General features: G+C 44.5%; 1 protein-coding gene and 1 pseudogene across 1 annotated transcript; both read right to left on the reverse strand.

Annotated features, from left to right (window-relative positions):
- Positions 1–27,940: 27,940 nt before the first annotated feature.
- LOC123066481 (uncharacterized) lies at positions 27,941–30,004 on the reverse strand (annotated as a pseudogene).
- Positions 30,005–37,251: 7,247 nt separating this feature from the next.
- Positions 37,252–39,281, reverse strand: LOC123066482 (hydroxyethylthiazole kinase). The gene is made up of 3 exons (XM_044489553.1): positions 38,803–39,281; positions 38,689–38,749; positions 37,252–37,957 (listed from the first exon to the last, which is right to left on the reverse strand). Exons 1-3 carry the CDS (start codon positions 39,180–39,182, stop codon positions 37,511–37,513), a joined length of 888 nt encoding a protein of 295 aa, XP_044345488.1. The 5' UTR covers positions 39,183–39,281; the 3' UTR covers positions 37,252–37,510.
- Positions 39,282–72,089: the final 32,808 nt, after the last annotated feature.

The raw sequence follows: 72,089 nt of genomic DNA on the forward strand, positions 1-72,089 counted from the left end.
TGTGCTCACCCACGAACGCAGGGGCGGAGCTCGTCGAACGCACGGGGAGGTCGTTGAACACCAGACCCTCACAGCGATGAAACAACTGCACATTTAAATCCACCCGATCAACGCAAATATATATGATGTTTTTCATAACAAAATTGGAAAATATATGACCTAACTCATAATTCACAAATAAATAGGGAGTGTCTGTTTAGTACTTGATTGTTTTCCAATTCGGTATCATTCACATTTCCTGACAAATAAATGGAGGACACTTGTATGTCCAAAAAAAACCACCCCGGTGAAACACCAGCCAAACACCTAGGTAGTTTTGGTAAAATTGAGAAAAACCATAGTTTTGGTAGTTTTTTCCCTGTGCAACCCGTACATGCTAAGGCACACACTGTTCCTATACATTTGCTAGTTTTGCATATTTGTGTGCTTGATTAATATCCAAACTAAATTTTGTTCGACAGTCATTGCCCAGTCCCAGATGCTCATGTTTCCGTGTGTTGTTTCTTTGAGAGGATACCGTTCTTCAAATATGGAAGGGTCTAACAATGAATTAGTTCTTCTTGATGTGCAACCTAACCTATTTCCCAAATTCATATATAACCATCTGGCAGGTTTGGGATGTACGAGCCCCATCCCTTGCCAAAGTTTTGATTTTACTTGCATTTAATTATGCATATCTTAGATGGTAAAATCATTTGATTTGTTACATGTCTTACATAGCGTATCGGATAATCTTGCTGCAGCCATACAAATATATTTAAGCTGTGGTTTAATTATTTACCTTTGGTGAGAAAGAAAACACATAAGCTTATAGACTTCATGTAGCATCAATTTGCTCCATTGTTTGCATTTTTTTCGAACCATGCAGGAGAACTGCATGTCATATATTAAGACAGAAACCAAGTACAAGGGTAGTACAAACGATGATGACCGATCAAGAGGCAAAACAGGGAGCAGGGAGCCTATGTGCTTTGCCCAAGAGACAAAACAGGGAGTAGGGAGCCTAATTGCTTTGCTCCAGCCTGAACCCATAAATGACATTCAGATTTATTAAATCAACAAGCTTTAGAAGTGGAAGATGGGCATTGTGAAAGACTATATTGTTCGCTCTTTCTAGACGGACCAAAAGACCAAGGCGACTACAGAGTTAAACCCTTTTTTCCTTGATGTTCCGAAGGGTTGAAACAGCAGCAGTCCACCATTATCCAATCAAAAAAAATGATGTGAACAATTTTTTTCACACCATTTTTGCCTTTTTTGGCACCCACCGTTGCATCTTCTTGATGAATAATACAACTCTATCTCTACCGTGTTTAGTCGAGCCCATTTTTAGTCAGATACTTAACTGTAAGCTCTACATAAAAGCTTCCTCAAATAAGCTCTACATGAATTCAACTTAATACTTGAATCTCGACGGCGCCGTGGCGGGGAGGGCCGCGGGAAGGGGGCGGCGCCGTGGCCTGGCTCGATGGAGGGGCGGGCCGTGGGGCACGCCGCGGTGGCCGGGAGGGCCGCGGTGGCCAGGGAGGGGCGGGAAAGGTCCGGCTCGGTGGAGGGACTGGCGGTGGTGCTGGGACGGGCTACGGTGGAGGGACGGGCGTAGGGCGAGCTGCGGTGGCGGGGAGGGGCGGGGGAGGGCCGCGGTGGCCGGGAAGGGGCGGGGGAGGGACGGGCGGCGGTGCTGGGACGGGCGGCGGTGGAGGGACGGGCGCAGGGCGAGCTGCGGTGGCGGGGAGGGGCGGGGGAGGGGTGGGGGAGGGGCGGCGGAGGGCTGCGGTGGCGGGGAGGGGCGGGCCGACGGCGGTGCTGGGCGGTGGCAGACTGGCGGCGCGCTGGGGTCGTCGGGGCGCGTGGGTGCGGTTTGTTGGGGGCAGACTTTTTTTAGACAATGGTGGGTGGGTGAGGTGGGGAGAGAGAGAGAGGGGGGGGGGGGGTGGGCCGGGCTGGAAGAGAGAGAGGGGAGGGGCCGGGCTGGGAGAGAGGGGTCGACCTCTTTGCCATCTGCCAGCCGCTGGCTGATGGCAAAGATATGGGCCTTTGCCATCCGCTGGCAGATGGCAAAGAGGTGGGGCTACTGGCCGTTATAGCACCGTTATCCATTGGGCTCCACCCACTTCTTTGCCATCTGCCAACAGATGGAAAAGATTCTTTGCCATCTGCTGGCAGATGGCAAAGAGGTGGGTTGACAAGCCGTTGCAGCACTGGACCCTACCCACCTCTTTGCCATCTGCTGGCAGATGGCAAAGATTATTTTCCATCCACTAGCAGATGGCAAAGAATTGGCTGATGGCAACCATGTTCTTTGCCATCTGTCAGTTCTTTGCCATCTATTTTTTATAAGCAGATGGCAAAGACCTTCTTTGCCATCAGCTGGCAGATGGCAAAGAGCTGGCTGATGGCAAATTCCCAGTTTCCAGTAGTGATGTCCTTCTCCCCCATTAATTATTTGCACAAATGACATGAAATTTGGTAGCTAGCTATATATGTGTCTTGAATCATCAGTATGCGTAACCAATATGTGTCTCCCGTTCGAAAGCGTCATAGTTATAAATAGGCATGCATTTGCATATTTATAACCTTGATTCTTTTGAATTGTCCAACGCTATCCATGGACAGCCCGAGTATGTGTAGATTGGGTTCGTTTTCCCATATGCTTTGCTCCGGATCCGACGCATAAATTTTGTCAGTGCCTCCCCTGTTGTTCTCCGGGTACACATCCTCTTTGTTTATTGCAGAGACGTGTATCAGGAGAACAGCGGGGAGGTGCTGCCGAAATTTTGCGTCGGATCCGGAGCATAGCTTGGGAAAATGAACCCAATCTACACATACTCGGGTGGGATTAGGACCTATCATTACCTATTAGAGTGTAGGTTGCATGGACGTAATAAAATTGAAAAAGTAGATCAACTGATGAATATATACATGGTGAATTATATATATAATTGTTGTGTGTCCGGTAGCTCTGAAAGTCAAGATGAGTGATCGTGCGTGGATGTATACCGGTCACACTGGTCAGAACAAATGGAGCACTGAATGTTTCACAAAAACCAAGGGGTTTGTGCAAGCCGCATTTGCAAATGGCCAGAGGAAAACTTGGTGCCCCTGTTTCCGATGCGGCAATTGGGAAAAGAGGACAGAGGCTGAAATGGGTAAACACGTGTAGAAGAATGGTTTTACGCCCGATTATACGGTGTGGACATTTCATGGTGAGTCTGCCCAACGTGACCGAGCTGAGGTGGATCATCGTCGCACCGACGAGCATGGTACCGGGATGGAAAACATGGTGCAAGACTATGATGATGCTCGGGATTCGGACGAGGAGATGGAGGAATCTGCAAAGGCCTTCAATGAAATGTTGGAGTCTTCAAAACGTCCGCTCCACGAGCACACTGAGCTTTGTCAGTTGGATGCCATCTCACAAGTAATGGCTTTGAAGGCTCAGTTCAACTTGGGCAGAGAATGCTATGACGCAATTATGACAGTATTTGGACGCTTTCTACCCAAAGGCCATGTAACGCCTGCAAACCTGTACCAGTCGGACAAAATCCTCCGTGCACTGAAGATGCCCTATGAGAAGATACATGCCTGTGAGAAAGGATGTGCCTTATTTAGGCTTGACTATGCGGACTTGAACTATTGTCCCATTTGCAAGTGTTCCAGGTATATTGTGGTAGACAACGGTATGGGTGAGAAGACACAAACCAAAATCCCTGTTAGTGTTCTTCGGTATATGCCAATCGTACCAAGACTTCAACGTCTTTTCATGGTTGAAGAGACGGCCAGACAGATGACATGGCACAAAACAGGCAAAAGAACCGAACTAGATGCAGATGGTAATCTGATGATGGTACACACATCGGATGGTGTTGCGTGGAAAAAGTTTGATGAATTACATGCTGACAAAGCGGCAGATCCGAGGCATCCTCGAGTCGGCATCAGCACCGATGGGTTCAATGTGTTTGGTATGATGGCAGCCCAATACAGTTGTTGGCCCGTATTTGTCTTTCCACTCAATCTCCCCCCGGACAGATTATGCAAAGAAAGAACATTTTCGAGTCGGCATCAGCACCGATGGGTTCAGTGTGTTTGGTATGACGGCAGCCCAATACAGTTGTTGGCACGTATTTGTCTTTCCACTCAATCTCCCCCCCAGACAGATTATGCAAAGAAAGAACATTTTCCTGACTGATAATTCCAGGGCCAAACTATCTGGGGAAAAATATGAATGTGTACATGCAGCCTCTTAAGGACGAATTGCAAGAAGCCTGGGATAATGGGTTCAAGACATACGACGCCTATAGCAAACGAAACTTCATAATGCGTGTCTGGTACATGTACTCGACGCATGACTTGCCGGCGTATGCGCTATTCGTTGGCTGATGTGTGCATGGAAGGTTCTCGTGCCCCACATGCAAGGGAGCTCTTGAGTTTCGTTGGCTTCAGGCCGTCGCAAGTTTTCTTGCTTCGACATGCATAGACAGTTCCTCGATCCTCGCCATAAGTTCAGGAAAGACAAGAAGAACTTCATCAAAGGTAGAGTTGTAAAAAACTCTGCACCACCTGCGTTGACAGGCCAACAGACCCTGGATCAGTTAAACACTCTCGAGCCAGATCCAGAGTGTCCAGGGTACTTCAAGGGGTATAATTCTGAGCACGCCTGGACTCACAAAACATGCTTATGGGATCTGCCTTACTTCAAAGACCTCCTTTTCCCACACAATATCGACGTGATGTACACTGAGAAGAATATCGTCGAGGCACTTTTTGGTACATTGTTCGGCATAGATGGGAAATCAAAGGATAATACTAAGGCTAGAGTCGATCTGGAGGCGCTATGTGATAGGCCGTTACAAAACATGAAAGAACCAAAAGGAAAGCAGAACTGGACGAAGCCAAAGGCATGGTTCAATCTTGGAAGGCCAGCTATGAGGGAAATTATCTTGTGGGTGAAAATGCAGTTGATGTTCCCCGATGGGTATGCAGCTAGTCTAAAGAGGGGAGCGAGTCTTTATAAATTGAAGATATTTGGTCTCAAGAGTCATGATTGACACATATGGATTGAGCAGGTAATGCCGGTGATGTTGCGTGGCTTCATCCCTGAGGATGAATGGCTAATACTGGCAGAACTCAGCTATTTCTTCCGTGTTCTTTGTGCGAAAGAACTATCGCCTGGCGTGCTAGAAGAAATGGAAGAGTTGGCGCCAGAGTTGATCTGCAAGTTAGAGAAGATCTTTCCACTGGGCTTCTTTAATCCAATGCAGCATTTGATTTTGCATCTCCCGACCGAGGCAAGATTGGGGGGGCCCGTGCAAAATCGTTGGTGCTACCCAACTGAGAGGATGTAGAAGACGCTTCGAGAAAAATGTAAAAATAAATGTAGAATTGAAGTGTCTATGGCTGAGGCATTCATCACTGAGGAGGCGGCAAATTTCTTGACAGCACACTAGGAAACCAAAAATCGTCATTTGCATAATCCGAAGCCTCGGTACAATGCTGACGAGCCTAAAAAGGATGGATCCAACCTCAGCCTATTCAAAGGCAATCTCGCACCAGCCAGTGTTTCAAATCTAGTATCTTTGGATAACGAAGAATGGAGGACCATTTCGTTGTATATCTTCAACAACCTGATAGAAGTGCGGCCGTACATCGAGTAAGTTCTCGGTACATTGTTTCGCAACTTCTATTTCCTTTGAGCTGCTCTTATTCCTGGATATTTCATACAGTCGATACGTCGCCCTATTCTCGTATGGAGCGGTGATCCAAAAGGATTCCGTCGAAGAGTATGAGCTTCTCGCAAAGCAAGGAGGCGGCTATCCCGGTTTCATCTCTTGGTTCAAACAAACGGTAAATTCTATTAGACAATTTAATTTCATTCGCTAATTTGTGCGTAATGCAACAATCCTTTCATATTAAACTTGTAGGCTAATTCAGAGTCTATGGACGTCGAATTGAGACAAGTCGCTAATGGTTTTGACTATAAGGTCCGTTCATTTGACAAATAGGACATCAACGGGTATCGTTTTCGTACCTATGGCAAAGAGCTATCTATGGCCGACCGAAAGTATACAAATTGTTGTGTATCTGCTATCGGCGAAGGAGGTACCGAGTATTATGGGAGAGTTGAAGCAATTTATGAACTTCTATTCTATGGTGAAAACCCATCGAATGTCGTAGTCTTCAAATGTTATTGGTTTCAGCCGAAGGAGACTAGAAGGACTCATGAACATATAGGTCTAGTTGAAATCAACCAAAGCACCCATTTAGATGTTCCTGATGTCTATATTATGGCTCAACAGGCGACCCAAGTATTCTATCTACCCTGGGCCTGCCAAACTAATCCAAATCTGAAAGGTTGGGATGTCGTTTATGAAGTGCCACCACGTGCTAGACTATATCCCCCAAAGGAAGAGGATTATGAACCTCACATTAACCCAGACACATATGAAGGAGAATTCTTCCAAGAGACACGTCTTTCCAAAAAGCGTTTCAAGAACTGGTATACTTCACCCCAAAACATTGAAGTAGACAGCGATAGTGAATCCCACATCACCCCAGAGGAGGAACAAGAAGAGCCGGAACAAGAAGAGGTTACTGCTGCGGACGACCTCTCAATGCTTGACCGATTACGTAAAGGTGGCCTTCCACATGTTGATGCCACTGAACCCTATGAGCCCGTCATTGATTATAGTGATGATGATGATTATGCATTTATTGATGATACCGATCGAGATTATTAGTAGTGTCAGGTATTCAATTTTTTTATGTTGTACTTGATGATGATACACTTAAGTGATATACATATTATTATTCATGTTGGTATTTTTTTTATGTTGTACTAATTTCGTTTACTCTTTGTCATGGCAGGTGTTGAAAGATGGAAGGGGAGCCGACTGAGGCCAAGGACAAACGTGCCCAAATTGAAGATGTGCCACACCATCAAGGTAGCTCCAGCTTATATCAGTTCGGGCGGAATTGGGTAATGTGGTTTGCTTCATCATTAATGCAATTCATTCATCATGCTAGCTTGAGCCCTTTAATTACTAATTTACTTTGTTTCTCTCTTTCAGGCATGCTACAATAAGATGGATAAGGTGCCAGAGGGGTACGACCTGTATGACATGGCCCACACTGCCTCTTACAAGCAAGTCAAGGGGAAGGCGAGGAAAGGGGAGGAGTTTAACCCGAGCCAGATCCCCTACAATCCAGAGCAGGTGATGATATCTAGTGGCGGGAGGTCCCATGGCTCCATAGCCATTGATCCAGAGATTGCTCCTGAGACCACGGTGAGTTTAATTTGAATGGACGTTACTTGCTAGTCTTAACATTTGAGTGTCATCATGCTAACGAAACATTGGAAATGATCTTTGGTGCAGCGTTACTCCACACAAGCATCACACGATCCTTCTCCAGCTACTGGCCTGAGCCAGCTCGCTCCCACACCTCCATGATCAAGGTAAGTTTCTCTAGTTTTTTGCTTAACAAATGCATAAAGACCTAGACTTAGCTTTATTTCATCCAATATGCTTACCTTAATGACCTAGACGTAGCTTCTTTTCCTGCAAAATGACTTAATAAGCTTACTGACCTCCAAAACCAGCCATTTTACCTAAGTTAGCTCTAAAACGATCTATACTTAGCTTTGTTTCCTCCAAAATGACCTAAGTTAGTTATAATATGCTTAGTTAACTAGGTTTTCTCAATAATGACATGTACTTACCTTACTTATGTAAAAAACGGCATAATTAGCTTAGTTAGCTCATAAATGATCCATTTCACCTAAGTTACCTCACAAACGATGGCGTGCTTCTTCTTCTAGTCACCTTTTCCTAACTTTCTTATTTGCCATTTTGCAGATTTCATTCACTTCTCGGAATCTAGCTTGCTATGATGGAGTGCTTGTTTTTAATTTCATTCTCTTCTAGTATTCTTCTAGCTTGCTACGATGGAACTTGCTATCTTGATGAAACTTTGCATTGTAATATGTATGTGCAACTTTGCTATCTTGATGGAACTTGCTATGTATGAGTGGATGGAACTATATATGTATGTACGATGAAACTTATGTGCTGTTAAATAGCTCTGTGAAATATATCTATATATGTCATATATATTTGCTGTGAAAATTGTTGGATTTAAAAAAAAATAGAAAAAAAGAGCCAATATGCAGGCTCTTTGCCGTCAGCCACCAACGGCAAAGGACTCCTTGCCATCAGCAGCGGACGGCACAGAGGCCACGTGGCAGGCAACTGTGCTTCTTGGGAGGCTGACCTATTTGGTCAGTTTGCCAACAGTGGCTGACGGCAAAGAGAAAAAAAACTTTTCCTAGAGCGGCGGACGGCAAAGGCCATCCGATGTTTGCCGTCAGCTGCCGACGGCAAAGGCTTGTCCTTAACCACCTAACGGAGTAACAGCGCAATTATTGCCGTTAGTATTCTTTGCCGTCGGTAGCTGATGGCAAAGGACCCTTTGCCGTCAGCCGCCCGAAGCGGACGGCAATGTAGCTCTTTGACGTCCCGTACGTTGCCGTCCACTTTTGCCGTCCGCGGCGGACGGCAAAGACCTTTGTCGTCCGCCATCCATGCCTTTGCCGTCCGCCGTGGCTGATGGCAAAGTAGCTGATTCCTGTAGTGCATTGTCCCAGTGAGGAAAGGATGATGGAGACTCTGATTCCCCCATAAGTCGGGATGAGACTCCGGACGAAAAAAATAAAATAAAGAGGCCATAAAAAAGAGAAAAGGCCCAAATAAAAAAATGAGAGAAAAAGAGAGAAGGGACAATGCTACTATCCTTTTACCACACTTGTGCTTCAAAGTAGCACCATGATCTTCATGATAGAGAGTCTCATATGTTCTCACTTTCATATACTAGTGGGAATTTTTCATTATAGAACTTGGCTTGTATATTCCAATGATGGGCTTCCTCAAAAGTGCCCTAGGTCTTCGTGAGCAAGCAAGTTGGATGCACACCCACTTAGTTTCTTTTGTTGAGCTTTCATATACTTATAGCTCTAGTGCATCCGTTGCATGGCAATCCCTACTCACTCACATTGATATCTATTGATGGGCATCTCCATAGCCTGTTGATACGCCTAGTTAATGTGAGACTATCTTCTCCTTTTTTTTGTCTTCTCCACAACCACCATTCTATTCCACCTATAGTGCTATGTCCATGGCTCACGCTCATGTATTGCGTGAAAATTGAAAGAGTTTGAGATTACTAAAGTATGAAACAATTGCTTGGCTTGTCATCGGGGTTGTGCATGATTAAATACTTTGTGTGATGAAGATAGAGCAATAGCCAGGCTATATGATTTTGTAGGGATAACTTTCTTTCGCCATGCTATTTTGAGAAGACATGATTGCTATGATTAGTATACTTGAAGTATTATTACTTTTATGTCAATATGAACTTTTGTCTTGGATCTTTCGGATCTGAATATTCATGCCACAATTAATAAGATTTACATTGAAATTATGCCAAAGTATCACTCCACATCAATTTTTTTTATCATTTACCTACTCGAGGACGAGCAGGAATTAAGCTTGGGGATGCCTGATACGTCTCCAACGTATCTATAATTTTTGATTGCTCCATGCTACTTTATCTATTGTTTTGGACTATACTGGGCTTTATTTTCCACTTTTATATTATTTTTGGGACTAACCTATTAACCGGAGGCCCCGCCCAGAATTGCTGTTTTTTTGCCTATTTCAGTGTTTCGAAGAAACGATATATCAAACGGAGTCCAAACAGAATGAAACCTTCGGGAACGTGATTTTCTCACCGAACGTGATCCAGCAGACTTGGACCCTACTCCAAGAAGTAACATAGGTGGTCACGACGGTGGGGCCCCCCCCTAGGGCGCGCCCCCCTACCTCGTGGGCCCCCTGTTGCTCCACCGACGTACTCCTTCCTCCTATATATACCTACGTACCCCCGACAGATCAAATACGGAGCCGAAAACCTAATTCCACCACCGCAACTTTCTGTATCCACGAGATCCCATCTTGGGGCCTGTTCCGGAGCTCCGCCGGAGGGGGCATCTACCATGGAGGGCTTCTACATCAACACCATAGCTTCTACATCAACACCATAGCTTCTACATCAACACTTCAGACCTTCGGGTCCATAGCTAGTAGCTAGATGGCTTCTTCTCTCTTTTTGAATCTCAATACAATGTTCTCCCCCTCTCTTGTGGAGATCTATTAGATGTAATCTTCTTTTTGCGGTGTGTTTGTTGAGACCGATGAATTGTGGGTTTATGATCTAGCTTATCTATGAATAATATTTGAATCTTCTCTGAATTCTTTTATGTATGATTGAGTTATCTTTGCAAGTCTCTTCGAATTATCCGTTTGGTTTGGCCAACTAGATTGGTAGTTCTTGCAATGAGAGAAGTGTTTAGCTTTGGGTTCGATCTTGCGGTGTCCTTACCCAGTGACAGAAAGGGTTGCAAGGCACATATTGTATTGTTGCCATTGAGGATAATGAGATGGGGTTTTTATCATATTGCATGAATTTATCCCTCTACATCATGTCATATTGCTTAAGGCGTTACTCTGTTTTTAACTTAATACTCTAGATGGATGCTGGATAGCGGTCGATGAGTGGAGTAATAGTAGTAGATGCAGAATCGTTTCGATCTACTTGTCTCGGACGTGATGCCTATATACATGATCATACCTAGATATACTCATAATTATGCTCAATTCTGTCAATTGCTCAACAGTAATTTGTTCACCCACCGTAGAATATCTGTGCTCTTGAGAGAAGCCACTAGTGAAACCTATGGCCCCCGGGTCTATTCTCATCATATCAATCTCCATCACTTTATTACTTGCTTTGTTTTTACTTTACTTTTTACTTTTCACTTTGCATCTCTATATCAAAAATACCAAAATATTATTTATCATCTCTATCAGATCTCACCCTCGTAAGTGACCGTGAAGGGATTGACAACCCCTAATCGCGTTGGTTGCGAGTAGCTATAATTTTGTGTAGGTACGAGGGACTTGTGCATGGTCTCCTACTGGATTGATACCTTAGTTCTCAAATAATGCATTATCCTCTCCTCTTCGGGGAAATCCAACGTAGTGCTCAAGAGGTAGCAGACCCCACCCAGTTGGAATCAGGGGGCGGAGGGATTAGCAGTTAGTCTAACACTAGTAGAAAACAGGGCTACCGTTCGGCCCTGGCCAGCCCATTAGTCCCGGTTCTTCAATAACTGGGACCAATGGGGGTATTAGACCCGGTTCGTGAGCCCAGGGGGCCGGCCGGGGCCTCGTGGGCATTGGTCCCGGTTCGTGTAGAACCATTTGTCCCGGTTCGAGCCACGAACCGGGACCAATGGTCCTCGCTGCTGGCCCACAACCATTGGTCCCGGTTCGTGGCATGAACCGGGACAGAAGGGGTGGCTTTAGTCCCAGTACATGCCACGAACCGGGACAAATAAGTTGCCTATGTATACCCCATCGCCGTGGCAGAGCACTCCACAGTGCTCTGTTTTTTCAATCCGGTGAGGAGAGGGCATTTGGGTGCTCTAGTTCACCTCCTATGCACATGAGGTGTTCGATGAAATGCTCGAGCCACAGTAGTTAAGCTTTCTCCTCTCGAAACTCGACCTAGGAGCTCCATTTTTTTCGAGATTTGTCTAGATTTAGGGGTCCGTCACGCCCCGTCCCCGTTTTCACCGCCGTTGATCGCCTGCGCCGATCTCTTCACCGGCACCACCGTGGTGAGCCTCTTGTTCTTATCTTCTTTATGATACTTGTCTGATTTTCTTACTTTAGATAGATATTTGTCTGATTTTCTTAATTTTGACACACATAATTATATGTAATGCACGCAGATGAACCAGCAATGGATGTATGGTGGCAGACACACCTCTGAGTACATTAAGGGCGTGCATAATTTTCTCGAAGTGGCTGAGGCAAACAAGCAGAATGGTTTTATGTGTTGTCCATGCAGTAAATGTGGGAATACGAAGTCTTACTCTGACCGGAAAATCCTTCACACCCACCTGCTTTACAAGGGTTTCATGCCACACTATAATTTTTGGAGGAGGCAAGAAGAAATAGGGGTTATGATGAAAGACGACGAAGAAGAAGAGGAAGATGAAAACTATGTGCCCCCTGAATACGGTGATGTTGCAACGGGGGGAGCTGCTGAAGATCAAGAGGAACCAGACAATGTGCCCGATGATGCTGCAACGGGGGAAGCTGCTGAAGATCAAGAGAAACCAGACGATGTGCCCGATGATGATCTCCGCCGGGTCATTGTCGATGCAAGGACGCAATGCGAAAGTCAAAAGGAGAAGCTGAAGTTCGATCACATGTTAGAGGATCACAAAAAAAAGTTGCACCCCAATTGTGAAGATGGCAACACAAAGCTGGGTACTATACTCGAATTGCTGCAGTGGAAGGCAGAGAATGTTGTGCCTGACAAAGGATTTGAGAAGCTACTGAAAATATTGAAGAAGAAGCTTCCAAAGGATAATGAATTGCCCGACAGTACATACGCAGCAAAGAAGGTCGTATGCCCTCTAGGATTGGAGGTGCAGAAGATACATGCATGCCCTAATGACTGCATCCTCTACCGCGGTGCATACGAGGATTTGAACGCATGCCCGGTATGCGGTGCATTGCGGTATAAGATCAGACGAGATGACCCTGGTGATGATGGCGAGCCCCGCAGGAAGAGAGTTCCTGCGAAGGTGATGTGGTATGCTCCTATAATACCACGGTTGAAACGACTGTTCAGAAACAAAGAGCATGCCAAGTTGATGCGATGGCACAGTGAGGACCGTAAGAGAGACGGGAAGTTGAGAGCACCCGCTGACGGGTCGCAGTGGAGAAAAATCGAGAGAGAGTACTGGGTTGAGTTTGCACGTGACCCAAGGAACATATGGTTTGGTTTAAGCGCGGATGGCATTAATCCTTTCGGGGAGCAGAGCAGCAATCACAGCACCTGGCCCGTGACTCTATGTATGTATAACCTTCCTCCTTGGATGTGCATGAAGCGGAAGTTCATTATGATGCCAGTTCTCATCCAAGGCCCTAAGCAACCCAACAATGACATTGATGTGTACCTAAGGCTTAGTTGAAGAACTTTTACAGCTGTGGAATGGAAACGGTGTATGTGCGTGGGATGAGCACAAACAGGAGGAATTTAACCTGCACGCGTTGCTGTTTGTAACCATCAACGATTGTCCCGCTCTCAGTAACCTTTCAGGACAGACACACAAGGGATACCACGCATGCACACACTGTTTAGCTGACACCGAAAGTATATACCTGGGAAGCTGCAGGAAGAATGTGTACCTGGGCCATCGTCGATTTCTTCCGACCAACCATCAATGTCGAAAGAAAGGCAAGCATTTCAAAGGCGAGGCAGATCACCGGAAGAAGCCCGCCATGCGTACTGGTGATCACGTACTTGCTATGGTCAATGATTTACACGTAATCTTTGGAAAGGGTCCCGGCGGACTAGTTGTTCCGAGTGACGCTGGGGGACACGCACCCATGTGGAAGAAGAAATCTATATTTTGGGACCTACCCTACTGGAAAGACCTAGAGGTCCACTCTTCGATCAACGTGATGCACGTGACGAAGAACCTTTGCGTCAACCTGCTAGGCTTCTTGGGCGTGTATGGGAAGACAAAAGATACAGCTGAGGCACGGGAGGACCTACAACATTTGCACGAAAAAGACGGCATGCCTCCAAGCAGTATGAAGGTCCTGCCAGCTACGCTCTTACCAAAGAAGAGAAGGAAATCTTCTTTGAATGCCTGCTTAGTATGAAGGTCCCGAGTGGCTTCTCATCGAATATAAAGGGAATAATAAATATGGCAGAGAAAAAGTTTCAGAACCTAAAGTCTCATGAATGCCACGTGATTATGATGCAACTGCTTCCGGTTGCATTGAGGGGGCTTCTACCGGAAAACGTCCGATTAGCCATTGTGAAGCTATGTACATTCCTCCAATCTCTCAGAAGATGATCGATCCAGAAATCATACCAAGGCTAATGAGTGATGTGGTGCAATGTCTTGTCAGTTTTGAGCTGGTGTTCCCACCATCCTTCTTCAATATCATGACGCACGTCCTAGTTCATCTAGTTGACAAGATTATCATTCTGGGCCCCGTATTTCTACACAATATGTACCCCTTTGAGAGGTTCATGGGATTCCTAAAGAAATATGTCCATAACCGCGCTAGGCCAGAAGGAAGCATCTCCATGGGCCATCAAACAGAGGATGTCATTGGGTTTTGTGTTGACTTCATTCCTGACCTTAAGAAGATAGGTCTCCCTAAATCACGGTATGAGGGGAGACTGACTGGAAAAGGCACGCTTGGAGGGGAGACAATAATATGCAGGGACGGATATTCTTGGTCTCAAGCACACTGCACAGTTCTATGGAACTCTACCTTGGTGGCCCCTTATGTCGATGAACACAAGAACAGTCTGCGCTCCAAACACCCGGAGCAGTGCGACGACTGGATTACATGTGAACACATCAGGACTTTCAGCAGTTGGTTGGAAACACATCTCAGAGATGAAAACACTGTTTGTGATGAGCTGTACTCGTTGCCCAGGGGACCATCTTCGACTGTTACGATTTGGAAAGGATACGAGATAAATGGGAATACATTTTACACGATCGCCCAAGATCAAAAGAGCACCAACCAAAACAGTGGTGTCCGCTTTGATGCAGCCACCGAGAGGGGAAAGGACACATATTATGGTTACATAGTGGACATATGGGAACTTGACTACGGAGTAGATTTTAAGGTCCCTTTGTTTAAGTGCAAATGGGTCAATCTGTCAGGGGGTACAGGTAGACCCACAGTATGGAATGACAACAGTGGATTTGAACAATCTTGGGTACACTGACGAACCGTTCGTCCTAGCCAATGATGTGGCACAGGTTATCTACGTGAAGGACATGTCTACCAAATCGAGAAAAAGAAAAAATAAGGAAGTGAATACATCATATGATGAGCCAAAGCGCCACATAGTTCTTTCAGGAAAAAGGGACATCGTGGGAGTGGAGGGCAAGACAGACATGTCCAAAGATTATGAAAAGTTTCATGAAATTCCTCCCTTCAAAGTCAAGGCTGACCCAAGCATCCTGAAAAATAATGAAGATTATCCATGGTTACGACGCAATAAGGAAAGGACACAAGAGAAGGAAAAGTGGAGACTTCCTCCACATCTATTGTGATGATACCATGCCAACTTTCAACCTTTTTGTAGTTCATTTGAAATGCATGTTGTAACAGACAAGTTTCCATATGAAATCCTGATACTTCGAAAGAGATTGTCTATTTTGTACACGAAGTGCATCCAGTTTTTGCCCTAAACCCTCTCAACTTTCTTGCATATGCTATGTGGATGAAATGATGATACCATGCCAAAATAAAAGAGAGGCGCAATGCTCACCTGCACGTTGCTTAGCTTCAGGCCAACATGCAGGTGAGCACTGCGCTTCTCTCTTCATCGTCTCTACACTCAGGGCTTATAAACCGCTGCGAGTGCCTCTTGCTTGGCGAGGTGGGACTAAAAAACAACTGCAGAAAGAATCAACTAAAAAACTCTTTTACCGGTTCATGCCACGAACCGGTACTAAAAGTAGCACGTGGGGCCCCAGCCTTAAAACCTGTACCAAATAAAATGCCTTTGTAACAGCCTTAGAACTGGTACTAAAGGAATCAACTAAAAAGCTTTTATAAACCTCTAGTATTATTGAAACTAAAATTATATAGAATTTTGTTACAAACTTTAATAGCAAAAAGAATTATCATAAAAGAAAATAAATAAGTAATTAGAATTTTGTTCAAAACATTACAAGCAAAAAGAATTATCATAAAAGAAAATAAATAAGTAATTAGAATTTTGATACAAACTTTAATAGCAAAAAGAATTATCATAAAAGAAAATAAATAAGTAATTAGAAACAAAAAAGAAAGCAAAAAATGGGGAAAAATTTAAAAAAAGTGCCACCTACAGGGCCACCACGGCCTGCATACGATTAGAAACCCATTACTAGGGCCAGGATGCAGGCCCGCAGTAGGCCCAATAGGCCCACAAGCATAGAGAGTGATTTTAGGCCCGTAAGCCTGCAGTCAAGAGGATCTCGAAGTGGTTGGTTCGGTAGGGCTTATAAACCACTCCGAGCCCCTCTCGGCTAGCGAGGTGGGACTAAACATAGCACGCACCGCGTCAGTTCCAGCACACGACCTTTGGTCCCCATTGGTGCCACCAGCCGGGACTAAAGGGGTGCATTGATACCAGTTGGTGGCACCAACCGGGACCAATGCCTCTCTTTTGTCCCGGTTTGTGGCACCAACCGGGACGAAAGGTCTCTGTTTCCTGCCCTTTGGGCTGCTGAAAAGAGGCCTTTGGTCCTGGTTGGTGCCACCAACCAGGACTAAAGGGGTGCATTGGTCCCGGTTGGTGTCATGAACCGGGACCAATGCTCTGCCTATATAAGCAGCACTCGCGAAAATTTGGTTCAGTTCGTTCTTCCCCGCCGCCCGACGCCGCCAGGCTGCCCGTCCGTCTCCGCCTCACCGTCGCCGTCGCCCGCCGCTCGCGCCGCCCCGACGCCGTCGCCGCCCCCCGCCCCGCACCCCGTGCCCTGCGACGCCGCCGGCCCCTGCCGTCGCCGCCCCGCCCCGGCCCGCGCCCGCCTCACCGTCGACCGTTGCCGCGCCGCCCCGCCCCGCGCCGCACCTCGCCGTCACCGTCGCCGTCCCCGACATCGTCGCCGTGAGCAAAATTTTCTCTAATTTAATTTGACGTTAGTAGTAGTTAATTTAGATGTGTAGTATAATTTAGATGTGTAGTTAATTGAGTTAGATTTTGTTAGATTTTTGTTTAGATTTTTTTGTTAGATTTTTTTGTAGTTCATAGATTTTTTTGTTAGATGTGTAGTTCATAGATTTTTTTTAGATTTTTTGTTCATATTATGTAATTAATTTGTTAGATGTGTAGATGTGTAGTTCATATTGTGTTAGATTGTTTTTCTATTAATAGATTTTTTTGTGATATTATTGTTGAATATGCATGTTTGTATGTTCATATATATGTAAAGATCGAATATGTCAAATTTTTATGATTTTTTTTCTGTTCATAGAATTTTTTTGATTTTTTTGTTGTAATTTTGTTCATAGAATTTTAATGATTTTTTTGTTCATAGTATTTTCTTTGTCAATTTATTGTGTATGTATAGGAAAATTGTGAGTGATAGAAGTCATTTATGAATATGTTCATATTTAGAATAGAGGAAAAAGGAAAAAATAAGAAGAGAAAGTGTTTAATATAATTAGTTAGAAAAATAATAGAACTATAGTTAAAATAGTTTATTTTTAGTAAGTACTACTTTATTTTATTTATAGTAAGTGCTTCATATATAGTTGAACTAGCTAGTTGATTTAATAAACTACTTTATTTTACTATATATAAAAGTAGTTTGTTTTTAGTAAGTACTTCTTTATTTATTTATAGTAAGTGCTTAGTAGTTGAACTAGTTGATTTAATTAATAAAACTACTTTATTTAACTATATATAGAAGTAGTTCCCGCATCGACGTCGATGATGCCTATCCCGCATCCTCGTCATCGTCGACTCGGCGGTGGAGGCCTGCTTGATCAGGGCCATGTTCGGGACTGGGCTCCGCCGGGCTGGTATTGGGAGGTGCTACCTTCCGGGGGACGTAGGTTGGTGAGGAGTTAGCCCGTTGTTCACACGATCATTGTTTGGTGGCGGTCGCGTGGGCCAGTAACGGTGCCGAGGCTTCCGGACACCGCGGAGGTGGTACGTCACCGTGTCAGCGAGGAGGACGAGCACGTCCGTCGCTACATGGTTGCATTGGAGGGTAGGTTCAACAATACCTGGCAGGTTCTTCAGGGATCTCACTAGAGCTATGATCCTGTGATGGTTCCTTATCTTTGGGTGTCCACCGCCCGCGACGATACCCGTCGGGCGCTACGGTTCTAGCTGCTGTATTAATTAGCAATGCTATATGTATGATAGTACTCGAGGAGTATTAGTGATAATATTCGACGATGTACGGACACAAGAGATGATGTAGTTTTGGTTATAATTGAATGCATGCTAATTTGAATACTACTTTATTTTACGATTTGGTTTTGCTTATTGAATTCTCATATTGGAAAAGTACTCCTACTTTGAATGCTAAAATTGAAGAGCACTTTATGCAGAAATCTAGGAGCCCCCTCCATCATCCACGCCGTCGTGGGGTAGCTTCTCCTTCATTCCCGTGTGCTAGACAATTTGGTGTAATAATGCACTCGGGAATGAAAGGAGGAGCTACGTACCATCACCGATAGTCAACCCGTGATTAATAATAATGATTTAATTTAGATTTTTTAGTACATATATTTAATTGTACAAGTTTAATATTTGAATTCTGAACATAGGCCGGAAAAGTCGTACTCGGACGACGAAAACCGCCCGGGGGAGTGCGACTGGTGCCACATCGACCGAGGTATGTGCGACAGGTTCATTGAGCTGGACGAAGATCGGTGCTTCAGCATTAAGCTCGAGGAGACCTTCGATGTTCATACGGTACGCAATGACGACAATAGTTTTTTTTCGTAATTAAGCACGACTTCAACTATTTTAAAGTATATTTTTCATCTTTTCCAACTCGACTAGCTTATCCCATGCTATGCAAGACGCTATGTCTTGGAGAGGATAGGTTTTGAAGACCATGAAAGTATGGAAACCAAAAAAATTCTCCTAAGGACCCATCATGGTGTGGATTTTAAAGTAAAGCTGTACAATGCTAGAGTGTAACCCATTTTGGTTGCAAAAATTGGGAAGCACTTTGCAAGATGTATGGTTTTGATGAGGGTATGCTTGTCACCATGGATCTTGATGATCCTATAATCGAGCAAGACAATATGGACATTTGGGTCCTTGTGGATACACCTCCAATTCTTCCCTCATGTGAGCTTAACATAGTTATTAAGTAATTTATATTATTCATTTCAAAATAGTTGACAGCGTATTTTCATTCTTCAAAGAATGTGCGGAAGATGGTAGACAAAACCCACTACACCGATGGCTCCGAATTAACTTATAAGGAGAAAAATCATCTGATCGCATTTTGTACTGATCTTGAGAATTACAATGTCTACAATCGAACTCCTCAACATTATGGTCAATACGTGCCACTAGTGCACGTGTTGAACTACGGTAACTACCATGGATATACCCTGGTAAGAGTTTTTACTATTACGATATCCATGCATCTTTTTGCATACTTCTAAAACTAGTACATCATTGCTAACTACGAAGTTATTACTATGTTTTTCAACAGATAATCCCGAATGATTGTGTGCCTCATCTGATGTATACGCACGGTCGCCTTCATGTTTTGAACATACAACCAGGTCGTCCTACGAATCTCAACTGTCCATACCAGATTTCTAAAAGAAGTGGAGATATGACAATCAAAGAATGGAAAAAATGTATGGACAGTCGTAAGGAGCTTCTTGGAAGCAAAAGGAAGCGAAGCGCGAGAATTGGAGACAGGATGATCTCCATTCTTCATAATGGAGAGTCAGTGTCTATATTGTTTTATGCTATTTTATATTAAGTGTGTTTAGGTCTACCTGATACTGATGATGTGCTAAGAACAATTATGTAGGGTTGGGTTCGATGACTATGAGTATGATGATCGTATGACTTGTTATTAATAGCGAGTAGAGGTTGTATGATGATGCATGATTAGTAGGACTTGTTATTATATATGATGATGTATGATGCGAGCATGAAGAGTTATTATATATCAGCGGGTGAAATGAATATAGCAGTAGCGTTGGTAAACCAAGCACGAAGATAAGAGAGGACACTTCTCTCTATTAGCTAGCTAATAACAACCTAAATTAACCCCCAAAACCCCTAAACCAGCCACTTAAAAAAAAACCTCAGCTACAGCCAGCTTCTGACGCGTGGATGCCTTTTGGTCCCGGTTTATGTCACCAACCGGGACCAAAGGCCCCCCTGCCTGGGCTGCCCGCAGCGGCCACGTGGATGCCCATCTATCCTGGTTCGTATAAGAACCGGGACTAAAGGGGGGAGGCATTAGTAACGACCTATTAGTCCCGGTTCAAGAACCGGGACTAAAGGCCCTTATGAACCGGAACAAATGTCCTGTTTTCTACTAGTGTAACTACGTAACAATACATAGGCATTTTACGTAAGTGTAGCATTTTTGTTACCACGAGGTCCCGCCTACAGCAAGTCAGCTCACCTTTTGTCATGCAGATGAAACACGCCAACTTTTTATTGTCCTTCACTACCACGCCATGCATTCAGATGAAACACCGCCGCCTTATTTTTTGTTCTCCGTCACTAACACGCGATACTTGCATGAAGATGCATGCAAAGCTCCTTGGTGATGCTACATGCCTTCGGATTTATGATTGTGCCGCTTGAGTTCAACTAGAACGAATTTCCAACATGGCAGGCATATACATGTCACCATCTTTTATGTTATTCATAATGTAAAACGAAAAATGTATAAAATCAATATGGGAGCGAGAAACATCAGCATGTGTCAGATAAAAAAGGATTTTATTCGTATCGGTTACTTTTCCTTACTAGTAAATCCTTACGTGCTATGCATATTGATATGTGACAGTACATTAATTGCATGCATATATTAGATAGGATATTATCTGCATGTTAATTATTTGATTAGTATGCTGGAATTGATATTTGATACGAAGTTAATTGCACGCTAAACGTGTTGAGCACTCATCATTGGAGCAACCTGAGTCGTTGGATTGACCTAATTTGATGACTGAGATTTGTTGGATATACCTTTTTGGGTCTTTGTATATTGCTATTAATCGACTTCTTTAGAGGAGCACTCGGTCTTAGGCAACCAACAAAGAAGTCCATTAGATACTTGGGCTTGGTCTAAAACATATCAAAAATGACCCAAAGCCTTGTAAGATATAAGACAATAACGATAATAACAAAGAAAAATAAAAGTAAATAAAAATAAAACGTTCTAACAAAGAATGAACTAGTGGCATAGGTATCACCCTTTAAAAACAAAAATAAGGAAAAAATTCACATAATTTACATATAAATTTCATATTTTTATAATATGCAATAATAAGTGAATTTTTTTGGAAAACAAAGAAGTTCCCTAAGAAGATATGAATTAGTCACATTGGAATTACCCTTTAAGAAGAAACAAATGAAACTAAAACTAAAACAGTAAAAGCAATGAAGTTTGTCTAGGAAATAATGAATTAGTAATATTGGTTTTACTCTTTAAGAATAAAGAAAATAAAAAATAATAATGACGAAACTTGCACACAATTGACATAAAAGTTGCGCTTTACTGTAATATGCAATAATAAGCATATAATAGTGGAATTTCCACACAAAAAGTTTCCTAAGAAGAAACAAATTACTGACATGGTATTGCCCTTAAAAAGAAATATAAACTAATAAAACAAGAACAAAAGAAAATTCAAAATTATGAAGTTTTCTAATGAATTAGGGGCCTTGGCATTACCCTTTAAGAAGAAAAAGCTAGTCAAAAAAATTGCACACAATTCACACGAAAAATGTGTCTTTATATAATATGCAACTATAAGCATATAATGATGGATTTGTTTTGCAAAAAAAAAAGTTTCCTAAGAAGGAATGAATTAGTGACACTGGTAAAGAAATAAAATAAAATATAAACTAAAATAAATTCAAAAAACAATGGCAAAATTTGCACACAATTTACATAGAAATTGCATTTTTATAATATACAAGAATGAACATATAGTAGTGGAATTTCGCAAAAAATATGTTTCCTAAAATTGAATGGAATAGTGGTATGTGTATTACCCTTAAAAAGGAAACAAAATATAAAAACAAAATCAAATTAATGAAGTATTTGAAGGAATAATAAATTAGTGATATTACCCTTTAAGAACAAAGAAAATGAAATAAAAACTAAAAACAAATTAATGAAGTTTTTTAAGGAATAAAGAATTAATGGCACTCGTATTACCCTCTAAGAGTAAAACATTTAACCAAATAATGGAAAACTTTACACAAAATTTACACATATATTGCGCTTTTTATAATATGTAAGTATTAGCATATGATATTGGAATTTCGCAAAAAAAAGTTTCCTGAAAAGGAATGAAATAGTGGAATTGGTATTACCCTTAAATACGAAATAAAATGACAAAAACCTAACGAAATATCAAAAAAAAAGTTTTCTAAGGAAAAATGGATTAGTGACATTGGTATTACCTTTTAAGAAGAAAGAAAGTAAACTAAAAAGTCAAAAAAAAATAAAGTTTTCTAAGAAAGAGAGAATTAGTGGCATTAGCATTACTCTTTAAGAGTAAAGAAAATGAACAACATTAAATCAAATAATGGTAAAAATTTCGCACAATTAAGACGTTAATTGTGTTTGTATAACATGCGAAACTTCGCAAAATAGAAGTTCCTACAAAGAATGAATTAGTGGCATTGGTATTGCCCTTAAAGAAGAAAGAAAATGAAATAAATACTAGAAAAAAATCAAAATAATAAAGTTTTCCATGGAAGAATGAAATAGTGATATTGGTATTACACTTTAGGAAGAAAGAAAATAAAAAAATGATAAAAGTTGCACATCATTTATATAGAAAATTGTGTTGTTTTATAATATGCAAGAATAAGCATACCATAGTGGGATTTTGGGAAAAACAAAGTGTACTTAGAAGGAATGAATAAGTGGCATTGGTATTACCCTTAAAAAGAATGAAATTAAATAAACTAATAAAACAAGAAGTAAACCAAATTCAATGAGTTTTCGATGAATAATGAATTAGGGGACTTGGTATTACACTTTAAGAAGAAAAAAATAGTCAAAAAATGCACATAATTTACACAAAAAATGTGTTTTTATATAATATGCGAGTGTAAGCATATAATGATGGAATTTTCGCAAAACAAAATTCGTAAGAAGGAATGAATTAATGACATTGATATTATCCTTAAAGAAGAAAGAAAATGAAATATAAACTGAGAAAAAAATGACAACATTTTCACATAATTTACACAAAAAATTGTGTGTTTTTATAATATGCAAGAATAAGCATATCATAGTGGGATTTGGAAAAAAAATAAGTCTACTAAGAAGGAATAAATTAGTGGCAGTGGTATTACCCTGAAAGAAGAAAGAAAATGAAACAAAACTAAAACAAAATAAAATATAAACTTTTCTAAGACAGAATGAATTAGTGACATTGTTATTACCTTTTAAGAAAGAAAATTTTAAAAAACTTACACACAACTTTGCGCTGTGTAAATATGTGAGAAATAAGCATATAATAGTGTAATTTTCGCACTCTAATATAATTTATATAATACTTGCATGTATTGATTTGCATTTACGAACTTCCGAGAAATACTCAAGAAGACTGACTCAAAAAGGAAAAAGGCAAGCAATAAATGCATTTTTTAAGTTCAAGCAAAAAAATGCAAAAAAAATCAAAAAGTACATACAAATATAAAATAATGAAGCACTGTCGGTCTGTAAACAAACAACGCGAAATGGTCTTTAGCGCAATAAGGAATCAACCGACCCAAAACAGTGGCCAGTCTGAAATTTGGGCCCAAAACGCAACGACAGTGACAACATAAAAAATATCATGGAGCACGAATCTCAAAGCAGAAATCAACGGCCGAAATAATCGACTAACCCAGATTTAACTTTTAGGGAACTTACATGTAGCTAAGTTGGGGCAAAATGGTGCATAACGGGTCAAGCAGACCAAGACTGGTAGCTAGCAACACCTCTTTCCAAGAGGAGAGAGCAAGCAGGAAGCAAGCATGCCCACTGCCGCCTGTGACCACCACAGCGCCGCGTCACGCCGCCGACTCCGAGTCTGCTTCATCGTCTCCCTCGCCGTACTCCTCCTCCTCGTTGTGGCCGTCGCCGTGCTGGCCATCACGGCGCTCCGCCCGCACCCGGCCGACACCACCATCTCTACGATCCGGCTCACCTCCGTGTCTCTCTCCCCTTCCCGACTCTCCCTCAACGTGACGCTCGACGTCGTCCTCTCCATCCGCAACCCCAGCCCCGTCGCGTCCTTCACGCATGACGCTGGCCGCGCTGAGGTCTACTACCACGGCACGCTCGCCGCGGACACCAACGCGCCGCCCGGACGCATCAGCGCGGGAAGCACCAACGTGGTGACCGTCAGGCTCACGGTGCTCGCTGACCGCCTCGCCGGGTACGCACCTCAGCTGTACGGCGACTTGCTCGGCGGCGCTGGGGATGTGTCGCTCACCGTGCGGACGACCGTGCCGGGGACGGTCACTGTTCTCGGCCTACTCAGGCACCACGCCGTCGTGCTCACGGTGTGCGACGTCGTTGTCAACGTCCGGCGCGCCGGCGCACAGAGCTCGTCGTGCCAGTACCGGACCAAGTTCTAGCTAGCGATATTTGGATTAGTTGATGATCATTTACTAGAATCATTATCAAACCTAAGGTTGGTGAAAGCTCTTTCAAGATTCTGGCCAAGCTTTTATTGTTTTCGATCGGTGATTCTGCGATAATAGAAATTTGTCATCTATTATCTGAATTCTGTAGTATTTGAGTGCTATCTCTCTCTCTCTGAACAAACAAAACTTTTCTTTTCATTGCTAAGAGAATTAAGGAACCAATTTAATGATGCTCAATTAAGCTGATGTTCCAAGTTCCAACTCGCAAGTTTAATGAACACCTAAAGCATGAGCAACAAGTAACTAAAGTACATACGAACAGGTCACATAATGTACATGAAGTAGTCAGTTAGCAACATGAGGTTGTAGATATTAATCTGCCATATGTATCTTGTGACCAAACAAAGACCCAAAATTTGAAACTGAAACTGACAAGCAGAGGCAACTACTTGGTGTGACCTTCGACTGCGCTCCCGTTCTATGGCTTCGAAACTCAAATTTCCGATGCTTAAGAATCGAAATAACATCTATATAATTCCAACTAAAAGGTTGCTAGGTGATCACAGATGAGGAAGCAAAATGAGACTATTTTGGTGATGTGCCGAGTCGCAGATGAAAATGTAGAGGGTTTAACGCTACAAAGCACCGGTTAGTTTTGGCGAGGTGTTGAGTTGCAGATGAAAATGTAGAGGGTTTAACGCTTCAAAGCACCAATTAGTTTCAGTGTTGTTTCTTGTCTATCAGAAACATGCAGACTATCAATATCAAACCTGCAGTGAATCACAAGTTAATGTTGCAAAAGGGTTAACAAACAATGTGGGCGACTGAAGTTATTTGCAGGGGCTTTGTCTCGGCATTCACCATATACATTGTCGGCTGAATAATTTAAAATAAGTATGATCTATATTTTCGATGCCAAAACCTAAGATATTGTGCAATCTTTGCATTGTCGAGTAGATATTAACTGTGACTTCTACTAAATTCAGTGAAGCCCTAAATATCACTGCTTGAATTTCACATCTCAAAATTACTCAAAAGAATGGGAAATGAATCATAGTGCACAGTGGTTTGGTTTGCTAGTTCGCCATAGCTAAACGGCGCCAACTATGAAACAGTGTTTTTCCAATGCAACTCATCCCTTGGCAGAATATTGCTGCCAAATTCACAATGGAAGAGTTCCTGTCCAGCTGACAATGCAGATGATGGGGATGCTGATAAGCAGATCAGCAGTATTCTGCATATTTTTTCTACCCTGGCTTGTATCAATTCGTGTTAACCTTGAGTCACCAACAAGATACTACAAAGTAGAGTAAGGTCCTGATAATTGCATTCAGCTACTGAAATAAGGTAAGACAAAATTCTGCCAATGATCACCCACTGGTAAACGATGATCTCAACGTAAGACTGCAGACAATGACCTCAAAGAGATGAATGCAACTAGTAGGTGTGCGCTCACCTGCCATTCCATGAATAACATGCAAGTACTCTCACCCACTGGTCAATATTCTAACTAATCTCTGAAGCCTCAGCTTACAAGGACACATTCGAGTTTTTTTTTAGAGAAAGGGCCAAAGCCCGACTTTATAAATAAAGCCACATGGCAGCGTCACGGATACCCAAGGTTCACACAGTCTCAGAAACACAAAGAGAAGTTAAATAGGCCCAAATTCCTAACGAAACCGGCAGCTGCCAAACACGGCACGCAGGCCGGGGAGAGAAGGAGACCTAATCCCGCAAACTACAGCACCAAGCTTATACGCCATGATTCGTCCCGGAGATCTGAGAGGCTGAAGCCCGAATTTTGGCGATGAGCAGGTCCAGGGCGTCCCGATCTGGTTCCTTAGTCAATAATCTCCACTGCTGCAAGAATATACATGATTTGAAAAGAACGTCAGCAGGCTTAGACACATTCGAGTTTAAGGTGATTGGTTATATCTCCGTGATCATGTTCATTCTGAAAAGCTTTGTTCCATAGCATGTTCATTGGGAAGCAAATGATCAGTAACTTCACCCTTACTTCTCCAGTTGTGCTCTCACACAGCAGGCCTGGTGCTGTCCTCCTTGAGACATGAACACAATGTGGGACCTGGGTCTGACAATAGCAAACCTTTCTTGTGCTTATTACTACAAATTTTGTTTCTTCAACTTATGTTCAGATGAAACATAAACATGAAGCACTAATACTCAAAATGTTTAGCAGGAAAAGTAAAACAGTAAGAGATTATTCCAAACAATGCAATATAAAAACGGTGTCAGCGTGGAGGCACAAAAAGGTATTCATAGATTTTCAGGTTGCAATATCAGTCTATTTTAGAGAATACTACAGCTCACTGGAACGAGACAAATATAACCCTGTCCAGTTCTCTATAATGATGAGCTTAAAGTCTCCATAAGATCTACTTACCAATGTGCAATTTATTCATAGGGAAAATGAATTTATAACCGAATATTTCACTGACTATGACGCAACCATTGAATATAACTACCAGTATTCTAAGGTCTTCTATTATCAGATGGTGTTTGCAAGTCAACAAGTAATATTTGTTTGCCTCTGTTTCATCGCCAGCTTCAGCAAAGGATAGAAACAGGAAACAACCTAAATGTTGACTATTAAGAAGATCACTAGATGAAAAGGTAAAAATCAATTCTTCGCTTCAAGAAACAGTGACATGAGGGGCATAGATAGCTAACACTTGAGTACTAAGAATACGACTAGTAGATAATTAACATAAAACAAAGCCAAATTTCTCAGCTCAAGAAAATACACACATAAGGAGGACCAGTTGGCAAAACTTTACAAAGCGGAGCAAAATAAAAATTTGATCTTAGCATCACCACACACAGTAGTCACTTGAGCGGTTCAGCCCGAAAGGTTATGAAGCATATATCTCATGCAACCACACTGCAGTCAGAGCTTTTTTGATAATAACTTATATACATCAATGCAAGACGAAGAAGAGGCTAGTAGGCTCATACTTGGTCCAATTCCTAGATATTGATGCTCATGAGGATATGACAGCTAGGCAGAAAGAAGCACCACCTCACTCAACAGCCATCAGATCAACGGCAACTTTCTAGAGTCGGAAAAAAAGTGTGCTGGACCAGACTTTGTTTGAGCCAATATCCATACCTGCAAATATAATGACTAGTTCTTACTTTAATGATGAGCTTAAAGTCTCTGTAAGACCAGTTGTCAAATATTTCCAAAGCAGAACAAAGTGAAATCTTGATTCTAGCATCAACACAAGCAGTAATCACTTCAGCCTAAAAGGTTGTCAACACAAGCATAGATTTCATGCAACCACATTACAGGCAAAGCTTTTGATAATAACTTATACACATCAATGCATAACGAAGAAGAGGCCAGTTGGCTCATACTTGGTCCAATCCATAGATATTGCAGGTCACACGGATATGACAGCTAGGCAGAAAGAAACACCATCTCACTCAAGAGCCATCAGATCAAAGGTGAGTCACTGACTGCGTAACTTTTTAGAGCTGGAAAGAAGGTATGCTGGACAAGACTTTGTTTGAGCTGATATTTATGCAAACACAGATCTTTACGACCACAATTGAAACTGTCAATCAATTTGCCGTCACTGTCAACATGAAGCAGCCACCCACCAAAATTGAGCAGCAAGAGCACGTCACCATCCCGCGAAACAACATCCAAATCCCAACTCTCACGATTGTCTTCAAACTGCTCCCTGATTTTTGCAGCCGGCAATTTGAGTGATACTTGAAGTCCCAAACCTTGCTTTCATAATCTTGTAACACCCATATATTAATGATTTCGGTGTCATGATGAAGGCAATGGATGCCCAACGTGTCATCCATCTCAAACAGGTCAGGGTCTGAACAACTAGAGCACGCATGTGCCGGAATGACTCAGCTGTGGTGTCAAATACTAACACATGATTTCTATGCTTCGCTAGAAACCAATGCAGGCTATCACGGATCAAGGTAGATGTCTCGAACAACAGCGCTTTTACCATGTCCAGCCACCCAATTGACCTCGGTGGCTGGTCGGAGCACAGCGGAAGGACTCAGCCTGGACACGGTCCGGTCCGGTCCGGTCTCGGTCCGAGCCGGCGTTTGGACCGGCCGCTGGCGGTCCGGTCCGGACCGGACCGAGCTGTTCAGCGAGCTCCTTTTCCAGGACCGGACCGAAAGGGTGCTGGCTCGGTCAACTTTTGAGGACCGTGTGGATCGATGCCACTAGTTCTGCTAGCTGTTGTTTAGGTCCTAGTTAGTTATTTGGCTCCTAGTTAGCTGCAGTTTAGGTCCTGGTTAGCTACAGCTTAGTCATCTGTTGAATCTTGGATGAAACTGACGAACTGAATTTCTGAATCTGACAAAACTGAATTTTCTAAATCTCCCAGTTCGTGTTCAGAGCTGATGCCTGGTGCATGCCCACTTCCGGAGAAATCACTCGCCATGCAACGTGTGCATGCCCACCTCTTGACTTAGTTTCAGGTTAGATCAGGCGGTTGTGGGAGATCGTGGCATGGCATGATTTCAGCTCATGCAGCGGCAACATAGCTACGTACGGGTGGACGTGGGATGCCACTTTTCGTTCCTTTCAGTTGTAAGGGAAACATCTTGACCTGCAGCTCCTTTCATGGCACGATTTCAGCTCATGCAGCCGCAAGTTGGGGTCAAGGTCATGTTCGAGAACTCCAGATCGGCAGCAGTCTAAGCACGACAGCGATGGCGACTGGCGGCAAGAAGATGCGGCGCACGGGGAGGAGAGGAAGGAAGGAATGGGGAAGCTCGGGGACATGGTAGTTCGCCAAGGGGCTGCCGGTGTCCGCGACGACGAGGAACGGCGGCGGCGGTGACAGCGATCCCTCGGTCCGACCGAGCGGCTCGGTTAAAGACCGGACCGGACCGACATTTTTTCGGGCCCATTATCGCAGCCCGGACCGACCAGTTTTCCTACCGGTCCTGGACCGTGCGGTCCGGTCCTCAACGGGCCACGAGCGGGCCCAAAAGCCCGCTCGTTCCGTCCAGGCCTAGGAAGGACATAGCAGCCAATTTGGTCTTCAGGGCCCCTGAAGTTGGTGAGTAGCAGCCGGTACTCTCCAGTGGGGCGGTGTGGGTACATCCCCAAGATCAAAGTCCCACGGTAATCTCCCGAGGGAGGCATGCTCCCGCGTGGCCGGGTTGTAGGCAGTGCGGCGGCCACAATAAGACCTGGAGAGGAGGAGGCCGTCGCAGGAAGCCTGCAGAATGAAGGGCTCGTCATACCGGGCGACGGTGTGGAGTTGGGCGGCCCGGTGGTCGAAGGCGAGGATGTTATTGTGTCTGCCGCTGGAGAAGATGGGGAGGTCGGGTTGGCGGGCGTGGTGGGCGAGGAGGAAGTGGCGGGTGGAGGTGGCGCAGCGCCAAGCGTGGCGGACGGCGCGGCAGCGGAGGAGGGATTTGGGGTGGAGGCGGACGAGGATCTCCCATAGGACGATCTCGTCTAGAGGCCCTCGAGGAGAGGCGTCGGTCCTGCTGCCGCGGCCTCCTCCGCCATGGTCGCCGGCTGCGGCTGGTTGGTGGTTGTGGCGGCGGCGGCGGCGGAGGGAAGGTGGGAGTGGAGCGTAGCGTAGTCTTTGGGCAGAAGGGAAATGGATGCAAGTCAGACTTTTTTTTTTTGCGGGATGCAAGTCAGACTTGAGCTGGGCCTGGCTCAGCCCAGCCTTGTAAGGAAAATAAACAACTTTTTTTAAGGAAAATAAACAACTACTACACCGTATTTCAGTACCAACAAAAAAATGAACGCATAATTCATGTTCAAGAGTTCAGGCTATCCAACTAAAAAACCAGACTACTAATGGACAACGTGAACATGAAAAAAAAATGCACATTGTTAGGACGAAATTAATTTGCGATCATGCAATACAAAAATGAGCATGCACAATTATTTTTTGAGAATTGAAAAGGCGCCTTTGTGTGTGACTATCAGCGGCTGGAGCATATTGCCACCACTCCGCGAAACGACATTGTGCATGCAATATAATGAGCACTCAGTGAGGATATGCGCCACGGCCTTCTAGCGAAACATCGTAAGCTGTGTGGCTCGCTAGTCCCTTTGCCATCTACAGTAGCATCGGGCAAGACAAGCCAAGCAACTAAGGGCATCTCCAGCTGTTGGCCCCCCAGGGGGCGTCTAAAAGCGTCGCCTGAGGGCGAGCCGGCGACACACTCGGCGCTGGGGACGGTTTTGCGCCCAGTCGTCGCCTCCAGCTCGCCCCCAGGCGTCGAAATTGGCCCACTTTGCAGCCCAATTTCGGTGAATAAACGGCCCATATGGGCCAGAATAGACCCATATTCGGCGTGGTTTCGGCGTTCAATTATCAACACACACATATTTCATCACAGAAAAATCAAATACGTCAACAAAATACTACAACAACAAATAGTTCAATACAAATTATATAGTTCAACAAATAAAAACTCGTATTTCATCACGCGGCGTCCCCCTTGAGCCTCCATAGGTGCTCAATCAGATCTTTCTGCAGTTGATGATGCACCTGTGGGTCTCGGATCTCCTGACGCATACTGAGATAGGCAGTCCAAGTTGCCGGTAGCTGGTGATCAACTTCGGCTAGAGGACCCTACCTGTAGTATGGTTCAGTGTCAAACACTGGGTCTTCTTGCTCGCTCTCGATGATCATGTTGTGCAAGATGACACAGCAAGTCATGATCTCTCACATTTGATCTTTCGACCAGGTCTGAGCGGGGTACCGAACAATAGCGAATCGAGATTGGAGCACACCAAATGCCCGCTCGACATCCTTCCTGCAAGCCTCCTGAACCTTCGCAAACCAGGCGTTCTTGCCTCCTGCCACAGGGTTTGAGATCGTCTTCACAAATGTCGACCATCTCGGATAGATGCCGTCAGCTAGATAGTACCCCTTGTTGTATTGGTGCCCATTGATCTCGAAGTTCACCGGAGGAGAATGGCCCTCAACGAGCTTGGCAAAAACAGGAGAGCACTGCAGCACGTTGATGTCATTGTGAGTTCCTGGCATACCAAAGAAGGAGTGCCAAATCCAGAGGTCCCGTGTGGCTACCGCCTCAAGCACCACACTGCAACCGCCTTTGGCGCCTTTGTACATCCCCTGCCAACCAAATGGGCCGTTCTTCCATTTCCAATGCATGCAGTCGATGCTTCCAAGCATCCCAGGAAATCCTCTTGCTGCATTCTGGGCTAGGATCCGAGCAGTGTCTTCCGCATTGGGTGTTCTCAAGTATTGTGGCCCAAACACTGCCACCACTGCCCGACAGAACTTGTAGAAACACTCTATGCTGGTGGACTCGGCCATGCGCCCATAGTCGTCGAGTGAATCACTGGGAGCTCCATATGCAAGCATCCTCATCGCTGTCGTGCACTTCTGGATGGAGATGAATCCAAGAGCGCCAGTGCAATCCATCTTGCACTTGAAGTAGTTGTCGAACTCCCGGATGGAATTCACAATCCCGAGGAAGAGCTTTCGGCTCATCCGATAACGGCGCCGAAATGTTCTCTCGCCATGAAGTGGAGCATCGGCGAAGTAGTCGGAGTAGAGCATGCAGTAGTCGTGCAGACGATGCCGGTTCTTTGCTTTCACCCGCCCCGGCGCCGAGCCACCTCGGCGCGGCTTTTCATTGCTCGCCAGTAGCTGGGCGAGGGCGGCGAGCACCATCAGATGCTCTACTTCCTGGACGTCGGCCGCGGCTTCCTCCTCCAGCAGCGTGGCGAGCTCTTCCTCCTCATCCGAGTCCATCACCGGCATAGTCAAAACGCTGAACACCTTGCGCTTGGTGGGCGTGTACCCGCCGTTAAACCGCGCCTCCGCGGCCGGAAACGGCGGCCGGAAATGCCCAGCTGTTGCGGGAGGGGCTGCCGCGGCGAAGCGCTGCTATTTTCCGGCGGGGAATGGCTATCTAGCGGAGTAGGCCGGCGGCCGTCGCCGGGATATAGCTAGTGGTGGCCGAGGGCGCGGGGGTGCGAGGCGTGTCGGGGGAAGAAAACCTTGACTTTTCCCCTGTTGGTGTGGGCCAGGCGTGCTTTTCCCTAGCGCCGGAGCCCCCAACGGCTCCCCAGCGCGCCGGGTTCGGCCTATGACCGCCGGGCGAAAAAAAGGTCCGAACCGGCGATTTTCGGCGTCCTAGGGGCGCGACTGGGCCGTTTTTTCGGTGCCGGCGCCGAAAAAGTGGCCTCGGGGGGCCTGTTGGGGGCGCGGCTTGAGATGCCCTAAAGAACTTTGCCTTGGGAGGGGGCCAAATCCTTGAGGTAACTTGCCAAGACCTCGAGAAATAACGTCCCTACAAGGGGGTGGTCATGCTAGGACATGGTATGACTGTTTTCTCAGTGGTTGGCCACACTCCGATTCTAAGGCGGCAAAAAAATTTCGGGGGGTGAAAACATGGCTGACATGGCCAAGGCCAGCAGTGCCGGCATTTATCCCTTCTTGAAGGAGCTTCCTCCTCGCCCTCCCAAATGCTTCAAGTGAAAACCCTTACGCTGCGTTTGGATGTTTGTATTGGGCTGTCGAATTCGATTTGGTAATGGGCTGACCCCAATACAGGAGTTTGGATGTACTCTGAAACAACCCACTGAAACGGAAACGAATACGCTGAAGTTTTCGCTCGCACGCGCCCACCCATCGCGCCAATACAAAGGCCTGGACCTCCGATTTGGCCTGAATTGCTTCCCTCCCGCAAAAAAACGCTTCGTCAGTTCCCCCCGTAACACGAGACAGAGGGTTCAAGAGAGAGGAAACCGCCGCCCGGCAGATCGACGGTGGCGCCCTCGCAAATCCACGACGCCGGCCGGTGTAGGTATGGTCGCCGCCTCCCCTTCCCTTCTTCCTCTGCCTCCGTCCCTTCCCCTCCTCCGGCGCTACCCCTTCTCGTTCTCTCGGGCCCTGCTCGCCGTGGCCAGATCGGATCTGAAGCCAACGGCGGCAGTCCACTCCGGCGCCGGCCCTTCCTTTCCTCTCCAGCCGTGCGTTGTACCACTGCCGATGCACATCTCCTCTTCCTCGGACCACCTCTTGGGCCGCCCCTTCTTCTGTGTGTCCAGCCAGCCCCTTCATCCATATATAATCATCCAATTATATAGTCAGAAAACTACTGTTTTAATGCATATAGTAATGTTGCTATGCAATTCCAGTGTTTGACATCCAAACACGATTCTGTATTGAAACCTCAGGACGATTCCGTGAGCCAATTCGATTTACATCCAAACAACCGAATTCGTATTCATGTCGATTACAGTTTCCTGTCTGAATTGGAATTGAAACCAATACAATACATAGGCCTCCAATACAGACATCCAAACACAGCGTTAATCTCTTGGACTGGGAAACGCTGCCTTGAAGCCTATGTCTAAGATATGTCATCATCTCAGCAGAGGAACAATGGTCAAAGACGCGTCTCTTGTTCCGCTTGGTGACAAAGACTACAGACGAGGCGGCGCCAGTTCCCTTTCGGTCCGAACATGTTACACATCATTTTCAATAACTGCAATAAAGCATAGACACAACAGATGGTTTTACACGAACAACCTTGCCCTCCAACATTCACTTGGAAAGCTATCTCCCAGACTAACATCCTTCAAACTTTATCAGCTGAGAGCCATGGAGAAATTGTATCAGTATTTCTTTTGGTAGTTTGCCTTTCCTAGTAACTTTTCATCCTACAATGTCACGAATTTCTCTGTTCAACAAGCAGTCAGAGGAAAAAGGCTCTTCATGGCATCAAGGAAACTTATGCCACATAAGTTACATGGAAGATTGCAAGTTTGTGCATGATCTGAACACATGAGAATTGAGAATTGAAGCTATAAGGCCAACTCCACCGCGCGACCCCATCCTGTCCGGCCCCGTCCGTTTGGGGTAAAACGGACAAACCGGGCGGCCCAGCGCGCGGGAGCAAACGAACCTTTATCTGTTTTGTGTCCGCTTTCGACCCATCCGCGGCCCAAGTTTGCGCCGGTTTTGGGGTGAAACGGACGGGCGGGACGCGCCGCGTGTCCGCCCCTGACCCGCATGTCGGTGACACAAACCAAAACCTCCCGCGGCCCCTTTGGCGCCATCCCCCCCCCAAACCCTCCCACGTCCCGCCCGTCCCACTCCCTCCACGTCCATGGCCGACGCCCAGCCGAACTCCGGCGGCCTGGCCGTCGACCCGCCCGAAATGGCCAAGAAGAAGAAGAAGGGCAAGGCGCCAAGGAAGCCGCGGTCGGAGTGCACGCCGGATGAGATCGCCAAGTTGGACGCGGAATCGACGAAGAGGAGGGATCGGAGGGCGGTCGCCAAGAACAACATCGTCGCGGCCAAGAGAGCGGCCGACCGCGCTGCGATTGAGGCCGCGCGGCACAAGGCCGAGGTCGATGAGAAGGAGGCCATCGTCAGCAAAGCGCACGCCCTCCTCATGGTTGGCATTTGTCGTCCGGCCGGTTTCTCTGGAGGGACCGTCGGTCCGGCGAGCACAGGGTCGTCGGTTGCCCGGCCTCCGCATTGCCAGTCGCCGACGTCGTGGACCACGCCCTTGTCGCCCAGCTTTCCTCCACCAAGGCACGACGGCCAGACCCGTTTCGGGGGGTCGCCGGACGTTGGCATGTTCGCGTCGTCCACACTACGCCCCTCGGCCGTCATCGACCTCAACGTCACCCCTGGGTCCAGCAGCAGCGGCCGTCCGTCCGTCGAGGTGCAAAGAAAGCAAGCACGGCCGCCGTTTACCGGCACCATGTCGTCCCCCCGCGTCTTGTTCGACGGAATGCCAACACCAACGCCACCGGTCGACGACCCCTACTACGACCAGTTCATGGAGGAAGTGATCTACGAGGGTGGGCACGTCCCTGTCTACGACCCGAGGAGACCCAAAGTCAGGATGGCCGCGACCAGTTCACTGTCGATGAAGAGGCCGACGACCGTGCTGACTACGACCATGGTGACTCGTGGCATGAAGATGATGACATCTATGTCGAAGGTGATGGTGATGAAGAAGAAATCAATGACGTTGACATTAGTGGCGAGCCATTGTTCATCGACGAGCTGACACAAAGAGCGGAAGCGCAAAAGAAAAGGAAAAGCATTCGCACGGGTTCATACACACAAGATGAGGACAAGTTGATTTGCCAAGCTTTGATGGAGATTAGCCAAGATCCAAGGACCGGCGAGCAACAAAAGGGTATTGCTTTTTGGACGAGAGTCCACAAAACATTCCATGAAAGGAAGTTCTTTGAGCCCTACCAATTTGAAAGCAAGCGTGGCATCAGCTCGATTCAAAAGAGATGGTTGTTCATCCAACAAGAGTGCAACAAGTATCAAGCCGCATTTGAGAGCGTTGAAGCACGGCCCGTGAGTGGTCACGGCGTTGGGGACTTGGTATGCTCTCCTCTTCCTAGCCCTTTCCTTGCTACGGCCATGAGATTTCGGCCTTGTGCATGTTTGCATCTTCACTTGTTGTTGATCATGTGGTGTAGGCATTTCAATCTTTGGAGGCATTCAAGGCCCGTCACAATGACAAGCCGTTCACTCTTACGCACTGTTGGACTATGATCAACAATCGCCCTAAGTTCAAGGACCAATACCGTGAACTACAAAGGAAGAGAGGCCTGAAGACGGACAAGTTCGCCGGAGGTGGGATGGCGAGGCATTGAAGAGGCTGAGGGGCAAGACCAACTCCAAGGTTGACGACATACGTGATGCCTCATCCATGGCATTGCATGACACTTTGCATGGCATGATGTCGCAAAAGAATGTGAGGGACGAGAAGAAGCGGCAAAGCAAGGACGAGCAAATGAAGCAATACCTAGAGCTTCAAAGGAAGAAGCTTGAGATGGAGGAGGCAGCCAAGAGAAGGAAGATCGACATGGAGGAGGTGGCCCGGCAGAGGCAGCTCGACAATGGAGGAGGCGGCCCGGCAAAAGGAGCTCGACATCGAGGCCGACAACGTCAAGGCCAGGCAAAGGCAGCTCGACATCGAGGTTACCAATGCCGCCACCAAAGCGAAGGAGGTGGCCCTTGCGATCATGAGCGTGGACTTGTCGAAGAAGAGCGAGAAGACGAGGGCCTGGTTCGAGGCCAGGCAGAAGGAGATGCTCGATGCCGACGGCAGAAGGAGAAGGCTGAAGCCGGCGATGGACGTGTAGGCCGCTGGCTTTGTTGCCGACGTGATGAACTGGGGCCGTGAACTAGGGCTTGGCATTTGAAACGTTGCTCTTTTTTTTTAAATAGACGCGAACAAGATGTGGTAAAGGATGCGGCCGCACGCTGGGCGCACGGCCACCGCATCCCAGGACAGGCCCGGACACAACCCCATCGCCCTGCCCAAACGGACAGAATCCGGACAAAACGGACGTCCGTTTGGGGTCGCGCGGTGGAGTTGGCCTAAGAGAGGCATATTGGTTGTGAACTGGATGCCCTAGAGCATACGTCTCAGACATGAGAACACAAAGGAGAACATAACACAGCTTTCAAATGTGATTGTCTTCCACACAGGGGTGCTTACTCGACCATCTCTTGGGTCTTACGTACTGTATACGTTAATAGTATACTGATATAGTGTACTACGTGTGACCTAAAAAAAAGTGTACCGTGAGATTATGGGAAACAAAACTCAGAGCAAAACTGCAGCATGACATATCACATGGCTTTCTTTCCAAAGTTTCCTCCCAGTGCCTTCAGAAAAAGTGTACTGTGAGATTATGGGAAACAAAATTCAGAAGCAAAACTGCAGCATGATCATTAAATTCATAGGCAGGGGGGGATCAAAGCGTTTGAACAGACTAGCTTCTCAGCCATCACAGTCATTGCTGCATAAACACCAGCAGCAAAGCTACTGGTGCAGTCATCCTTCTTTCGACCGCCTTATTTCGTGAAGCATCATTGTGTGTGTAGATGACAGGTGATGCATAATCTTTGTGGCATCACAATTCACAAATATGTACTTGGTAGTTAGTACAGCCGAGATGGATGGTCACGGACAATTTATTGATGGGGTCATGTACACATGGACGGCAACTGCCAATCCGATCTCATATGCTTCATGGTTTTCCAGGACCCTGCAGATCACCCCAGACTGTATATTTCCTAAACACTGGTAACCACGGTAGAGATGTGTCACGGGATGTGACGGTCTGCTCATCGAGGCCGTAGAGAGCATCGATGAGGTGCGTCCTGAGAGAGGCAGGTCCTTTAGCCGACTCCATTCCAATCTCTCCAGCGAGTCCAAAGATGGCGAGCGCACATGCCGCTGCGGCCAGAGCATCTGAAGGATCCGCCCCGACAAAAGCCGCTATAAGAGCAGTCACAGCACACCCTGTCGCCGTGATCTTCTGCATCATTGCCACACCATTGCTAGCACTGATGACCTGCTGACCATCCGTGATGAAATCAACTGCTCCAGATACCGCAATGACTGACCCGCTGGACCGTGCCAATGCTTTCGCGGCTTGCAGGGCCTCCCCTGAGTCATGTGAACTGTCCACACCCTGCAGTTGGCCACAAGTATTAGTACCAATAGAAGCAAGATGGAATATACTCCCTCCGTAAACTAATATAAGAGCGTTTAGTTCACTACTTTAGTAATCTAAACGCTCGGCAATAGGCTTGGTATGCACATTGCTCATCTTCAAATAACAGGGAGACAGTGCAGTCAGCCAATTGTCCTGGAATGCATAATAGCACCACTACCGCAAGCAGTCTAAAATTTCTTCAGAGACAGGGTAATGACTGGAGTGCATCGCCCTGATAAATTGTACTGCCATTAGTCGCTTATCTCTCAACCTACTTATCGCAGTGGGGGGAGGGGCACGCTAAGGCAATTAGTCGCTTTGCTGTCCCTTTCCTTTCTCTGTTTTCTGCACTTGTGGTACTACAAGCTAACTTCAGCACGTTTGAACCTTACAGGTTGCGTATCGAACTGCTTATTTTCTGCACTTGTGGTTTTTCTTTTTAAATTTGAAATTAGCCACAAGATTACATGGGCAACATATGTTTCCAGCTAGTCAATTTGAATGACAACCACATTATTTGACCCCAAATGAGCTGAAGAATCAATCTTCGTTCAAAATAACAGCACCAGGAGCACGTGGATCAAATCAGTTTATAACATTGCAGTTTCACAATCCATCATCTGATTTAGTTCAGATTTTGTACCCCTAGGATTGGATTGGATTGGAAATTAACAATCAGTTGATAGGATTGGATTTAGTTCAGGTACCTTGAAGGAGGAGGAGCTGTCTGAGCTGGCGGCGAGGGCGAGGATCTCCGACGCGTTGCCCCTGACGACGGCGGGCCGGAGAGCGAGGAGGCGGCGAGGGCGAGGATCTCCGACGCGTTGCCCCTGACGACGGCGGGCCGGAGAGCGAGGAGCTCGAGGCAGGCCTCCATCCGGAATCCGGAGGCGGCAGCTGCGACGGGGTCGAGCACCCAGGGGCGGCCGGCGGAGGCGGCGGCGCGCATGGAGGGGAGCCAGTCCTCGGAGAGGGTACCGACGTTGATGTAGACAACGTCGCAGCGCGGGGTGAAGTCGGGGATCTCGCGGAGGCAGTGGAGCATGGCGGGGGAGGCGCCGGCGGCGGTGAGCACGTTGGCAGCGATGTCCATGGAGACGAGGTTGGTGGTGCACTGCACCAGCGGCGCCCGCTCGCGGACGGCCGACAGCAGCGCCCACGCGCGTCGGCTCCACCACGCCTCCGTCCTCTCCTCGTCCATACCGACGGCGAGGCTGCGCGGTGGGGGATTGACGTTTTGGTTATGCGGCGCACTCCCCACTCCCAGCCAGCGGAGGAGGGGATATAGATGCCTTGTGCAATTTCATCTTGGTGAAAAGTGTAATTTGCGCCATTCGTCTCGATGGATTTTCAACGAGCAACAAAATGGGATTTCAATGAGACGTGCAATACACACTGATGTAGCTGCACATCTCTGCTCCTAACGTCTCACTTGGTAGGGTAGTCTTTATGTTTTTTCGCTCCCCACTTTCGTCTCGTTATTTTTATCCGGTTTATTTTTGTCTCATTCCCCGCCTGGCTTTTTACCGACTCACCTCACGTCGCAAACCCGATACCCACCTCCACGCTCCATCCTCTCATGGTCTCAGCTCAATCTTTCTCATCCCTCTCGTACCCTTAGGGTTCCACGCCGCCGCCTCTATTGCCCAGTGTGCCGCCGTCGTCGGCCGTTATCCTCCCCCCACCTCCGGCGAGAGGGTGGGTGGGGAGGCCACCGAGGCAGGTGAGGGCCGTCACCTCCGGCCGTCGCGCTGCTCCCGCTCCCCCTGTTCCACGTCTCCGTCTTCATGATGGTCCTTGATAGGTCTCCAACGAACTATAATTTTTTTATTGTTCCATGCTATTATATTATCAATCTTGGATGTTTTATATACACTTTCAAACAACAATATATCATTTTTTGAGACTAACTTATCCTATATACCTAAGAGATTGATCCCCACTACTTTGATTTATCTTAACATGCAGCCCCTCCACATCACCAATCCAGCCAAATCAGCAACTCTCCACATGCATGCTGCCACATCATGCTGCATTTAGTTTCCAGCCGTGAACGTTGATCAACACCTCTCTAACATGCAGTATTCCACGTTAGCAAATTAATCTGTTCGATTTTTCAGGCGTTATCTCTCTTCTGCCTTTTCCTCTTCTTGCCTCATCATACGATGGTTCACTTCATCTTCCACCAACAAATCTTCACTGCAGCGTTCCTGATTCTTCTACTGTCCTATTTATCTGTATAGAGAGGAAGGAGAGTCTGGAGAGACCTGCAAGCTGAAGCTGGCCGGGAGCCACGTGATGGCCGATAGAAGCCTAGCAGGGGCTATGCCGGCCGAAGCCCACACGCCTTGGCACCGACCCGAACTTTCGACGAACGATGCATGCCACCGTCGGCGTCCTCCATCAACATGACATGCACCAAAGGTGGGGCTCTCCTTCCTCTCTAGCTGACTTAGATCTGAATGGTTTTGTAGTTAGCTTGGTTGGAAGCTCAGGTTCCAAGTCAGAGAGAACCTAAGATGAGGGCGCCGGCCCCAAGGTGTAGTTTGGCACCCTCGCAAAAAAAAAGGGTGTAGTTTGGCAGCGCCTATGGAGGCCATGCCGATGCTAAGTATGTAAGTATGCCGCGTCCTAATTAAAGTAGCGTCTTTGTCACCGAGGTAGGAGCAGGAAGCTGAGGACATGAGGTCACTCCTGTCGTTTATTTGCTAGATCTTCATGTCAGCGCGTTGTTATCCCTGAAGGCATGGACAAAGCTTTATGTGACGGAGAATTAGATGCATTCGTGCTTTTTTATGGAAGATATGCTTATGTACTACTGTCTCAAAAAAAAAAAATGAAACAAACATTCGCATTAGTTCTTTTATACAGGACCTGAGTTAGACTTCAGGGCTTCCGGGCTTATGTGTTTGACCGAGCTTAATCTTTATTTTCCGTGAAATGTCAGTTTCTCAACAGAAAAAAAGAGAGTTTTGGGTCATGCCTAAGAAACAATGAGTTGGAGACCAAGCTTGGACATGTTTTCAGTGCTTTTTATTTCCATGCTAGCAAGTCGTTTTAATTTCCCTAAAAAGGGGCCCGCTCTAACTGCACAAATACCGAGATACTCTATAAAATATTAATTTTTTGAGTTCTCATATCATACTACCACCGATGGTTCAAATAAATATGATTTCATTGTTTAGTATTTTTTTTACTCCATAACCTTCCTTCTATATATGACTACAAATTCCCGCAGCAACGCGCGGGGTATCATCTAGTTAACTTAGTGCACAGTGCCAGTTGCTGTTTTTTGCTTGTTTTTGGTTTCACGGAATATCAGTACCAAACAAAGTCCAAATGCCACAAAACTTTTTGGAGATTTTTTTCCTGGACAAAAGAGACACTAGAAGCTTCGGGAGAAGACCAGAGGATGCACCGTGGGCCCACAAGGCACCAGGCCGCCCCCTAGTGGGTGGTGGGGCCCATGAGGCTCCGTTTGACCTAACTTCGCCTCTATAAATCCCCTAAAATCGTGAAACCAATGGAGGAGTCCACGAAATACTTTTTCAGCCACCGCAAGTTCCAGAACCACGAGATCCCATCTAGAGGCCTTTTCGGCACTCTGCCGGAGGGGGAATCGATCATGGAGGGGTTCTTCGTCATCCTTGCCGCCCCTTCGATGATGCATGAGTAGTTTACCATGGACCTATGTGTCCATAGTTAGTAGCTAGATGTCTTCTTCTCTCTTTTTGATCTTCAATATAATGTTCTCCTCGGTGTTGTTGGAGACCTATTTGATGTAATGACTTTTTGAGGTGTTTATATTTTTACCTAAAGTTGCATTTTTTGAATCGACTCTTGACTTCAAGGAAATCTTTGTCGGCTTTCAATTAGTAAACCTAAATGATAAGTGTCAAACGTTAGGTGCATGGCACTCCGGCCCTGACGTTTTTTGATGGCAGTTTCATTCATGCAGGATGGCAATTTTCAATGACATACGGTAAGTTTCTGTCAAAAATAAACCAAAGCATGAAAGTTGTCATGGTTAGCAACAAAAGTTGTTATCCTCGTGTCACTAAATTTGTCGTCCAAAACGTTCGGAGTAGCCATGGATGGGCGCGAGGAGGAAGAAAACAAACATTTGTTTAACCCACCCATCCTACGTGGCAAGTGGGAAGAGAGAAAACCACTTGCACGTAGCATTTTTTTCATAGAAACCCGGATTAGGATGAAACTTATCCAGTTTGAGACTTGAAGGACCGAAAATCTTTCAGAGTTATTGGGGGGCCAAATGTATATTTTTCATGAACTTGAGGGTTCGTTATCTAGAAAAGTTATCCTTAGAAGCAGAAAAATCATGAAAGGTTAAAATAAAATACAATGAGGTACTTCGAGTTTGCCGCGGCTCACCTTATATCCTTCATGCCACCAGAAGAGGGAATCAAGACGTAGGACATATATGTGGAGGAAACTTCCTCCTCAATGTCGTTGCAATAGTCATTCATCACATACGGTAGTCTTTTTAGTCTACTAAAATGTAATGCCTCGGCCATAGTCACTGGTTCTCGGCCGTTACGCCTGGTGGTATCTAGACTATCCCGCAAACCAACACTAGTATTTCCTATGCACTTTGTCGTCATTCGTGCGCACCTGCGACCAACTTCCTAGTCGGTCACTCATCCTAGAATCGCTCCAAGCTAAGCACACTTTACTTTGGAGTTATTTTCAAATGGGCTTTCGGAAAAGAAGGAAATCCTTGTTGATATGAGTAGTCTATCATTCCAATTAAGCCTGGCTCTGGCATGAAAAGTGCAATACACACTTTTTCAAGCACTTGCACTTTTATAGAAACATGCAAAGATATTTTTAACTTACAGCTACAAAATCAAATGGCATATTTCTCCCTACACCTAAGGTGGAGTAAATTGCAAAAAACCACCATAATTGGGGACCCTAAATCAAAAAACCACCACCTTTCGTTTTTTTTCAAAAAACCGCCACGTTTGTGCTGACAGTTTTCAAATGGCGCTGATGCGCTGAATTGCCGCGTCTGAGTGCAAACCTGACCGCTCGGGCCCGTTGTCAGGGGCCACGTGGACAGGGGCGATGGCGCCCCTGAAGGATGCCGTTAGACGGCGTCGCACAAAACCTAGCGACCCGGTCGAGCCACACCCAGTCCCCCCCCAAATCGCATCGCCTCCTTCCCACGAGTCTGCCCTAGCTCACTCTCCTCGTGGCCACTGGCGGCGGCGGCTGTGCCGACTCAGCCGGTCACATCACAGACGACCGCCACATCTCCATCGTCGATTTTGCGGGCCGCTCCGCCATTCCTCGCTCTCCCACGGGACCCCCTGGTACGATTGGCACGCCGTTCGATCTATCATTGCCGGTGGTGATGAGCGCGGCAAGGATGGCAGCATCTTCAATGCCAACGTCGACGACATTGAGTCACGGGCCGCGGCTAATTTGGCCCAGGTCTGGAAAGCAAATCCAGGGCAGAGCCACCACTTCACTTCCGGCCTCGGTGGCGTTGAGTTAGTATTTTATTCCCTTTTCAATTATTTTTCTTATGATTCTGGTACTGTAATTGTACACTTGGTGTGATTTTGGTAGTGTATTTTCTCTGTTTGTAGTTCAATTTAGGAATTAGGGTTTATGTCAACTGAATTAGGGTTTGTAGCTTTACTCATTAACTGAATTATGTCAACCTTGTTTGCAGTTCATTTTAGGAATGAGCAATCGTAATTCTACAATTGCTCTTCAATTTAGAAGTTCTACTTATTGAAAAATTATGGTAACTGAATCTGAGCTCAATTCACTTAACTGAAGTTAGTTTCAATCTATTGTTTACTTAATATATCTGCTTACTTAATTAACAGTTAACTCAATATGATTTCAACTGTTGTTAACTGAATTTATTGACATTTAACTGAATTTACTGAAAACTGATAACTGAAGTTAGTGGTTAGTGTTAACAGAATTTATTGACAAATGAATATGATCTCAAGTGTGAAGTGATCTCAATTGATTGAACTGAAATGAGTGTTAACTGAATATGAGCTCAATTGTTGTTAATTGAGTTCTGTATTATCTGACTTGTTTGTTAACTTTTCTTCTAGTTTTCTGAATCTGCTGTTAAATGAAATTTCTATGAACTAAACTTGCTGTTAACTAAACTTGCAGTTTGGGTGAAGATGAACCTTGGGATCTCAGGTTCCATTTCCAAGGTTGTGACAATCTGGAAAGGACTCCATGTATTATGTGAAGCAGCATGGTGTGGGGATGGCAGGCATGCAACTAATAAAATTTGAGGAAGATGTAGAAGAGATGCTGATATTGTATGAGGACAAGAGGTGTGTCACTATCACAGTTATGAAAGGAAGTGAGTCTGACATGCATATCAACATTGGAGATGGATGTGAGAAGCAGATTCCAATTTCTCAGATTGGATCTCCTAAGGTCTATAGTATAGATGATGCAGGTGTGCTTTATCAATCTTAGAGCAGTGAACCACAGCCAGACACATGTCTTCTCCTCTTGTCAGTGTACACACAGAAGATTCATATGGAGAATATCTTTTCACACAGGAGAGTTGCAATGTTAGAAATTGGAAAGACATATCAGGTGTGACAGAGTTAGATGACTTTCTTAAAGAATATGCTGATGACATGCCAGTAGTGCAAGAAGAAGATAACATGGAAGAGGAACAGGAGGAAGAGGAGCAAGAGGAAGAGGAGCAACAGGAAAAGGAACAAGAGGAAGATGAGGAAGAGGAAGAGGAAGAAGATGCAGACTTAAACCAGAAAATAAAAGATTTGGAGAGGAAGAGGGTTTTTGAAGGTGATTGTGAGCCAGAAGACTTATTCGGTGAGATTGAGGAGGAGGAGGTGGAGGAGGAGGAGGATGAGGAGGAGGAGGATGTAGAGGGGTTTGTTGAAGAACCACATCTAGAGAAATTGCATGTTAGAAGAGGTCCAACAAGTAGATCACATTGCAGTTCACAAGCTGAACTTGAGTCAGACTACATTCCAGTAAGTGATGAAGATATGGATGATGAACTTTATGTTGATTCAGATGAGGAGGTAGTAGTGTATTGTCCCACATCTGGTAGAAAGTCTAGGGCAAAGAAGAGGAAGGCCAGGATATGGTATGATGAGAAAAGACTTGAGCCACAACAACAAATATGTTGGCACATGTGTTTCCTTGATGTTTACCAGTTCAGAAGAGCTTTGGTTTATTTGCATGTCACACAAAGAAGGAACTATCATTACCACAGGAACAACAAAGATATAATCATAGTTGATTGTCTTGAGGAGGGCTGCCCCTTTCACATGGTTGCATCTGTTATTGCAAATGAAAAAACATTCTGTATTAGGAAGCTGCACCTACAACATACATGTGCTCCAAGTGGTGAGAATTGCAAGGTTCCTGCTAGGTTTGTGGCCAAATCAGTTGAAGACAGCTTCAGGACAGATCCTAAAGCAGGTATTGAGACTGTCATAGACAAGGCAAAGGAGAAGTATGGTGTGGAGGTTGGAAAGATGAAGGCTTACAGGGCAAGGCAGCAAGCTCTGAGTGTTGTACAGGGTGACTAGGAAGCACAATACACTAGGATTAGAGACTATCTTCAAGTTGTTTTGGACACAAATACTGGGAGCAGATGCATTGTGACAACTAGAGTGGTGAAAGAACATCCAAGCAAAAATCCAAGATTTCATAGACTAGTGCAAGAGCTGCATCTAGAGCTGTTGTTGTACCTGATCCAACAACTGCTCCAACATCTAGTGGAAGAGCTGCATCAACTGGTGCAAGAGCTGCATCTGCATCATCTGCTTCAAGACCTACCGCATCAACTGGTGGAAGAGCTGCATCAACTGTTGCAAGAGCTAAATCAACAGCTGATGCAAGTGCATCAGCTTCTTCATCAAGGGCTAGGTCTTCAATTGCTCCTCCAAGGCCTGCTACTACTGCAGCATCTGGTTCTACAAGGGTGAGGAAGAAGCCAAGCAGACTTAGGGATTACTTTTATGCTAGTGGCAATTTGGTTGGCTATTGCAGTGGCTGTGGTGTTGGCAACTCGCATTTTGTTAATCTAGAACTTGCTAGATTACTCTGCTTGCTGTGGTGTTGGCAAGATTTGTGGAACTTGTTGTTATGTTGCTGTGGTGTTGGCAAGATTTGTGGAACTTGCTGTTATGATGTTGTGGTGTTGGCAAGATTAGTGGAACTTGCTGTTATCTTGCTGGTATGACTTGTTGTTTAATGTGAACTTGCTGTGATGTTGGCAAGATTTGTGGAACTTGTTGTGATATTGGTATGACTTGCTGTTTAATATGTCCACTTCATGTGATGTTGCTAAACTTAATATGATGTTGTAGTTCAATATGTTGAAAGGTTATTCAATATATTCTGGGTTCATGCCCAAATGGGTAAATGCCCTTTTGTCGACGGTTGTCGAGATGCTAGGGTAACCCAAAGTGGTAGATGCCCTTTCGTCGACGGTTGTCGAGAGGGTTGGCTAAGCCAAAGTGGTGGATGCCTTTCGTCGACGGTTGTCGAGAGGCTTGGCTAACCAAAAGTGGGGGTTTCCTTTCGTCGACGGTTGTCGAGAGGCTAGGATAACCCAAAGTGGTAGATGCCCTTTCGTCGATGGTTGTCGAGAGGCTTAGCTAAGCCAAAGTGGTGGGCATCTACCACTTTGGGTTACCCTAGCCTCTCGACAACTGTAGACGAAAGGGCATCTACCACTTTGGGTTACCCTAGCCTCTCGACAACCGTTGACGAAAGACAACCCCCACTTTGGGTTAGCCAAGCCTCTCAACAACCGTCAACGAAAGGCATCCACCACTTTGGCTTAGTCAAGCCTCTCGACAACCGACGATGAAAGGCATCAACCACTTTGACTTAGCCAAGCCTGTCGACAACATGTGCTTGTTCTAAAAGACATGAAGTATATCATAAATGTTTCAACAGACCATCTCATCAACATAAGGCATCTATATGATCAATTTGGACCACAATGCACATTAACAACACAATTCCATATGATCACATTGAACTAACATCATAATTCACTACATCATACTACTAAGGTCCACATCTTAGGCTAGTGTTCACATCTTACATAATAATCCATTACAACTTAATAGAGTACTTAGTTCAAGACAATACAACAAAGCAAACTTAGTTCAACCTTATTGGACTCATACATTATGCCAACAAATTACTCACTCATCACATATTCTATGATTTTCCTCATCTTCACCTTGTTTGCCTCCCCATCCTTAAGCAAATCAGCTATGATATACTCTAGCTTCTTCTTATCCTTCTTCATCTGTTCAATCTGTTGAACACCTTCATCTGCTACATGTTGCTTCCAATTCCTGACAAGTTCATCATTGGTCTGCTTAATCACTTGCAGTGCTGTCCTAAGCTCAATATTCTCTTTCTCAAGTTTAGCCTTCTCTTCCTAGGCTTGAATTACATCATTCTCTACATCATCATCCTTCATAATCTTCTGGTAATTCTCCCTCATCACATTCTTACACTACTAGGGAAAAGGCTAGCAGCAGCGCGGGTTTTAGGTGTATTAGTAGCGTGGGCAGGCGCGCTACTAATAAGGCGCTACAGCTATTGCTTAGCAGTAGCGCGGGCCCGCACGCGCTACTGCTAGGACAAATAGCTGCAGCGTTTGTTCAAGCCCACACTACTGCTAATGTAACTACTGGCAGCGTGTTTTCCGTCCATCGCTACTAGTATTCATTTTTTATTTTTTATTTTTAGTGTATTTATGCGCCATCGTACAAATATTGGTACAATACCAGTTATGAGGTTTACATCATTATGTCCATAACAGTGTGTCAAATGAAGGTGGATTAGGTTCAAGTGGAGGCAATATGTGGTGCATGTCAAATGTATACTACTAATCCAAACTTGATCTAGTTTGGACTAGTAGTACTTTCGATGTGCACCACATGTTGCCTCCACTTGAATCTAATCCGCCAGCACAAGCTATTTAATCATCATCATAGTCATTACAACCAACATTATTTATTTAATCACCACTAACACTAGCTAATAATAATCATCATAGTCATTACCACCAACACTAGCTATTTTATCATCATAGTAATAGTGTAGCACATCATCATCCTCAAACTCATTTCTAGCTAGCTAATCACTCCTGCTGCTCTCTCTTAGGTAAAATAACATAAAACATGTATAGCTCTCCTCCTTGATCAAGTTGGAGCATGCAGATGAACCTGTCTCCTAATCGTGGGCAGCGCATCTGTTTGCTGCCCCCTAGTACTTCTCTGCGCTCCCCCATCACATATTTGGTCTAGTCTTGCACTATTAAGCATCCATCGCTAATCTTGAGTGCACTAAAGTAATCTATAGGATATCTTGGCCGTAAGATGATAATACTCATGGTACCTTTAGTCTCGATCCCATAAGGCACAACATTCATCGGGAGTCCCTGTTGAAGAACATCGTATGGTAACATACTTAGGAATGAAGTTTAGCTTCAAAAATAATATATGGAAAATATGCACTGAGGATAAATAGTAAGAATCTTACCATCCTTCCTAAATAGATGTGACCGTAGTTCATTACAAACACTATTGGTCGCACATTTTCAGTACTAACATTTCTAAATGCAGGAAGAAAATTTGTCTTGACAGTATCAAGATCCTCAAGCCATGAAACATAATGACTGAGCTCCTCGCAGTTGAGTTCAGCCCTAGGACAGTATACGGTCCTGTCTACCAAGCGCTGGACATATTTGCTTGCACCGAAATAAGCTGACAATACAAATTAGTTGTCAACTATTTTTGAATAAACAATATCAAAGACATAAATATGGTTGAGAAACTTACATAATGGTATAACTGGAGGCGTCTGCACATCAACCCAGATGTCGGTATTACCTTCAATATCATCTTCCGGACGAATATCAAAGGTGATAACCATATCAGGCTCAAATGCATAAGTCTTGCATAGTGCTCTTCATGTTTTGCATCCAAAATAGGTGTAGTCGTCTGAATTTTATAATTTTGCATGGAAAATATAACCATGCTCGGTCTTCAAGTAAACTTTCTTTTCCTCCCTAGTATGACTGAAACCTATCTTATCCAATACAAAAACTCTTGCATGGCAGGGGATACGCTAGTAGAATAGTAAAAAAAATATAAGTTGAAGCAAATGAAGCAGATGTCATGCTGAATTACGAAAAAAGACTTGTCGTTGTGACTTACTTTATCCACTTCAAAGTTCTCATCCAGCTTGATGCTGAAGCGCCTATCATCATCTAGGAAGATTCTGTCGCATAGGCCGCGCTCGTCTTTGCAGTATTTGCAAATACTGAAATCCTTTTCGTCGTCAGACATTCCTATGTTCATAGTTAAAACATTAATTGAAAATCGATCGAAGACAACTACCAGGATACTCAACACACAAATCCGGGGCACTCGACATTTCCTACATATTCTAGCACAAGTCATGCCAAAATTCACGGAAAAATCCGGCATGACCTTTGCTAAAATAGGACATATCGAGCGCCTGAAATTTGCCGGAACGAAAATGAATCAACACTCCGGCAAAACATAGGCCACTCGGAGGTGTAACCTGCAAACATGACCGGCCACTTGGATATTGAGCAACACAAGATATACATTTCAAAATATCTTATAGGACTCAAATTAGCATGCATTCAATAAGCAAAAGTAAATCATCTCATGCGTCCGTACATCATCGAATATTATCACTAATACATCACGAATAGTGTCATACATATAACATCACTAATACAACTAAAACCCTAGCACACGACGGGTATCGGCGCGGGCGGTGGACACCCACAGAGAAGGAACCATCACGGGATCATAGCTCCAGTGAGATCCCTGGAGAACCTGCCAGGTATTGGAGAACGACCTGTGCTCCAATGCAAACAAGTAGCGACGGACATGTGCGTCCTCCTCACTGACACGGTGACGCACCACCTCAGCGGAGTCCTCGATCCTCTGGACTGTCACTGGCCCACGCGACCGCCACTAAAGAAGGTTCGTGTCAAGGACAGGCTGGCTCCTCACCAACCTGCGCCCCCCGGTAGGTAGCGCCTCCCAGTACCACCCCGGCGGAGCCCAGTCCCGGACATGGCCGATCTGGTCAAGCAGGTGTCATCCTCCGCCTACTCGACGACGAGGATGCAGGATAGGCATCGTCCACGTCGAGGCGGGAAAAATTGCTTTAACTAAAAAATAGCAACAAGTTCTTACTAACTAGTTCTATTAATTCAACTAGTTCTTACTAAAAATAAACTTACTATAAATAAAAATATTCTAGTACCTAATTAGTACCTAGTTCTTACTAACTACTCTCTCCGTTCCGATTTACTCGTCGTGGTTTTAGTTCAAATTTGAACTAAAACCATGACGAGTAAATCGGAACGGAGGGAGTAATTAGTACCTAGGAACTACTGCCCTAATTACCATATAAGTATCCATTTTTAACTAGGGTTCGTACTACCTAATTAAATAGGGTTAATACTAATTGTAATTAACTAACTAGCACTAAAAATAGCCTAGGGTTCATACTAACTAGCACTAAATAGCTAGGGTTCATACTAAGCAAACAAGAGGGATCAGAAGGGGAGAGTGCTTATAGAGGGCAGGGAGAGAGATGGGGTCCTGGGAGACGGCGGCACCTTGGCGCGGAGAGGCGGGGTTGGGGGAGACGGCGGCGAGACAGGGTCGGGGGAGACTGCGGCGAGGCGGGTCGAGGGAGATGGCGGCGAGGCGGCATCGGGGGAGACGGCGGTGAGCCGGGGTCGGGGGAGACGGCGGCGAGCCGGGGTCGGGGGAGACGACGGCGAGGCGGGGTCGGGGGAGATGGCGGCGAAGCGGGGTCGGGGGAGACGGCGGCGAGGCGGAGATGACGAGGGCGAGGAGAGAGAGTGGGGAATTGGGGGAGGAGGCAGATCAGGAGAGGGAATCAGACCGCGCGGGGGGTTAGGTGAAAATAGCTATAACAGTAGCGTGGGGTCTCAAAACACGCTGCTGCTAAAATCCGTAGTACTAGCGTTGTTTCTAGAAGGGCGCTACTACTATACCTAGCACGTCGGGAACGGTGTGGCATTTATAGTAGTAGCGCGTTATGCCCCTGCCGCGCTACTGCTAAGCGTGTAACAATAGCGCCGTTTTATCAGACGCGCTACTGCTAAGTAGTAGTAGCGCCTTATTTTAACAAACGCTACTGGTAAGATTCTGTGTATAAGGTTTTCCCTAGTAGTGTTATGAACTGTTGCAAAAAAATTGCTTGTTTCCTTGATGTGGTTGTGGTGCTTCTCCTGGATTAGCTTCTTCTCTTCTGTCAGCTTGAGTATGAGCTTTTGTTTAGCTTCATTCTCTTTTCTACTGTGCTCATACATATTGAAAGTGCTAGTTATCGACTAGAGGGGGGGTGTGAATAGGCGATTTTTATCAAAGTCTTCAAAACGTGGAAGTTTCAAAGACAAACAATAGAAATGACCTAATTGATATGCAACGGAAGATAAACTATAACAAGCAAGCCATAGTCAAGTATGCAATAATGTGAACGTACAAAGACTAATAGCAGCTGGGTAGTAAGGATCAGGATGGAAGATAGTATGAAGCCAATCAACGATAGTAGTCAAGCAATGAAGTCAAACAGATAAGACAAATAAGCAATGACTTCACGAAGACAAACTCAAAGTAAAAGGAGGGAAGGGATAGAACCAGTCACTTGTTGAAGACACAGGATTTGTTGGACCAGTTCCAGTTGCTGTGACAACTGTACGTCTGGTTAGGGAGGCTGAGATTCAACTCAGAAGACCGCGTCTTCACCTTATTCCCCTTGAGCTAAGGACACACAGTCCTCGCCCAATCACTCTGGTAAGTCTTCAATGTAGGCTTCCGAACCTTCACAGACTTCGTTCACCGGCAATCCACAATGACTCTTGGATGCACAGAACGCGACGCCTAACCGGCTGGAGGATACACAGTCCTCAATTGTAATAAGTCTTCAGGTCACACAGACAGAAAGACTTCAGTGATGCCTAACACTCTTTGGCTCTGGGTGTTTGGGCTTTGTCCTCGCAAGGATTTCTCTCTCAAAGGCTTCGAGGTGGGTTGCTCTCAAAACGACAAAAGCCGTAAACTAACTCTGAGCAGCCACCAATTTATGGTGTAGGGGGTGGGCTATTTATAGCCACAAGGCAACCCGACCTGATGTGTCCGAAATGACCGTGGGTCACTAAGGAACTGACACGTGTTCCAACGGTCAGATTTCAAACACACACGGCAACTTTACTTGGGCTACAAGCAAAGCTGACTCATCCAGCTCTGGATAAGATTTGCTCTCATTGTCTTCGCTCAAAGACATAGGATTTGGGTTGAGCATCACTTCAGTCACTCTGACTTTTTTCACTTGGACCCCACTTAACAGTACGGTGGTTCCTATGACTCAATAAAGAAGAAAAGGAAACAACGAAACAACACAGTCTTCGCGCTCCATAGTCTTCGCTCAATGCCTTCTCATGTCATAGTCTTCAATGTGAATATCTTCACATACCACCATTGTATTCAATGTCTTCATACATTTTTAGGTGTCATCTCCGGTAGGTAAACCGAATCAACGAGGGACACTACCTGCATTATCCTGCAATTCTCACAAACGCATTAGTCCCTCAACCAACTTTGTCGTCAATACTCCAAAACCAACTAGGGGTGGCACTAGATGCACTTACACATATCCCAAAGTTTGCGAAGTGCATTTTTCATGGGTTCTGGCCATTCTGGGTCAATCCACTGCACCAGACCACAACTGTCTCCTTCCCGTGATAACAATAATTACTTAGCATTTATTAAACCTGTCAGATTCCTTCAAGAGAAATAATTCATACTACACCATAGTGAGCGGCAGGACAACACATTCAGATAAATCAATTAACACCTATATTCAGTGAACATCTATATATATATTCAGTTAACTGAGCTCATTTAACACCTATATTCAGTGAACATCTATATATATTCAGTCAAGCACCACTACACCATAATTGACTTATTCAGTGAACGTCTATATATATTCAGTTAACTTGGCTCATTTAACACCTATATTTAGTGAACATCTATATATATTCAGATAAGCATTGATTAAAATGACAGATTCTTTCCTCATAACAGCAGATAAAACAACATTTTCAGATATATTCAGTTAACAGAAAAAAACATATATTCAGATGCATAATCTTCATCTCCAAGAGAATAAATTGCAAATAGAGGAACTCCCACTAACCTCATTACTGCATCCGTAAAACCTACGGCCAGTGTTTATTCCTCGGAAGACAACAACCCTCTGCACAGGAGCGTTATGACACCACAGCGGGCCTCCGGCCACAATGTCGCACCACTCTGGGTCAACATTGGTCTGTGGGATCTACAATAGTGTGCAATATAGCAGATACGACACTCAAATCCCCAATCACAGAGGTGAAAAAAGCTCAAATCGAAGAAAACCCTAACCCTAATTTGGGAGAAATGATACTCACGTAGGTTTCCTCTGCGTGCGACTTTAAAAGGGGGGAGACATATTCGTCGCTGCTGGTTTCGCCGTCCTTCCAGGAGACCATGGCTGCGGCGAGCGGCGGCCGACGGCAAGAAACGAGCGGCGGAAGGGGCGGAGGCAGAGACCTAAGCGAGAGAGAGAGAGGGGGAATGGGGAACTGGGTGCTCCTCGACCGGGTCGCTAGGTTTTGTGCGACGCCATCTAACGGCGTCCGTCACGGGCGCCGTTGCCCCCTGTCCATGTGGCCCCTGACAACGGGCCCAAGCGGTCAGGTTTGCACTCAGACGCGGCAAATCAGCGCATCAACGCCATTTGAAAACTGTCAGCACAAACGTGGCGGTTTAAAAAACGAAAGGTGGTGGTTTTTTTATTTAAGGTCCCCAATTGTGGTGGGATTTTGCAATTTACTCCCTAAGGTGTGTCTAGTGAGCTTCTTGGACCCGTTCCCTCGCCCCAAAATCCTCTCCCAAGTACATATCTCCCTCAAAGTTGGTCAGCACCCTTCTCTATATGCTAAGCTAGAACTAGACCTAGATCTAGCACCGACAATCGTTCACACCCGACTCAACATGATGTTACTAGATAGATATTCCACCCCTCCCTCCTTCATCTCGCTCTCCATTTGTTTCATTTGTTACTCATGTTTCCTCTATCTAATCCATTGCACAACGGTCCTGGATCTGTTGGTATGATCTGGTAAGTGTTAACTCATCTCTCTTTTGGTTCTTCATTGTTGAGTCATTGTCGTAATGTTATGTCATTTTCTCAATTGCAGTGCTCTCCCATTTCGGTAGGCGGGAATAGGGCATTTGATTTGCAATTAGTTCTGTCCTGAAATCCAAAATAATCTTGGGCTTGCAACAACGGTGACCACATCCATCGAAGTTCTTCCATCGGACAAAAAGAGGAAGAAGGACCCTAGTTTCCTAATAACCTCTCCGGTCCTTCCGGCCACAACGACTGCAGGTTGATCCTCTCTTTTGCATGAGCTCATCCGCATCATCATTGACTCCTCATTAGCCACTAACAACAACTTCCAAATGTATTTTTGCTCTTGTCCAACAATTAGCACTCTGACAAAGACAACCCAATTGCCATTCATCCCACGCTGGTGGATCATCCTCAATGAGGTCTTCTAGAGCAACACATGCCACCTCTTGATCAACACAATGACCAGTCGGTTCCTCTTGGAAGAGATCCTGCTACCCCCTACTAGTACATCGCTACAACCACTCTCGATGGCTTCTTTGTCCTGGCCGACAATTGTCCTCCTCAGAAGTCCTCTACTATTTTTGGATTAACTCAGAAGTTGAAAAGTATGGTACACTCCGTACCCGCACGCACCCTCGCTGTGCTCCACCGACGCAACATGGTGACTGTTCTCGTCGAGCACCGTCACCTCCACCCGCTCCTCTTCTGTGTCACCGGATGACTGCTCGTGCTCTCCTTTGTAATTTTTGACCGACCTGTTCCAGCTTCCGTCCAGTGGGGGCGCTAGCATGGGATGAGCAGGAGTCGCTGCCACATGTCACAAATTCCCATTCCCCCTTTCCTCAATCTCTCAATCCACCATGGCTCCTACCAAAATAAGAAAGCTACTCGCACACAACCACCAAGTTGTTTGTTACCATAGCGATAACTTAGTTCATACTCATTGTCTCCCTGCATACACTAGAAGAAGTACATCTTAGTCTGAGAACTGAAAATCTGTAAATGAAATTCTCGCCCTTGGTGGCACGTTATTGTTTCTTTAAGATAATTTTATTTATATATCCTTTATGCATAATACATTTTTGGTTTCCTACCTAAAGCAAATAAAAGTAGACAGATCATAGCAATCATTTTAATACTCATTGCAAGATTCGACATGCTAAGCTAGGTGCACTGAATATATAAGGGACAATAGCTAGTGTGTAAATTCAAATGGGCGACAATCTTACTCAAAGCACATTTGGAACTATTTATGAAGGTTTAGATGAAGGCACTACTTAAAACGGAGGTATGCGACTATTTTCATCGAAAACAAACTATATCTTTAGTAACTGTAGTGTATTTCTTGCCTCTTGGGCTAGAAATATTATCTGCATCTAGTAAAACATGAGCTAATTAGACATCTTAGATAGCTGTGCATTTATATGGGACAATAGCTAGTATGTAAATTCAGACATGTAAATCTTACTCAAGCACATTCATAACTGCTGGTACTGAAGGTACGTCTTAAAACTGAGATCTATCAGTATTTTCATTGAAAACAATTTACATAGATAAATATTACCTGCATCTCGTAAAACTCGAGCTAATTTGCCATGCTAAAATAGACAAAATATAATTTTTGTTTTCACGATTCTGTTAGGATTTAGTGTTGTTTAAAACTGAATCCATGCTTTTGTAAATATGGACCTATAATTCATATGTAAATATATTGATCACTGACCGCGAAATAGGAATTGCAGAGCCACCACTTCACTTCCGGCCTCGGTGGCGTTGAGTTAGTATTTTATTCCCTTTTCAATTATTTTTCTTGTGATTCTGGTACTATAATTCTACAATTGCTCTTCAATTTAGAAGTTCTATTTATTGAAAATTTAAGCTAACTGAATATGAGCTCAATTCACTTAACTGAAGTTAGTTTCAATCTATTGTTTACTTAATATATCTGCTTACTTAATTAACAGTTAACTCAATATGATTTCAACTTTTGTTAACTGAATTTATTGACATTTAACTGAATTTACTGAAAACTGATAACTGAAGTTAGTGGTTAGTGTTAACAGAATTTATTGACAACTGAATATGAATTCAAGTGTGAAGTGATCTCAATTGATTGAACTGAAATGAGTGTTAACTGAATACGAGCTCAACTGTTGTTAATTGAGTTCTGTATTATCTGACTTGTTTGTTAACTTTTCTTCTAGTTTTCTGAATCTGCTGTTAAATGAAATTTCTATGAACTAAACTTGCTGTTAACTGAACTTGCAGTTTGGGTGAAGATGAACCTTGGGATCTCAGGTTCCATTTCCATGGTTGTGACAATCTGGAAAGGACCATATGTGAATCAGATATCACATATATAATTATGCTAGCTATTATTGGTATAGAGGGGTATGGTCAAAAGGACTCCATGTATTATGTGAAGGAGCATGGTGTGGGGATGGCAGGCATGCAACTAATAAAATCTGAGGAAGATGTAGAAGAGATGCTGATATTGTATGAGGACAAGAGGTGTGTCACTATCACAGTTATGAAAGGAAGTGAGTCTGACATGCATATCAACACTAGAGATGGATGTGAGAAGCAGATTCCAATTTCTCAAATTGGATCTGCTAAGGTCTATAGTATAGATGATGCAGGTGTGCTTTATCAATCTCAAAGCAGTGAACCACAGCCAGACATGTCTGCTCCTCTTGTCAGTGTATACACAGAAGATTTATATGGAGAATATCTTTTCACATAGGAGAGTTGCAATGTTAGACATTGGAAAGACATATCAGGTGTGACAGAGTTAGATGACTTTCTTAAAGAGTATGCTGATGACATGCCAGTAGTGCAAGAAGAAGATAACATGGAAGAGGAACAGGAGGAAGAGGAGCAAGAGGAAGAGGAGCAACGGGAAAAGGAACAAGAGGAAGGTGAGGAAGAGGAAGAGGAAGAAGATGCAGACTTAAACCAGAAAATAAAAGATTTGAAGAGGAAGAGGGTTTTTGAAGGTGATTGTGAGCCAGAAGACTTATTCTGTGAGATTGAGGAGGAGGAGGAGGAGGATGTAGAGGGGTTTGTTGAAGAACCACATCTAGAGAAATTGCCTGTTAGAAGAGGTCCAACAAGTAGATCACATTGCAGTTCACAAGCTAAACTTGAGTCAGACTACATTCCAGTAAGTGATGAAGATATGGATGATGAACTTTATGTTGATTCAGATGAGGAGGTAGTAGTGTATTGTCCCACATCTGGTAGAAAGTCTAGGGCAAAGAAGAGGAAGGCCAGGATATGGTATGATGAGAAAAGACTTGAGCCACAACAGCAAATATGTTGGCACGTGTGTTTCCTTGATGTTTACCAAATCAGAAGAGCTTTGGTTAATTTGCATGTCACACAAAGAAGGAACTACCATTACCACAGGAACAACAAAGATACGATCATAGTTGACTGTCATTAGGAGGGATACCCCTTTCAAATGGGTTCATCTGTTATTACAAATGAAAAAACATTCTGTATTAGGAAGCTGCAACTACAATATACATGTGCTCCAATTGGTGAGAATTGCAAGGTTCCTGCTAGTTTTGTGGCCAAAGCAGTTTAAGACAGCTTCAGGACAGATCCTAAAGTAGGTATTGAGACTGTCATAGACAAGGCAAAGGAGAAGTATGGTGTGGAGTTTGGAAAGATGAAGGCTTACAGGGCAAGGCAGCAACCTTTGATTGTTGTGCAGGGTGACCAGGAAGCACAATACACTAGGATTAGAGACTATCTTCAAGATGTTTTGGACACAAATCCTGGGATCAGATGCATTGTGACAACTAGAGTGGTGAAAGAACATCCAAGCAAAAATCCAAGATTTCATAGACTGGTGCAAGAGCTGTTGGGGAACATAGTAATTTCAAAAAAATTCCTACGCACACGCAAGATCATGGTGATGCATAGCAACGAGAGGGGAGAGTGTTATCCACGTACCCTCGTAGACCAAAAGCGGAAGCGTTAGAACAACGTGGTTGATGTAGCCGTACGTCTTCACGGCCCGACCGATCAAGCACCGAAAGCACGACACCTCCGAGTTCTAGAACACGTTCAGCTCGATGATGTCCCTCGAACTCTGATCCAGCCAAGTGTCGAGGGAGAGTTCCGTCAGCACGACGGCGTGGTGACGATGTTGATGTTCTACCGACGTAGGGCTTCGCTGAAGCACCGCTACAATATTATCGAGGAGTACTATGGTGGAGGGGGGCACCGCACACGGCTAAGAGATCAATGATAAATTGTTGTGTTTAGGGTGCCCCCTGCCCCCGTATATAAAGGAGCAAGGGGGGGAGGTGCGGCCGGACAACTGGCCCATTAAGCCCCCCGGGGGTTCCGGTAACCCCTCGGTACTCCTCTAAAATTCCGATTTCACCCGGAACACTTCCGATATCCAAATATAGGCTTCCAATATATCAATCTTCATGTCTCGACCATTTCGAGACTCCTCGTCATGTCCGTGATCACATCCGGGACTCCGAACAACCTTTGGTACATCAAAACTCATAAACTCATAATATAACCGTCATTGAAACTTTAAGCATGCCGACCCTATGGGTTCGGGAACTATGTAGACATGACCGAGACACGTCTCCGGTCAATAACCAATAGCGGAACCGGGATGCTCATATAGGCTCCTACATATTCTAGGAAGATCATTATCGGTCAAACCACATAACAACATACGTTGTTCCCTTTGTCATCGGTATGTTACTTGCCCGAGATTCGATCGTCGGTATCTCAATACCTAGTTCAATCTCATTATCGGCAAGTCTCTTTACTCATTATGTAATGCATCATTCTGTAACTAACTCATTAGCTACATTGCTTGCAAGGCTTATAGTGATGTGCATTACCGAGAGGGCCCGGAGATACCTCTCCGACAATCGGAGTGACAAAACCTAATCTCGAAATATGCCAAATCGACATGTACCTTTGGAGACACATGTAGAGCTCCTTTATAATCACCCAGTTATGTTGTGACGTTTGGTAACACACAAAGTGTTCCTCCGGTAAATGGGAGTTGCTTAATCTCATAGTTGTAGGAACATGTATAAGTCATGAAGAAAGCAATAGCAACATACTAAACGATCAAGTGCTAAGCTAACAGAATGGGTCAAGTCAATCACATCATTCTTCTAATGATGTGATCCCGTTAATCAAATGGCAACTCATGTCTATGGTTAGGAAACACAACCATCTTTGATTAATGAGCTAGTCAAGTAGAGGCATACTAGTGATATTATGTTTGTCTATGTATTCACACATGTATTATGTTTCCGGTTAATACAATTCTAGCATGAATAATAAACATTTATCATGATATAAGGAAATAAATAATAACTTTATTATTGCCTCTAGGGCATATTTCCTTCAGTCTCCCACTTGCACTAGAGTCAATAATCTAGATTACACAGTAATGATTCTAACACGCGTGGAGCCTTGGTGCTGATCATGTTTTGCTTGTGGAAGAGGCTTAGTCAACGGGTCTGCAACATTCAGATCCGTATGTATCTTGCAAATCTCTATGTCTCCCACCTGGACTTGGTCCCGGATGGAATTGAAGCGTCTCTTGATGTGCTTGGTCCTCTTGTGAAATCTGGATTCCTTTGCCAAGACAATTGCACCAGTATTGTCACAGAAGATCTTCATTGGTCCCGATGCACTAGATATGACACCTAGATCGGATATGAACTCCTTCATCCAGAATCCTTCATTTGCTGCTTCCGAAGCAGCTATATACTCTGCTTCGCATGTAGATCCCGCCATGACGCTTTGTTTAGAACTGCACCAACTAACAGCTCCACCATTCAATATAAACACGTATCCAGTTTGCGATTTAGAATCGTCCAGATCAGTGTCAAAGCTTGAATCGACGTAACCATTTACGACTAGCTCTTTGTTACCTCCATAAACGAGAAACATATCCTTAGTCCTTTTCCGGTATTTCAGGATATTCTTGACCGCTGTCCAGTGATCCACTCCTGGATTACTTTGGCACCTAGCTACTAAACTTATTGCTAAGCATACATCAGGTCTGGTACACAACATTGTATACATGATAGAGCCTATGGGTGAAGCATAGGGAACATCTTTCATTTTCTCTCTATCTTCTGCTGTGGTCGGGCATTGAGTCTGACTCAACTTCACACCTTGTAATACAAGCAAGAACCCTTTCTTTGCTTGATCCATTTTGAACTTTTTCAAAACTTTATCAAAGGTATGTGCTTTGTGAAAGTCCAATTAAGCGTCTTGATCTATCTCTATAGATCTTGATGCCTAATATGTAAGCAGCTTCACCGAGGTCTTTCATTGAAAAACTTTTATTCAAGTATCCTTTTATGCTATCCAGAAATTCTATATTATTTCCAATTAACAATATGCCGTCTACATATAATATCAGAAATGCTACAGAGCTCCCACTCACTTTCTTGTAAATACAGGCTTCTCCAAAAGTCTGTATAAAACCATATGCTTTGATCACACTATCAAAGCGTTTATTCCAACTCCGAGAGGCTTGCACCAGTCCATAAATGGATCGCTGGAGCTTGCACACTTTGTTAGCACCTTTTGGATCGACAAAACCTTCTGGTTGCATCATATACAACTCTTCTTCCAGAAATCCATTCAGGAATGCAGTTTTGACATCCATTTGCCATATTTCATAATCATAAAATGCGGCAATTGCTAACATGATTCGGACAGACTTAAGCATCGCTACGGGTGAGAAAGTCTCATCGTAGTCAACTCCTTGAACTTGTCGAAAACCTTTCGCAACAAGTCAAGCTTTGTAGACAGTTACATTACCATCAATGTCAGTCTTCTTCTTGAAGATCCATTTATTCTCGATGGCTTGCCGATCATCGGGCAAGTCAACCAAAGTCCATACTTTGTTCTCATACATGGATCCCATCTCATATTTCATGGCCTCAAGACATTTTGCGGAATCTGGGCTCATCATTGCTTCCTCATAGTTCGTAGGTTCTCCACGGTCAAGTAACATGACTTCCAGAATAGGATTATCGTACCACTCTGGAGCGGATCTTACTCTGGTTAACCTACGAGGTTCTGTAGTAACTTGATCTGAAGTTTCATGATCAATATCATTAGCTTCCTCACTGATTGGTGTAATCGTCACAGGAACCGGTTTCTATTATGAACTATTTTCCAATAAGGGACTAGGTACAGTTACCTCATCAAGTTCTACTTTCCTCCCACTCACTTCTTTCGAGAGAAACTCCTTTTCTAGAAAGGATCCGAATTTAGCAACAAAAGTCTTGCCTTCAGATCTGTGATAGAAGGTGTACCCAATAGTCTCTTTTGGGTATCCTATGAAGACACATTTCTCCGATTTGGGTTTGAGCTTATCTAGTTGAAGTTTCTTCACATAAGCATCGCAGCCCCAAACTTTAAGAAACGACAACGTTGGTTTCTTGCCAAACCACAATTCATGAGGCGTCGTCTCAATGGATTTTGATGGTGCCCTATTTAACGTGAATGCGACCGTCTCTAAAGCATAACCCCAAAATGATAGCGGTAAATCAGTAAGAGACATCATAGATCGCACCATATCTAGTAAAGTACGATTACGACGTTCGGACACACCATTACGTTGTGGTGTTCCGGGTGGCGTGAGTTGCGAAACTATTCCTCATTGTTTCAAATGCAAACCAAACTCATAACTCAAATATTCTCCTCCATGATCAGATCGTAGAAACTTTATTTTCTTGTTACGATGATTTTCCACTTCACTCTGAAATTCTTTGAACTTTTCAAATGTTTCAGACTTGTGTTTCATTAAGTAGATATACCCATATCTGCTTAAATCATCTGTGAAGGTGAGAAAATAATGATATCCGCTGCGAGCCTCAATGATCATTGGACCACATACATCAGTATGTATGATTTCCAACAAATTTGTTGCTCACTCCATAGTTTCGGAGAACGGCATTTTAGTCATCTTGCCCATGAGGCACGGTTCGCAAGTACCAAGTGATTCATAATCAAGTGATTCCAGAAGTCCATCAGTATGGAGTTTCTTCATGCGCTTTACACCAATATGACCTAAACGGCAGTGCCACAAATAAGTTGCACTATCATTATCAACTCTGCATCTTTTGGCTTCAACATTATGAATATGTGTATCACTACTATCGAGATTTAATAAAAATAGACCACTCTTCAAGGGTGCATGACCATAAAAGATATTACTCATATAAATAGAACAACCATTATTCTCGGATTTAAATGAATAACCGTCTCGCATCAAACAAGATCCAGATATAATGTTCATGCTTAACGTTGGCACCAAATAACAATTATTCAGGTCTAAAACTAATACCGATGGTAGATGTAGAGGTAGCGTGCCGACCGCGATCACATTGACTTTGGAACCATTTCCCACACGCATCGTCACCTCGTCCTTAGCCAATCTTTGCTTAATCTGTAGTCCCTGTTTCAAGTTGCAAATATTAGCAAAAGAACCAGTATCAAATACCCAGGTGCTACTGCGAGCATTAGTAAGGTACACATCAATAATATGTATATCACATATACATTTGTTCACTTTGCCATCCTTCTTATCCGCCAAATACTTGGGGCAGTTCTGCTTCCAGTGACCAGTCTGCTTGCAGTAGAAGCACTCAGTCTCAGGCTTAGGTCCAGATTTGGGTTTCTTCTCTTGAGCAGCAACTTATTTGCCGTTCTTCTTGAAGTTCCCCTTCTTCTTCCCTTTACCCTTTTTCTTGAAACTGGTGGTCTTATTGACCATCAACACTTGATGCTCCTTTTTGATTTCTACCTCCGCAACTTTTAGCATTGCAAAGAGCTCGGGAATAGTCTTGTCCATCCCTTGCATATTATAGGTCATCACGAAGCTCTTGTAGCTTGGTGGCAGTGATTGAAGAATTTTTTTCAATGACACTATGATCAGGAAGATTAACTCCCAGTTGAATCAAGTGATTATTATACCCAGACATTTCGAGTATATGTTCACTGACAGAACTATTCTCTTCCATCTTGCAGCTATAGAACTTATTAGAGACTTCATATCTCTCAATCCAGGCATTTGCTTGAAATATTAACTTCAACTCCTAGAACATCCCATATGCTCCATGATGTTCAAAACATCGTTGAAGTCCTGGTTCTAAGCTGTAAAGCATGGCACACTGAACTATCGAGTAGTCATCAGCTTTGCTCTGCCAGACGTTCTTAACGTTGTCAGTTGCATCTGCAGCAGGCCTGGCACCCAGCGGTGCTTCCAGGATGTAATTCTTGTGTGCAGCAATGAGGATAATCCTCAAGTTATGGACCCAGTCCGTGTAATTGCTACCATCATCTTTCAACTTAGCTTTCTCAAGGAACACATTAAAATTCAACGGAACAACATCACGAGCCATCTATCTACAACAAACATAGACAAGCAAAATACTATCAGGTACTAAGTTCATGATAAATTTAAGTTCAATTAATCATATTACTAAAGAACTCCCACTTAGACAGACATCCCTCTCATCATCTAAGTGATCACGTGATCCAATTCAACTAAATCATGTCCGATCATCACGTGAGATGGAGTAGTTTTCAATGGTGAGCATCACTATGTTGATCATATCTACTATATGATTCACGCTCGACCTTTCAGTCTCAGTGTTCCGAGGCCATATCTGTATATGCTAGGCTCGTCAAGTTTAACCTGAGTATTCTGCGTGTGCAACTGTTTTGCACCCGTTGTATTTGAACGTAGAGCCTATCACACCCGATCATCACGTGGTGTCTCAGCATGAAGAACTTTCGCAACGGTGCATACTCAGGGAGAACACTTATACCTTGAAATTTAGTGAGAGATCATCTTATAATGCTACCATCAATCTAAGCAAAATAAGATGCATAAAGGATAAACATCACATGCAATCAATATAAGTGATATGATATGGCCATCATCATCTTGTGCTTGTTATCTCCATCTCCGAAGCTCCGTCATGATCACCATCGTCACTGGGCGACACCTTGATCTTCATCGTAGCATCGTTGTCGTTTTGCCACCTATTGCTTCTATGACTATCGCTACCGCTTAGTGATAAAGTAAAGCAATTACAGGGCAATTGCATTGCATACAATAAAGTGACAACCATATGGCTCCTGCCAGTTGCCGATAACTCGGTTACAAAACATGATCATCTCATACAATAAAATATAGCATCACGTCTTGACCATATCCCATCACAACATGCCCTGCAAAAACAAGTTAGACGTCCTCTACTTTGTTGTTGCATGTTTTACGTGGCTGCTACGGGCTGAGCAAGAACTGTTCTTACCTACGCATCAAAACCACAACGATAGTTCGTCAAGTTAGTGTTGTTTTAACCTTCTCAAGGACCGGGCGTAGCCACACTCAGTTCAACTAAAGTTGGAGAAACTGACACCCGCCAGCCACCTATGTGCAAAGCACGTCGGTAGAACCAGTCTTGCGTAAGCGTATGCGTAATGTCGGTCTGGGCCGCTTCATCCAACAATACCTCCGAACCAGAGTATGACATGCTGGTAAGCAGTATGACTTGTATCGCCCACAACTCACTTGTGTTCTACTCGTGCATATAACATCTATGCATAAAACCAGGCTCGGATGCCACTGTTGGGGAACGTAGTAATTTCAAAAAAATTCCTACGCACACGCAAGATCATGGTGATGCAAAGCAACGAGAGGGGAGAGTGTTGTCCACGTACCCTCATAGACTGAAAGCGGAAGCATTAGAACAACGCGATTGATGTAGTCGTACGTCTTCACGACCCGACCGATCAAGCACCGAAAGCACAGCACACATTCAGCTCGACTACGGCCCTCGAACTCCGATCCAGTCGAGTGTCGAGGGAGATGTCCGTCAGCACGACGGCGTGGTGACCATGTTGATGTTCTACCAATGCAGGGCTTCCCCTAAGAACCGCTACGATATTATCGAGGAGGACTATGGTGGAGGGGGGCACCGCACACGGCTAAGAGATCAATGATCAATTGTTGTGTCTAGGGTGCCCCCTGCCCCCGTATATAATGGAGCAAGGGGGAGGGGGTGCGGCCGGCCAGGAGGAGGCATGCCAGGAGGAGTCCTACTCCCACCGGGAGTAGGACTCCCTCCCTTCCTTGTTGGATTAGGAGAAGGGGAAAAGAGGAGGGAGAGAGAGGAAGGAAAGGGGGGGGCACCCCCCTCCACTCCTTGTCCTATTCGAACTAGGGGGAGCGGCGTGCGGCCCTGCCCTGGCCACCTCTCCTCTTCTCCACTAAGGCCCACTATGGCCCATTAAGCCCCCGGGGGGTTCCGGTAACCCCTCGGTACTCCGGTAAAATCCCGATTTCACCCGGAACACTTCTGATATCCAAATATAAGCTTCCAATATATCAATCTTCATGTCTCAACCATTTCGAGACTCCTCGTCATGTCCGTGATCATATCCAGGACTCCAAACAACCTTTGGTACATCAAAACTCATAAACTCATAATATAACCGTCATTGAAACTTTAAGCGTGCGAACCCTACGGGTTCGAGAACTATGTAGACATGACCGAGACACGTCTCCGGTCAATAACCAATAGCGGAACCTAGATGCTCATATTGGCTCGTACATATTCTACGAAGATCATTATCGGTCACACCGCATAACAACATACGTTGTTCCCTTTGTCATCGGTATGTTACTTGCCCGAGATTCGATTGTCGGTATCTCAATACCTAGTTCAATCTCGTTACCGGTAAGTCTCTTTACAAATTATGTAATGCATCATTCCATAACTAACTCATTAGCTACATTGATTGCAAGGCTTATAGTGATGTGCATTACCAAGAGGGCCCAGAGATACCTCTCCACAATTGGAGTGACAAAACCTAATCTCGAAATATGCCAACTCAACATATACCTTTGGAGACACCTATAGAGCTCCTTTATAATCACCCAGTTACGTTGTGACGTTTGGTAGCACACAAAGTGTTCCTCTGGTAAACGGGAGTTGCATAATCTCATAGTTGTAGGAACATGTATAAGTCATGAAGAATGCAATAGCAACATACTAAATGATCAAGTGCTAAACTAACGGAATGGGTCAAGTCAATCACATCATTCTCCTAATGATGTGATCCCGTTAATCAAATGGCAACTCATGTCTATGGTTAGGAAACACAAGCATCTTTGATTAATGAGATAGTCAAGTAGAGGCATAATGGTGACATTATGTTTGTCTATGTATTCACACAGGTATTATGTTTCCGGTTAATACAATTCCACAATTGTTGTGACAAAACCTAATCTCGAAATATGCCAACTCAACATATACCTTTGGAGACACCTATAGAGCTCCTTTATAATCACCCAGTTATGTTGTGACGTTTGGTAGCACACAAAGTGTTCCTTCGGTAAACGGGAGTTGCATAATCTCATAGTTGTAGGAACATGTATAAGTCATGAAGAAAGCAATAGCAACATACTAAATGATCAAGTGCTAAGCTAACGAAATGGGTCAAGTCAATCACATCATTCTCCTAATGATGTGATCCTGTTAATCAAATGGAAACTCATGTCTTTGGTTAGGAAACACAACCATCTTTGATTAATGAGCTAGTCAAGTAGAGGCATACTAGTGACATTATGTTTGTGTATGTATTCACACAGGTATTATGTTTCCGGTTAATACAATTCTAGCATGAATAATAAACATTTATCATGATATAAGGAAATAAATAATAACTTTATTATTGCCTCTAGGGCATATTTCCTTCAAGAGCTGCATCAACTGGTGCAAGAGCTGCATCTAGAGTTGTTGTTGTACCTGATCCAACATCTGGTGGAAGAGCTGCATCAACTGGTGCAAGAGTTGCATCTGCATCATCTGCTTTAAGACCTATTGCATCAACTGGTGGAAGAGCTGCATCAACTGGTGGAAGAGCTGCATCAACTATTGCAAGAGCTAAATCAACAGCTGCTGCAAGTGCATCAACTTCTTCATCAAGGGCTAGGTCTTCATTTGCTCCTCCAAGGCCTGCTACTACTGCAGCATCAGAAGAAGCCAAGCAGACTTAAGGATTACTTCTTTGCTAGCGGCAATTAGGCTGGCTATTGCAGTTGCTGTGGTGTTGGCAACTTGCATTTTGTTAATATAGAACTTGCTAGATTACTCTGCTTGCTGTGGTGTTGGCAAGATTTGTGGAACTTGCTATTATGTTGCTGTGGTGTTGGGAAGATTTGTGGACCTTGCTGTTATGATGCTGTAGTGTTGCCAAGATTAGTGGAACTTGCTGTTATCTTGCTGGTATGACTTGTTGTTTAATGTGAACTTGTTGTGATGTTGGCAAGATTTGTGGAACTTGTTGTGATATTGGCATGACTTGTTGTTTAATATGTCCACTTCATGTGATGTTGCTAAACTTAATATGATGTTGTAGTTAAATATGTTGAAAGGTTATTCAATATATTCTGGGTTCATGCCCAAATGGGTAAATGCCCTTTTCATCGACGATTGTCGAGAGGTTAGGGTAACCCAAAGTGGTAGATGCCCTTTCGTCGACGGTTGTCGAGAGGGTTGGCTAAGCCAAAGTGGCGGATGCCTTTCATCGACGGTTGTCGAGAGGCTTGGCTAACCAAAAGTGGGGGTTGCCTTTCGTCGACGGTTGTCGAGAGGCTTGGCTAACCAAAAGTGGGGTTGCCTTTCGTCGACGGTTGTCGAGAGGCTAGGATAACCCAAAGTGGTAGATGACCTTTCGTCGATGGTTGTCGAGAGGCTTAGCTAAGCCAAAGTGGTGGGCATCTACCACTTTGGGTTACCCTAGCCTCTCGACAACCGTCGATGAAAGGGCATCTACCACTGAAACTGAGTGCTTCTACTCCAAAGGGACTGGTCACTAGAAGCGGAACTGCCCCAAGTATTTGGCGGATAAGAAGGATGGCAAAGTGAAAGGTATATTTGATATACATGTTATTGATGTGTACTTAACTAATGCTCGCAGTAGTGCCTGGGTATTTGATACTGGTTCTATTGCTCATAGTTGCAACTCGAAACATGGGCTACGGATTAAGCGAAGATTGGCTAAGGACGAGGTGGCGATGCGCGTGGGAAATGCTTCCAAAGTCGATGTGATCATGGTCGGCACACTACCTCTACATCTACCATCAGGATTAGTTTTAGACCTGAATAATTGTTATTTGGTGCCAGCGTTGAGCATGAACATTATAACTAGATCTTGGTTGATGTGAGACGGTTATTCATTTAAATCAGAGAATAATGGTTGTTCTATTTATATGAGTAATATCTTTTACGGTCATGCACCCCTGCTTAGTGGTCTATTTTTGTTGAATCTCGACACTAGTGATACATATATTCATAGTGTTGAAGCCAAAAGATTGAAGTTTAATAATGATAGTGCAACTTATTTGTGGCACTGCCGTTTGGGTCATATCGATGTAAAGCGCATGAAGAAACTCCATAATGATGGACTTCTGGAATCACTTGATTATGAATCACTTGGTGCTTGCGAACCGTGCCTTATGGGCAATATGACTAAAACTCCGTTCTCCGGAACAATGGAACGAGCTACTGACTTGTTGGAAATAATACATATCGATGTATGCGGTCCAATGAGTATTGATGCTCGTGGTGGGTATCGTTATTTTCTTACCTTCACAGATGATTTAAGCAGATATGGATATATCTACTTAATGAAGGATAAGTCTGAAACATTTGAAAATTTCAAAGAATTTCAGAGTGAAGTGGGAAATCATTGTAACAAGAAAATAAAGTTTCTTTGATCTGATCGTGGAGAAGAATATTTGAGTTACGAGTTTGGTCTTCATTTGAAACAACATGGGATAGTTTCACAATTAATGCCACCTGGAACACCACAGCGAAATGGTGTGTCCGAACATCGTAACCGTAGTTTCTATGATGTCTCTTACTGATTTACCGCTATCGTTTTGGGGTTATGCTTTAGAGGCGGCTGCATTCACTTTAAATAGGGCACCATCAAAATCCATTGAGACGACACCTTATGAACTGTGGTTTGGCAAGAAACCAAAGTTGTCGTTTCTTAAAGTTTGGGGTTGTGATGCTTATGTGAAAAAGCTTCAACCTGATAAGCTCGAACCCAAATCGGAGAAGTGCGTCTTCATAGAATACCCAAAGGAAACTGTTGGGTACACCTTCTATCACAGATCCGAAGGCAAAATGTTAGTTGCTAAAAATGGATCCTTTCTAGATAAGGAGTTTCTCTCGAAAGAAGTGAGTGGGAGGAAAGTAGAACTTGATGAGGTAATTGTACTTGCTCCCTTATTGGAAAGTAGTTCATCGCAAAAATCAGTTCCTGTGATTCCTACACCAATTAGTTAGGAAACTAATGATGATGATCATGAAGCTTCAGATCAAGTTACTACCGAACCTCGTAGGTCTTCCAGAGTAAGATCCGCACCAGAGTGGTACGGTAATCATGTTCTAGAAGTCATGTTACTAGACCATGATGAACCTATGAACTATGAGGAAGCGATGATGAGCCCAGATTCCGCGAAATGGCTTGAGGCCATGAAATCTGAGATGGGATCCATGTATGAGAACAAAGTGTGGACTTTGGTGGACTTGCCCGATGATCGGCAAGCCATAGAAAATAAATGGATCTTTAAGAAGAAGACCGACACAGACGGTAATGTTACTGTTTACACAGCTCGACTTGTTGCGAAAGGTTTTCGATAAGTTCAAGGAGTTTATGATACGTCTCCGTCGTATCTATAATTTTTTGATTGTTCCATGCCAATATTATTCAACTTTCATATACTTTTGGCAACTTTTTATACTATTTTTTGGGACTAACATATTGATCCAGTGCCTAGTGCCAGTTCCTATTTGTTGCATGTTTTATGTATCGCAGAAACCCAATATCAAACGGAATCTAAACGGTATAAAAATGGACGGAGAATTATTTCGGAATATTTGGCATTTTCCGGAGGAAGAATCAACGTGAAACGGTGCCCGAGGTGGCCACGAGATACGGGGGCGCGCCCTCCCCCCTGGGCGCGCCTGGCACTCTCGTGGGCCACCCGTAAGGCGGTTGACGCTCTTATTTTTCCGCAAGAAAGATAATTTTATGAGAAAAATCTAGGCAAAAGATTCACCCCAATCGGAGTTACGGATCTCCGGATATAAAATAAACGGTGAAGGGGAAGGATTTGAGAACGCAGAAACACAGAGAGACAGAGAGACAGATCCAATCCCGGAGGGGCTCTCACCCCTCCCACGCCATGGGAGCCAAGGACCAGAGGGGAAAACCTTCTCCCATCGAGGGAGAAGGTCAAGGAAGAAGAAGAAGAAGGGGGGCTTTCTCCCACTTGCTTCCGGTGGCGCTGGAACGCCGCCGGGGGCTATCATCATCACCGCGATCTTCACCAACACCTCCGCCATCTTCACCAACATCTCCATCACCTTCCCACCCCCCCCTCTACCTACAACGGTCCACTCTCCCGCAACCCGCTGTACCCTCTACTTGAACATGGTGCTTTATGCTTCATATTATTATCCAATGATGTGTTGCCATCCTATGATGTTTGAGTAGATTTTCGTTGTCCTATTGGTGGTTGATGAATTGCTATGATTGATTTAATTTGCTTGTGGTTATGTTGTTGTCCTTTGGTGCCCATCATATGAGCGCACGTGTGGATCACACCATAGGGTTAGTTGTATGTTGATAGGACTATGTATTGGAGGGCATGAGTGACAGAAGCTTCAACCTAGCATAGAAATTGATGCATACGGGATTGAAGGGGGACCAATATATCTTAATGCTATGGTTGGGTTTTACCTTAATGAACGTTAGTAGTTGTGGATGCTTGCTAATAGTTCCAATCATAAGTGCATAGAATTCCAAGTCAGGGATGACATGCTAGCAGTGGCCTCTCCCACATAAAACTTGCTATCGGTCTAGTAAAGTAGTCAATTGCTTAGGGACAATTCCAAAACTCCTACCACCACTTTTCCACACTCGCTATATTTACTTTATTGCATCTTTATCTAAACAGCCCCTACTTTTTATTTACGTGTTCTTTATTATCTTGCAAACCTATCCTATCACACCTACAAAGTACCTCTAGTTTCATACTTGTTCTAGGTAAAGTGAACGCCAAGCGTGCGTAGAAGTGGCCGATAGGACTTGAGAGAGTATTTGTTCTACCTTTAGCTCCTCGTTGGGTTCGACACTCTTATTTATCAAAAGAGGCTACAACTATCCCATATACTTGCGGGTTATCAGTTGATTACGATGAGACTTTCTCACCCATAGCGATGCTTAAGTCTGTCCAAATAATGTTAGCAATTACTGCATTTTATGATTATGAAATTTGGCAAATGGATGTCAAAACTGCATTCCAGAATGGATTTCTGGAAGAAGAGTTGTATATGATACAACCATAAGGGTTTGTCGATCCAAAGGGTGCTACCAAAGTGTGCAAGCTCCAGCGGTCCATTTATGGACTGGTGCAAGCCTCTTGGAGTTGGAATAAACACTTTGATAGTGTGATCAAAGCATATGCTTTTATACAGACTTTTGGAGAAGCCCGTATTTGCAAGAAAGTCAGTGGGAGCTCTGTAGCATTTTCTGATCTTATATGTAGATGACATATTGTTGATTGGAAATGATATAGAACTTCTAGATAGCATAAAGGGATACCTGAATAAGAGTTTTTATATGAAAGACCTTGGAGAAGTTGCTTACATATTGGGCATCAAGATCTATAGAGATAGATCAAGACGCTTAATTGGACTTTCACAAAGTACATACCTTGATAAAA

The sequence above is a fragment of the Triticum aestivum genome, chromosome 3B (genome assembly GCF_018294505.1).
Source record: "Triticum aestivum cultivar Chinese Spring chromosome 3B, IWGSC CS RefSeq v2.1, whole genome shotgun sequence".
NCBI lineage: Eukaryota > Viridiplantae > Streptophyta > Magnoliopsida > Poales > Poaceae > Triticum > Triticum aestivum.

What these genes read in the sequence shown, in the direction of transcription:
- LOC123066482 (XM_044489553.1), bottom strand. Translation starts at nt 39,182, where the DNA reads ATGGACGAGGAGAGGACGGAGGCGTGGTGGAGCCGACGCGCGTGGGCG. An exon ending in GCCGTCGTCAGGGGCAACGC is followed by an intron (nt 38,750 to 38,802) that starts GTCGGAGATCCT and finishes CGCCGTCGTCAG; the next exon opens with GGGCAACGCGTCGGAGATCC. An exon ending in ACAGCTCCTCCTCCTTCAAG is followed by an intron (nt 37,958 to 38,688) that starts GTACCTGAACTA and finishes GGCCAACTGCAG; the next exon opens with GGTGTGGACAGTTCACATGA.